Genomic DNA, 72,089 nt, shown 5'->3' with positions numbered 1-72,089 from the left:
GAAAGGAGAAACCTCAGAAACTACTCCACACATGTATGGTCTTAACTTATGACACAGCAGCAGAAAATATACAATGGGGAAAGGACTGACTCTTCAGTGAACAATACTGGAAAAACTGAACACTAAATGCTGAAGAATGTGATTGGATCACTTTCTCACATGGCACATATACATTATGAATGCATGAATGACTTGAATATAAGAACTGGATCCATAAGCCTCCAAGAAGAAAACACAGGTAGTAAGTTTCTTGATAGTGGTTTTGGTGAAGAGTCTTTTACATCAGACACCAAAAGCAAAGGCAACAAAAGCAAAAATAAACAAGTGGAAGAACATCAAACTGAAATTTCTGCATGAGAAAAGAAACCATCCAACCCTTAAAAGCCAACCTTCCCCATGAGAAAAAATATCTTCATATCATATGTGTGAGAAGAGGCTAATATCCAAAATACTCCTTCAAATCCAAACAAAAACTGAATATAAACTGGGGGAAATATGTGAATAGATACTTTCCAAAGATGACATACAGGGGGCCAACAGACACAGAAAAAGTTGTTCAGTATTATTAATTGTCATCAAGGAAACAAGTCAAAACTGCCATTGGTTATCACCTAACCATGGTTGGAACAGCAATCATCCCAGAGACAGGCACCAGGTGTGGTCAAGGGTGTGTAGACAGGGGACCCTGTACACTGTTGGTGGGAATGAAAATTGGTACAGCCACTGTGACAAACGTTATGGAGGTTCCAGAAAAAAATGAATACAGCTACCATATGACCCGGTAAGTACTCTACTGAGTATTTCTTTGGAGAACACAAAAACATTCCCTCCAAAAGAGATGTAGTCCCATGTTCACAGCAGCATTATTCACAATAATCAGATATGGAAACATAGACCTTGGGAGCCTTACACTAAGTAACTCAGATACAAAAACACAAATACCAGGGGCTCTCATGGACATCCCACATGGAAAAAAAAATACTGAATTCATAGATAATGAGAACAGATTGGGGGTTGCCAGATTCAGGGATGGTAGGGGGAAACGTGAAGATAGCCAAAGGTGCCATGTTTAAGTGATAAAGTCTGTGCAAGTAATGGAATTTTCTGTGCAGCATGGAGATGAAAGCTAACCCTTCAGGATAGGGTACAGGCTCCCCCACTACTTGAAAGTACAGTATTCCTAGAAACCTTTCACAGCAGAAAAATGAGTGAGCATGCTCAGGCACCAAAAGTTCCTTCTCTATGGCTCTTCTTGGGCCTCAGGACACAACACCCTAATGGATCCAAAATAAATAGAGACAAAGCACAGCAGATGCTCACAGACACAATTCAAAGTGCTGGTGGCTGAACACAGAGAGCAGTGCCCAGGAAGAAGCTGGCTGAGGTGCACACCACCTCTGTAGTGGTTCCCCACAAAACAGATGCTGAATGCGATGCCCACTTTTTAACTTTTATCATAAGAAGGAAATCCTCTCCAGGTTTCTTCCTGTACTAGATCCAGGTAATAACACAAATATTTCAAAAAAGCCAAGTGTCTTGAAATGAACTTTGAGAAAAGTGGGGAAGACTTGTACTTGAAAGTTGCTGAGGGGGTAGAAGTTCAGAGTTCTCCCAGACACAAACAAGAGCAGGTCCACTGTGAAAGGCACCTTCCTCAGCAGGTGGAAGAAACCTCCTTCACATCACTCAGGACAACCTACAAGATCTAGGAGTTACCTCAATTCCTCCTACCTCCATTCCCAAATCAAACCCATCTGCAAATCCTGTGAGCTCTGACTTCACTAGGTACCCAGAATAGCACTAACCCCTCCTTCCAAGGCCACCTTTCTGGTCCACACTGGAGCCCATCTCTTGCCTGAGTTCCCAGAAAAGCTTCATCACTGACCTCCCTTGCCTACCCTCAACCCTGTGTCATCTGTTCTCAACACTGTAGCCAGGATGGCCCAGTGAAACAGGGTTCCATGGGGTCATGGCCCTCCAATTGCTTTTTGTCACCCTGCTGTCACTTCCCTGAGGTCATATCCTAAGCTATCTCCTGTGGCCACAGGGCCTTCTTGCTGCTCCTGGACATACCTGCCTGCCCCAGGGCCTTCACATGTGCTTTCCCTTCCACTTAGAAGCTCTTGGTGTAATATCACTCACTTTCTTTTGAACTTGACTCAAGTATCACCTTCCTAGTGAAGTCCCACCTTGCCCCTATGTGACTAGCAAGCACCACCACCACCTCCCCTTCAGCACCCCAGCCCTCTCTTCTGCTTTCTGTTTCCATAGCAGTTATCACAGTCACAAAGGCATCTTGGCAAGGGGGAAATGGAGGCTTATTCAGGTGCTTTTACCACTGACTCCCTCCGATTTCCTAGTCCAGAGCCCAGGGGAAAAGGTGACCAGAGCTCTTGCACAGTCAGGATGCCTGAGGCAATGGTCCCACCTATGGCACCCTGAAGACCATCAGGAATCTGAGCCATAAGAGGAATTCACCTACACATGAGACCTGAAACCAGACACCTTCCTTGATTCCAGGTGAGCACACACATTTCCTCCCCTTACCTAATGTGCTCATTTGAGAAAGCTGAGCAGAGAAGCATCCCAGGATCCAAATGTCCCTCTGGCCAAGGTCCTGGGAAACAGACGTCTCTCCTACATGCAGCAGCCACCTGTGATTGACACCCAGTATTCTCCTATGGTGGGGCAGAATGGTGCACCTGTCCCCCTTTCTTGGGATGTCATCACAAACCAGGCTTTGCGGCACACTCTTCAGGAAGGAACCTGCAGCAGCAGCAGCTGCAGGCCGCTCAAGTTAGGTCTCAGTATCACATCAGGCCCCATGTGGAACTGGAGCTTCAAGGAGACTGGTGTGCCATATAGCCTTGGAACCAAGTGGCAGGAGCTGAGATTTCAGTTCCAAATGAAAACTGGCCTCTTCCTCACAGCACAGAAAAGTGGAGGCTTTCTCAGGGGTGTGGCTCTGGAAGAAGTGTGTCTGCTGGCTGAATTCACAGACACCAGGCAGAGGACACCTGCAGTGCTTCGTCTGAGGAAACAAGGGCACACTGGTTAAGAATCCAGAATGCTGCCCGTGGGCTGCTTCCCACCAAGCCCCCTGCTGAGACGAGGACTTGAGAACCAAACAGGAAACAAGTTTCATATCACATCTGCAGCAGGAGGGCTGGCTAGGGAGCAGAGCCCTGTCCCTGGGCAAGCTGGCCTGTGTATCAAGAATGAAGGCCCACCACCATGGCCTCACAATCTCCTTGCTCTCTGATCTGACTGCCCTGCCAGGCTCATACCTACTGACATGGTTGACTCCTAAGACTCCAGACACTGCTTTCCACCCCAGCTCACTGCTACTCACAGAGAAGCCAACTCCAGCCTCAGAAATGTATTCATTATTAGCTCTGGAATTCCCTGGGTTTGTCTACACTGGCCAACAAAGGTGTCCCATCGAGATCATTCCACAAGTGCAGTAGGGTTCCAAGCCACTTTCAAGCTGCCCTTCAAAGGGCAGGAACTGGTTCGATTAGGCAGACCAGCTGAGTGACTCTGTGTGCAGGAAGCTTGGACAACATCCTCCCTGAATACCAATGCTTCCAAGTCCAAGCTTCAAACCTTCACTGGGCATGGAGCACCACATCAGCATGAACACTGCTCTTTCAAATCTCTTGCCTCCCATTCCTTAAAATCAGAAACTCCAGTCGCCGCTCAATTTTCCCCTCAGAGATCCTCTGCCATGTTCTCCCTGCAGGGAAACCAAAGAACTCTTGCACCCACTCTCTAGATTGCTGACAGCTGCTTCAGTTTGACTTTGTGGCTTCACTGGAGATAAGAGAAAATGACGTTTGGGGTTAAAGAGAAGTTTTACCTCCTGTCCTGACATGGATGTGACATTGTGCCCAATGTACACACTGCTCTCTGAATACTATTTTTCCACTGCCTCCAGTGGTGGCAGGCAGCATTGCCATGCCTTCCAGTGACTCTTCCACTGCAGCTCACCACTATCGTCAGTGACGTGAACCTGCACTGCCGGGCCTTCCAGCATCTCTCAATGCACTTCACAACTGCCGCCACTGGTCTCAAGCCAAACTGGCATGTCTTCCAACGTCCCTCAGACTGCAACTCAGCACTGTCTCCAGTGGAGGGAATCCACACTGCCTCGCCTTCCCACACCTTGCACTGTGTCTGTTCACTGTATCCATTGTCGGCAAGCTCCAGCAGCACGTGTTCCAGCATCCTGCCTACAGCCATTCAGCATTGCTTCCCTTGGTGGCAAGCTGAACTGCCTCAACTTTCAGCATCTGTTGCACTGGAGCTCAGCACTGCCTCCAGTGGTGGAAAGATGAATGAGGAGAGAGCTGCTTGATGGCAATGGCAGTGCAGATGTCTGTCACTGGAGGCAGTGCTGAGCTTCATTAGGAGATAGGTCTCAGTATCACATCAGATTGCAGTGCAGATTGCAGGCACTGGAGGCAGTGATGAGCCACACTGGGAGACCCTGGAAGAAATGGGAATGTCGGTTTCTGCCTGAGTCGGCTGTAGTGAGAGGGATGCCAAAAGGATTTGCAGTGCTGATGACTGCCACTGAAGGCAGTGGTGAGCTACACCATGAGAGGAGCAAGAAGACTTGACATTGCAGCTTACGTCCACTGGAGGAAGTGGTGAGTTCCATAGTGAGAGGCCGGAAAATGCTGCAATGCCCTTCCACACTACTGGACGCAATGGAGAGTTGCAGTGTGAAACGCTGGAGGGAGGGGCAGCATCGGTTCCCGTCACTGAAGGCAGAGATCAGTTGCAGGGTCACAGACACCAGAGGCTTGCAGTGATTCTTACAGACACTAGAGGTAGTGTTGAGATGCAGTGTGGGTCCAGTGATAATGAGGCTATGCAGCTTGACGCCACTGTAGTCAGTGGTGTGTTGCAGTTTGTGACTCTGGATGGAGTGGCAGTGTCAGCTCCCACCATGGGAGGTATGAGATCTCAGTCCAAATCTCATGACAACTCAAGCCCTACTCCATAGATTTTTACCCAAATATTGTGAGAACTTATTCCAAATATGAGATGAGAACTTATTCCAAAGCTCGGGAGATGTTGTTTGAAATCTTGTTCCAAATCAATAGATTTGGGTAGAATTCTCTTTAGAATTGGGTAGAAATCTCGTGAGAACCCTTTTCAAATATCCTGAGAACTCAGGAACATCAGTGATCTCAGTCCAAATCCTGGAAGACCTAATCCAAAACTGGTGAGAACGTATTCTAAAGCTTGAGAAATCTCAGTCCAAATCTCCTGGGAACTCAGAGAATTCTCACGAGAATTCCAATCTATGGATTTCGGTAGAATTCTTACGAAAATTGAGGAGACACCTGGTGACAAGTCTTTTCATATATCATGAGAACTCAGAGACATCACATGACTTCAGTCCAACTCCTGGGAGATCTAGTCCACAGGTTGTGAGAACCTATTCCAAAGTTCGAGAGATCTCTGTCCAAATCAATTTGGGCAGAAAGCTCCTGAGAGTGAACTCACTTCCGGTGGCAGGGCCCTTCAGGGAGCTGTGTGGGCCGGGCCCATGGTTTTGAGCACTAGCGGCAGGAGCCTCGCCGGAACATGCTCCCAAACCCACGTACATGTGGCCCAAATCTCCACACAACACACAATGCCAACTAATATCTGGAGCTTTCTGACCATCAATCCATAGGATTGTTGCAAGGACTAAATGAATTAATAATGTTATTTTGAAAATTAGCGAATATGTAAAATTTAGTTATTATTAACCTTTAAGTTAAAATGGTACCATCTTTTATATATATATATTTATTTATATTATTTATATTTATATATATTTATATTATATTTTGTAATATATATACACATATATATACGGCATTTATATAAACACATACCTATAAGTAATATATATATATATATATATATATATATATACATGGCATTTATATAAGCACATACCCATAAGCAACCCCAACATAATCAGATCTTTCAGGTATCTGGTGATTAAGTCCCAATGAGTGGTGTCCCAAGTGCATTCTTTTTCCCTTTTGATCTGTAGCAAATTGTCATTTTTTCCCCATTCATTCTACACATATCTATTGAGTCCTAACTATGTGCCACACACTATTTTGGAAGCTGAGAGTATAACAGTGAATAAAAACAGATATTTCCCCTTGTGTTGCTTTTGTACAGTGGGGGCAAATACCACCATTCCTATACCATAAAGCAAATAGAAAACATAAACTATGAAAAATGGAACAAAGAGAGGTACATGGTGCTATAAAAAAGTCAATTTGTCAAAAATCAATTTGCAGAAAGTCAATTTTCCAAATGACTGATTCACTGAATTCCCTAACAGACAATTCACCAAAAGCAAGTTTGCCAAAAGCCAATTTCTAAAAAATCAATTTGATGAAAAGTAGTCTGCCAAATCATTATTTCACCAAATAACCAATTCACTGAATTATTGATTTTTTTATTGAAACTTCATTTCACTGAAGTTTCAATGCAGTCAGTCCTTTTATGACAGCTCTTCAGTCCCAAATTTGACAGTTTCTCTGGGCTGATTATCAATTTCATGTTTTCACATTTCAGATGCCAAGCCCTTGTCTTGTAATATAAGCAAATGGTGGACTTCTCTTTAAATGCAGCTTACTGTCTTCAGACTTGAGCTTCTGCCTGTCTCTACCTCTTCCAGAAAGACAGCTGCAGAGAACTATCTGATGATATCTGATGATGAACTGGTCATCTGCAAATTAGCATTTGCCAAATTTGTTCTTAGAACATTGGTCCTTCATGGAACTGGCTCTCAGTTAACTGTTTCTCAGTGAAATTACCTAGAGTTCATATCTTGAGAGGCTATCACTGGGGAATCTGATTGGTGAAGGAAAGCTTCATTGAGCAAAAATAACTGATGTCAGAAGGATAACTCAAAAAAACAACCAAACAGGGTGCCTGGATGGCTCAGTCCATTAAGCGTCTGCCTTCAGCTCAAGTCATGATCCCAGGGTCCTGGGATGAAGTCCAGCATCAGGCTCCCTGCTCTGCAGGGCGTCTGCTTCTCCCCCTGACCCTCCTCCCAATCATTCTCTCAATCTCTCCCTCCCTCTCTCTCAAATAAATAAATATTTTAAAATTAACATGTAATGTATTATTAGCTTCAGGGGTACAGGTCTGTGATTCATCAGTCTTACACAGTTCACAGCACTCACCATAGCACATACCCTCCCCAATGTCCATAACCCAGCCACCCTATCCCTCCCCGCAACCACCCCTCAGCAATCCTCAGTTTGTTTTCTGAGATTAAGAGTCTCTAATGGTTTGTCTCTGTCCCCAGCTCCATCTTGTTCCATTTTTTCCCTCCCTAGTCCCAAAAGGCCCCCCGCTCTGCCTCTCAAATTCCTCATATTATAGAGATCGTATGATAATTGTCTTTCTCTGATTGACTTATTTCACTTAGCATAATACCGACTAGTTCCATCCATATCATTGCAAATGGCAAGATTTCGGGCTATTGATGGCATAGTAATTCCACCAAATAAATAAATAAATAAAATCTCAAAAAACAAACAAGCAAAAGGGACAGGAAACAAAGGGAACAGCAAGTCCAAAAACTAAGTGGAGGGTGATAACACCAGAATTACAAAAATTTGCAAAATGGCCAGAGTGGCTGGAATACGGAAAACAAGGGGAAGCAGAGTGTGATAAGAGACTAGCAATATAGTTGGGAGCCAGATCATGTTGTGCCTCAGAGACTATAGGAAAGACTTCTGTTATTATGTTAACAATGATGATCTCTCATGTATTTTAAGTGGAGAATGACATAAGGTTTTCATTATGAAAGATCATTTTGCAAGTGGTGTAGAGACCATATTTTAAGAGTGTGATAGCATAGGCTGTTTTCTCACCTGGAGAGTTTTCTCACGCTTGCTCAGTCGTACTTAGATTAGGGGGAATAGAAAAAGTGGAGTAAAGTAAATCACTTACAGGGTTGTTTTTGTTTGTTTGTTTTGTTTTGTTTTTTACAATGGAGAAACAACAGAATTCATTATGGAATATTGGATATGGGGATGAAGAAGAGAAAATTCTATGGATAACTCCAAGATTTCTGGTTTGCAGAAGCAGATGATGTTGCCATTCCTGAAAAAGAAAAAAAAAAAAACGAGACTCTGTTTGTATAATATTCTCATTCAATGTATATTTTATGAATCTATAAGAATATCTTCTTTCAAATCTTAAGTTATTAAGAAATGAAATAAAAAAAGAAAAAAATTAAATGTGAATTTGATTGAGGATTTTTATGTAATTTAGTGCTTCCTGTATGTAGATACTCAATAAATCACAATCTTTATGTTCCAGGCTCCTTCGTTTACTAGCTGGTTGACTTTATGCTACTAACTTAAATTCATTGTCCCTCATTTCTTCAACCTTAAAATGGGAATAATACTAGTGCTTGCCTGGGAAGAAACTAGCTAACAATATTCCTGCAATCTATTCTCTCCCTTTACTACAGGGAGGCCTCCCCCCTCCCCACAAAAAAAGAAGTTGACAAAGTTAAATCTCCTTAAGAACATGCTAATGACAAAACTGGTAAACACATTAATTATGCCAAGTCATCATTTTACCAGATAATGCTAATGAGAGATCCTTGTTATGGTCTGAATGGTGTCCAGGTTAAAGCCTAATCTCTAATATTTGAAGACAAGGCCTATAAAAAGACAATAAAGTTTAAATCGGGTCGTAAGGGGGGCCTAATCCAATAGGCCTGTCCTTATAAGAACTGGAGGAGACACTAGAGGCCTCTGTATCTCTTCATATCACAGAAGGAAAGACCTTGTGATGACACAGTAAGAAGGCTACTGCCCAGGAGCCAGTAAGAGAGACCTCATTAGAAACAAACCCTGATGGCACTTTGATCTTGGACCTTTAGCCTCTGAGAAAATAAATTTCTGTTGTTTAAGCTGCGCAGGTCGTGGTATTTTGTTATGGCAGTTCTAGCAGATTAAGACAGTCCTTATCTATGGAAAGCCTTTGGCAGAATGTACCTGATCTGTTTTGATTCCTTATAGTAGCTGAATCTAGAATCTAGGGATTTAGGAGTCAGGTACCAATAACTATCTAAGTGTAAAGTGGAAATGTGTTATTATTGAAAAAGTTACCTTTTGTGTAAAAAATGCAGCAACTTGCGTTACTTATTTAGAGACTTCATATACTCATCTGTGCCAGAGTGAATCCTGGTACAACAAGAAAGGACATGGAGATCTGTGGTGGTGGTCCCAGGCCTCTCCCTACTAAGCCTGTGCTTCAAGATTACTTGTAATAAAGATTAGTAAACTTGATGCAGAATAAGATCTCTAATTCTTTTTTTTTTCCTTTTTTAAAAAAATATATTTATTTATTTGACAGAGAGTGGGATCACAAGTAGGCAGAGAGGCAGGCAGAGAGAGGGGGAAAGCAGGCTTCCCGCTGGGCAGGGAGCCTGATGTGGGACTCTATCCCAGGACCCTGAGATCACGACCGGAGCTGAAGGCAGAGGCTTAACCCACTGAGCCACCCAGGTGCCCTAAGATCTCTAATTCTTGATTGATTTGATAATGCAATCCTTTTTGTTAAGATCACTATCTAAGAGAACTGTGGTGAGGATTAAATGAGTCAATGCTTGTGAAAATGCAGTACCAAGTTCATAGAAAATACTCTTCAAGTACTGTTATTATTAGTCTACTATTCTAATCCTAAGGAATATTAAAAAGCTATCTTTAATAGAGTGAATAACATGTGACAACCACTTGAACTAAGTAAGTACCTTCTATGGATTATCTCATTTATTATATAAAAAGCCCTAAATTCTCTATTACCATCATATGAGAGGCCTGAAACCTCAAGACTAATTCATTTTCCTAAGGTCAGATAGCTAGTAAATTATAACACTAGGTTTTAAACTCAGACACTCGAACTCTTCAGTTGAGCTGTTTTTCCTTATTTCAAATCACACTGTCTTGCTATACTATCAAGTCTCTGAAACCACTTTGGAATGTCTATCTAGGTGCTATTTTTAGTATGATGAAAGTATATATATTAACTAGCACCAAAATGGTCTTAAAATGTTAATGCAGTTTCTAAATAAATGTGACTTCCATCTAGGGAGTTACTAACATCGGGAGAAATTTTTAAAAATAATAGAGAAAACTATTATTTTTCTCAATTTCTCAAACTGTAATGAGCCTTTGCTATGGCACTGAGCATAGCCTTCTCCCTATCCCCATGTTACCCCCAAAAGATACAATTCCGATCAATTCTGAAACAATAAAACTGGAGTTTTAGGAAAATTAACAAAAGGTTTAGTTAGAAGATGTGCATGGAAACTTCCAAAGGAAGATTAGGAAGACTGGGAAGAAAATAAATCTAGATTGGACCACCACAGAGAAGAATGCTTATTCAGAAGAAATGATACAGATGTAGTGAAAAGAAGGGTCATATGTACCCCAATGTTCATAGCAACAATGGCCACAATCGCCAAACTGTGGAAAGAGCCAAGATGCCCTTCAATAGATGAATGGATAAAGAAGATATGGTCCATATGTATAATAGAATATTATGTCTCCACCAGAAAGGATGAATACCCAACTTTTGTATCAGCATGGATGGGACTGGAGGAGATTATGCTGAGTGAAATAAGTCAAGCAGAACAGTCAATTATCATATGGTCTCACTTACTTGTGGAGCATAAGGAACAACACGGAGGACATTGGGAGGAGAGGAGAAGTGAGTTGGGGGAAATCAGAGGGGGAAATGAACCATGAGAGATTGTGGACTCTGAGAAACAAACTGAGGGTTTTGGAGGGGAGGAGAGTGGGGGGTTGGGTGACCCTGGTGGTGAGTATTAAGGAAGGTACGTATTGCATGGAGCACTGGGTGTGGTGCATAAACAATGAATCTTGGAACACTGAAAAAATAAAATAAAGTTTAAATTTAAAAAAGAAGCAGCAATGGAAATTGACATCAGTATTCCATTTGTGAAGAATGTGTACTTAATTTTATATACGTATGCATAAGTCAACTGCACATGAAAACATATATTTATTGTTTTTAAAAACCCTAATGTAAAGCATTTCTTTCCCTAAGCATTGTTAGAAAAAAATACCGTAACTAAAAGGACCTGGAAAGGTGCTCCACCATGGGTAATTGGCATCCTGCACATTCTTACATAATGTGCCAAGATTGCAAAGCCCTAACCACCCCTTTCTTTGGCCATTCCTCAAGGTTGTATTTACAGTGAGCAATCTTGAGAGATAGGTTAATGCCCTCATCCCAAAGAGCAGGCTTCTTTATTGCTTGCTATAAAAGCAGGGGATTCCCATATTTGGTGTTTTTTTCTTGTAACACAACCAAGTAATGTATAGGCCCCCAACTAAGCCCTCTGCGTCACTCGCATGTGAATGAGGGCCAAGGGGAACTGATGCAAATATACAGATGCTCAAGCATTGATGAAAAAATACCAGCCTAACTTACTAGCTTGCAGGCATGGTAAAATCAAATCACAGAACCAACAAACCCTGCTCCACTCTGTAATAAAGATTCCAGAGCCCAGAATAGACAAATGAGATAAACAGCATCTTTCATAACGAGATTTTTAATGGATTTTATTTTTTAGAGCAGTTTTACATTTACATAAAAGTTCCCCCAGAAAGTTTTAAATTTTTATAGGCCTCCAACCCCAGTTTTATTATTAACAACTTGTGTTCATGTGGTACATTTCTTACAACTGACTAATATTAATACTTAGTTTACATTAGGGTTTATTCTCTATTATACATTCTACCGGCTTTACAAATGCATAATGTTATGTACCCTTCATTATAATATTACATAGAGTAGTTTCATTGCCATAAAAATCCCTGTGCTCGAGATACCTGGATGGCTCAGTTGAATAATCATCTTCTTTGGCTCAGGTCATGATCCCACATTGCTGGGATGGAGTTCCACATAGGGTTCCTTGCTCAGTGGGGAGCAGCTTCTGCCTCTATCTGCCCCTCCCCCTGCTTGTGCTCTCTTTCTCTCTCTCTGAGAAGTAAATAAATAAAATCTTTTTTTTATCTTTCTTAATCCCTATGCTCTACTTTTTCATCTCTTCCTGCTCCCTAACCTCCAGAAGATATTGATCATTTTACTCTCTGCTTAGTTTTGTCCTTTCTGGAATGTCATATAGTTGAGATCATAAAATATGTAGCTTTTTCACACTGGCTTCTATTACTTAGCAACATGCATTTAAGGTTCCTCTATGTCTTTTCATGGCTTGATAGTTCATTTCTTTTTAACTTCATTCACTTATGGTAAGAGAAAATATTTATATAACATCTATCTTTTCTAAATTACTGAGACTCAATAGGTCACCTAACATATGGCCTATCCTGGAAAATGCCCCATGTCCACTTGAGAAGAATACGTATACTGTTGTTAAGTAGAGTGTTCTGTATATGTATGTTATGTATATGTATGTTAGTGCATTGCATTGTCTTCTTTTTCCTTACTTATCTTCTGTTTGTCTATCAATTATTGAGAGTATATTGAAATCTTTCAAATGTTATTGTAGAATTATCTATTTCTCCCTTATTTTTTCCAGTTTTATTGAGCTATAATTGACATATTGGGTTAGTGTAAGATGTATAAAATAATGATTTAATACATGTGTTTATTGGAAAATGATTACCACAATGTTTAGGTTGTTTGTTTTATTTTTGGAGAGAGAGCATGAGCACATAGGGGAGGGACAGAAGGGGAAGGATAATCTTAAGCAGGCTCCACACCTAGCATGAAGCCCAAATGGGGGTTCGATCTCATGACCCTGACATCATGACCTCAGTTGAAATCAAGAGTTGGACACACAACTGACTAAGCCACCCAGGTGACCTTTATTTGTCTATTCTTATGTTTAACTGAACTGCTCTATCCATTCTCTCAATCTCTATTTTCTGATTATCATTTATATATAAAATAATTACTAATAAAATATTTACTAATAATAATTAATTAATTCTGTAATTTTCTCCAGCTTTATTAAGATATTAATTGACATATAACATTGTATAAGTTTAATGTATACAATGTGATAGTTTGATATGTGTATATACTGTGAATTATTTAGCACAATAATATTAGTCAACACATCCTTCACCTCACATAATTAACATTTTGTTGTTGTTACAGTGACAACATTAAAGCTCTACTCTCTTTTTTTACCTGCATAATATACTGTTTCCTTTTTAAAGTTTTTATTTAAATTTTGTTAACATACACTGTAATATTAATCTCAGGCATAGAATTTAGTGATTCATCATATACATACAACACGCAGTGCTCATCACAAGTGCCCTCCTTAACACCCATTTTATTGACTTTCTCCACATCTTCCTTTAGTTTGTTGAGCGAGCATCTTTAAGACAGTCTTTTTAAAAAAGATCATTGTGTAGTATGGGGCACCTGGGTTGCTTAGTCAGTTGAGGTCCAAATCTTGATCACATCTCAGGTTTTGATCTCAGAGTTGTGAGTTCAAGCCCTGTGTTGGGCTCCACAGTGTGGAGTATACTTTTAAAACAAAAACAAAAACAAAAACAAACATTGTGTAGTAGATCTGCCATTAGATATTTTCAAGGCCAGTTTCTGTTGATTTTTTTTTCCTTGAGTGAGCCATACTTTATTTTTTCTTTGTATGCCTGGTGGATTTTTTTTTGTTGAAAAGTAGATATTTTTATCTAATAATGTGACAACTGGAAATCAGATTCTCCTCTTCCCTGAGGACATAACTATTTTTTATTGTTTTTATTTTGTTTGTAGTTGTGACGGTTCTTGTTGCTGTTCTAGTCTATCTCTGTGCCAAGAATCAGTTGCAGGTGTACAATTAAGATCATCCAGGTCCTTTCTGAGACCTTCTCTGAGCCTATACAGCCACATTCTACTTTTTCCCTATGTGAATTTGTTTTCTAATGTCCTAATCTTTAGTGTCTGGCTCCCAAAAGTGAGGGAAAGAAAAAAATTAAGTGCAGAGGAAAAAGGTGTTGGCCCTTTAAATCCTCTGGAAGTTACTTCAGCCTGGGGGATGGAGGATTGTTACAGTGGGAGGAGGAAAAATAACAGCTGCATCTCTGTGATCAGACCTTGAGATTTGGAGGATAGGGTCTCTTACCCAGTTTGGTTCCTGCAAACTATGTGGAAACTGCTCCAGGAACATGTCCACAACTGCCTGCCACGGTGGCTGGTAATAGGGAGTTGGTAATTACTACTGAAATTGACCAAAATTAACTGCAGTTTGCCATCTAAGATATCCCCTGCAATCTGCAAGACTTCAATAGATCTGAGTTGCGAAAAAGTTGCAGCAGACAGATTCTGCCAGGGTAATTGTTATCTCAATGAGAAGACAGCTCCTGGTGCTTCCTACTCTACCAGCTTCTGAGACTCCTTCATAATGTGTTTTTAACATTAGTAATTTTATTAATTTTTCCCACAAAAAAGTACTTCCAACAATAATATAAATTACATTAAAAATCTAACATTCATGGATTTCTTTTGAGCTTTATTACTATGTATCTTTTGTGAATTTATTTCTCTAATTCTTGAATGTACAAAATTAGGTATGAATGTAATTTTGTTATCCAGTTCTATATAAGATGCTATTCTAATATATAAACAGGTGGCCCTTGGTAATAATGTTTTGATTGTGTTAGTGATGTATTTCAATCATACCAGTTCTATTAAATAATCTTATGAGACATATATTTTGCCGTGTGATGAAAAGGTAGTTGTTTGGCTATTTCACTGTGGTACGGTGGTATTTAAATGATACAAGCAATATGAGGTGTTTTTAAAGTAGTTTTTAAAAGGTTATATCACTCTTCTTTCTAGGGTAAAGTTGGCCTTGATTAGTTCCGGGACAGCAAAGTATCTTAGTAGTTGTATAACTACAAAGTAGTCACTGAAATAATGACTGTTTTTCAGGGTAGAAAGTCATAGACTCAGAGAGATACAAAAGTACCCAAGAGGGGGTTCTTCCTGCAAAAATAATATCTCTTTTTTCCTGGTAAATGATATCGATCTTTGTCTAATAGATCACTCTTGAGTAAACTATGAACAGAGGAAAATAATTTTGTTATTAAATTACTAAAATGAGGATATGTTTATAATCACATAAATAATTAATAGAAATCTTTTTCAATAATTTAGAAGTGCATATGCCAAAGTGAATTACATGGTTAAGGCGAATTTCACTAGTAATTCTCACTGAAGCTCACTAAAGCATAACTCCTGAGCTATAAGTATATGTTCTTTTCCACACAGTTTAGACAGTGTAAAGCATGTTACTTTATAAAGTTTTGTTAAAATACTATGATCTCCTAAAGGGTAAATATATAAGATGATAACAAGATTTAAGAAAGGAACATGTACTTAGAAAGTGAGGAGAATGGAAAGAGACTGATAATACAAGGATAAAATCGATGAAGCAAAGTATCACTAAAAGGTGAGAAGAGATGGAAGTCACAAGCATCAGAATTAACAAAAAGAGGACGTTTTCTTTTCTGAGATTAGAAGGAAGATGGGAAGTGTATAAAAATTCAAAAACTTTTTTCCAATGAAGAGAGAAATTAATAGAATTGATGTGATAGTCCTCAATCTTTCTAATAAAGAAAGAAGGATATTATCAAAGAGAAGCAGGGGGAGGGTCCTTGGGTACTGGGGGAATATGAAATATTTAGAGATGAATGTAAAACTTGTTTAACAGCAATGAGTATACCTATTTCATGAGTGGATAACATGAACTAGAAATATAATTAATTAGTGCATTTTCCTGACTTAATATTTCAACAAACAGGGAGTAAGAGAATTGAATTATAGGACTGACCCAGCATTTGAATCCAATTAATAAAAATTTCAATTAACTAGATAATGCCTACAGCCTGTGACTACTGATTAGTTGAAATTTCTTTCCTTTTTATAAGTAAGATCTGTTATTAACCATAATAATCCACAAGGAGTTAAAGCTACTGACTGTGATATATATCACTGGTAAGAATCAAAAAACTCTGGAGTAGAGCAAATTAATCATTTGTATAATTGTATCTGTTGTAAGCTAAATTGAGTACGTTGTTTAATTTATTGTTGTGATTCATCACTTCCAGATGATCTGACCAGAACCAAAATATGGAACTATGAGACAGAAATTGTCCTGTTAGATAAATACAGTTGCAATGACTTTACTCCAGAAGTGACATTAAAAGGGGACAGGCTTTCTTTGGCTTTGGAAGACTATGCTTATAGATTACAAAGTTCTTACTACAAGCTTAGAAAAAAGTGCCTCCCCATCCTTTTATCTCAAACAAACAACCAAAACAAATAAACAAGAAAACTCTAGCCTGCCCACCAATCCAACTTCTTTCTTTTCATGGGTTCCTTTGTAATACAGAAACTCTGGAATTAGCACTTGCACCTACATTATGGACTCATGAATAATAAATTCATTTAACAATTCCTTAGCTGTTTTCCTCAATGCTTTTCTAAACAATTTCTTCTCCAAAACTTACCACAACCCCCCACCACCCCCAGTTTTCTGAGCTTTCTAAACCAATCCAAGATAAAGACATGGATATTTGAGAAAATATGTATGTTTCATTAACCTCACATCCTAGTGAGCTTCCTCATAAAAACAAATGACAACCCAAACCACAACCTTTACGTTTCAGATAGAAGGGAAAACAGAAGCAAGGAATGACGGGAGGAAGGAAAGAATGGGAAAGAAAGGAGGGAAGGAGGGAGGAGAGGAGAGGAAACTGGAAGGGTGGGGAGAGGAGAGGAGGAAGACCTGGTCTGAGTGTCGAAGAATATGGTTCAGTAAAATTCTACATTGCTGTTTTCTCCTCAGCCAAACCACCAACTAATAAAAGAGGAAAAATGATAGTTGTGTGCTATCATGTGTCAAACTCTTTATGTACACTGGATTATTTAATCCATAGAACATTCCTGGGAGTAAGGACTAGAGTGCATTTTTGCAGATGAGGAAACTAAGGTCCAAGCATGTAACCTAAGGCTGCACCGTAAGAGTAGGGTCAATCCATTTCGGTCTGTTTTGAAAAACATTTGAAAAAATATTTTTTCTTCACTAATCTATAATTGAAAGTGAAAAAAATATGTAACATATTAAAAAACAGAAAGATAACTAGCCCTGCTTTGTTCCCAAATTCTCTGGTTCTTTGTTTGCCACCACTTAGAGTTAGAAGGGATACTTCAAATAAACCCTCTGAATTGTTCTTCACATGAAAGTGCTTTATAGCTAAATCTGCCTCAAGTACCACCTTCCTAAAATACAAATTTTTTTTCTACATTGGAACCTGTAACAGATTATCACATCTTGTTTTATCTAAGAAATCTAAGCCAGCTGGTGATACATCTTTGAGAAAAAGTATGTACAAGGCCTCAGAAATAAGGCATTAAAACATTATCAAAAATATTTAGGCATTAAAACATTATTAAAAATATTTAACAACATACAGACTGGCAATGTCCACATTATCTTAAGAAAACCTACACACACACACACACACACACACACATATATGTGTATATGTACATATATATTTATATATATATATATACACACACCTGTGTTATAGAAGTTACAGCTAAAGAAGCTAAGATGCAGAATTCCTAAAGAGACATAAGATCACTGAAGAACTTATTTCCTGTCAAATCTCTCTTTAAAAATATTTGTTTTTGCCAAATGAGCATATCACCAGAAACATCTTAACTAAAACCAAGATTAATTATTTATAATATTATTGAATGCTGAGTCCTGGGAGATATTGTGCTGGGTGCTGGGTTAGAAACAGGAATGAAGATAAATATGATCCCTGTTCTTATGGAACTTAGCTCCCCGTGTAGAAAAAAAGATATTCAAGAATTATAGCAAAAATAATTATAATTGTGATGAGTGCTAGAGAAAGATACAGAATGCTCTGAGAATATTTTATAGTACAACATTAAAGATCTTATCTAAATATTAGAGAAGTTTGTTGCAACCAGAAGTCATTATTTCTGTAACACATTAAAAAAATGAATAGGTTAATTTCTCAGAAAATTCTTTAGAAAGAAAATTCAACCTAAGCCAAGCACCTGGCTATGTACTTGCATATTTTATTTAATTTACTTTTATAACAAAACCACAAGGTACCTCTTGACAGACCCTGGTTTTATTCTCCAATTTGGTGTGCCAAGTGCGTCTTACACAGTAACTGTCATGACAGAAACTTTAAAAATTACCGAAACAGTACATGAAAAATTTCAGTACTATTTTCTGTCTAAATCTTCAAAACTCATACACAAGCATTGCACAATTATCCATTCCAGCCCTCTCCTTGTCTTAGCAAACATGAATTTTCAGATTATGCAAAGACCCCAATCACAAAATAAATAAAACTACTACCATTGCACAGCCCCCTGCTTTCTTGCTCTCCACTTCATTCCTATTTACACCATCCTGTAGTTACATGTCCTTCTCTGAGCAAGGCAATACCTCAGTTGCCCCAACCAGCAAATTGCTCCTCTCTCAACATTTAACAGTAGCAATGGTAGTTCTGAGTTCCTGATAAAAAATAAGTGAAGAGGAGAGACCCAGGTCTAGTCTAAGGGAAAATAACTGCGTTAACCAAAACAAGAATATTCTCACCCACTGTTTTTACTTGTATTATTTGTGGATGATTCTAGGCAGCAGAGGGAGAGCTGTAATAGTTTTTTATGTACCTATAAACATTTCTGCCCATTTTTTAGGGCCATATTTGGAGTTCCCCTACTGCTTATTCTGAATTCATGTTCAGCTAATTCTGACTGCTTTAATCTTTGGTGACTTTTAAAAATTAAATTTCAAGTTTAAAATTTTGTTTGAATGTAACAATAGGTAAAATGTCTGCAAATCAACAAGATTCTACTATTACACAAACTCTTCTCAGGTAAGAGGGAAAAAATTATTGCTTAGCTTTTGAGAAAAATCCCCTTATGATAATGAAAGTCTTTGATATAGCAGCAATAATTGCCTATGACATAAATTGAAGGCAATGTATAATAAGCCTTGATTATCTTCAAGGCCTTCAGATTCCTTCATAACCTCACATACCACCCTATACCCTTCAGAGGAAGACATTTTGCCAACAGGTATTTCACTCATGAGTAATCTGAGCCCAAGTTTGTCCTTGAATAGGCACTAAAGGGGGACATTTGTTCATTACAGCTTCAATTCTGAACTTAAAGCTTTTATCAAAGACTTTCATCAAGATTAATTTCACAATGCCTTTTTTATGCATGTTGATTTCAGTTGTCACAAAAATAGCCTGAGTAAACTTATCTTCAAGACTCTAATTCCCATAAGGCTCTGAATTTCCCCTTTTTTGGCCCCATTCCTTATCCCTGTCCAAAACCAGAAATAATACCTGGGCCTTTTGAGACTCAGTCATCAGCAGAATGGCCTTCTTGGAACATTCTCTTCACTTCTTGCTTTAAAACCTGATCAAGCCCTCAGCCCTTTTCTCTGCAGCTCAAAGTCCTAACTCTACTACTAGAAGGCCTGGAAGTAGAGATGACATTCTCATTTTTTGTTGCTCCTGCCATACCATTCTTCTTCCCTCCTCCATAAACATGTTCCATTTAAATTTCATGACATCAAACTACAGCATTAATTCTCATTTCCTTGCTGCAGTGCTGGAACAATCTTATCTTCCTCCACCCTGCTCCTTGAAGATTTTAGTTCCTAACTCCTCAATACAGTCTCAGACCCTATTCCTGTCATAAATTTCAGTTGACTTCTATGCCCACATAGATGATCCATCCACCCAATGCATTGTCATTCAGTGCCTTGACCTTCTTTCTTCCAATTTAATCCTCCACCTTACTCCAGTTATTTACTCACATGACCATACCTCCATCTTTGTCATCCCCAATAACTACAGCTTCTCAATCATCTCAATTTGAGGCATCCCACTTTCTGACCACCATCTCCTATCTTTCTAGCTTAACTACCTATATTTGAAGAATTCCAACAAGTCTCTGACCCTACAGAAATCTACAGTTCATTGATTCTATCCACCTTAAATTGCATGGTCAGTGATAATCACTTCCTTGCATATACCACATATATCTTTAACTCTCCTTCCCTTTTCTTATCTCTTTGTATTTGGCTAAACCACAACCGTGTTTATGTCCAGTTCTCTGCCTACTCCATATTTGCACCTGTGCATGTAAACATGGCTGGAGGAAAACAAATAAATAAATTGACTTGTGCAACCAAAAAAGAGGCAGAACCCTTGGTGGGCCTCTGGATTTGGAAGGTAGCATATTCTTCATTTGGGAGGGTTTTTTTTTAAATTAATTAATTAATTAATTAATTTTAATTTGTGTGTGTGTGTTCCAAAATTGTTTATGCACCACACTCAGTGCTCCATGCATTATGTGCCCTCCTTAATACCCACCATCAGGCTCACCCAACCCCCCACCACCCTCCCCTTTAAAACCCTCAGTTCGTTTCTCAGAGTCCACAGTCTCTCATGGTTTGTCTCATTTGGGCATTTTAATCTACCCCATTTACTGAGGGACGTTAAAGCTTCTAGTTTTGACTGGGGTCTAGAACAGAAGGCTCTGTAAAAGGTCCAGGTGGCTGTACAAGCAGCTCTGCTACTTGCGTCATATAATCCACCACATCCAGTGAGACTGAAAGGTCAGTGGTAGATAGAGATGCTATTTGGAGCCTTTTGCAAGTCCCTAGAAGTGAACAACACAAGCCCCTAGGATTTTAAAGCAAAACTCTGCCATCTTCTGCAGATAGTTACTCTGTAAAACAGCTCCTGGCCTGCAACTGAGACTTCATAGAAACTAAATGTACAACCATGAGCCACCAGGATACCGTGTGACCTGAGTTTCTAATCGTGAACTGGGTGTTACCTGACCCACCAAGGCACAAATGTGGCATGCATAGCAGTACTCCATTATCAAGTGAAAATGGTATGTATGTGATTAGGCTCAAGCAGGCCCTGAAGGCAAAAGTTACATGTAAAAGTGGCCCAAATGCTCATGGTCCTCACTCCTGCCACGCTACCTTCTCTCTCCCAGCCTGCACCTACGGCCTCATGGAGAGTTCCCTCCACTCAGTTGACAGAGGAAGATTCTGGCCTGGTGTAGAGATGATTTTGGACAATACGCAGACACCACCCAAAAGTGGACAGCTGGAGCACTACATTCCCTTTTTCTGGGACATCCCTGAAGGGCAGTGGTAAAGGGAAACCCTCCCAGTGCACAGAACTTTGCGCAGTGCACCTGATTATTCACTTTGCTTGGAAGGAGAAATGGCCAGACGTGATTACATACTGATTCACTGACTGTGGCCAATCACTTTCGCCCCAAACACCCCTGGCATTGTCCAGTGGACTCATGAACAAATCACTATGGTGTCAAGGATGGAGGTTATCATGGGCTTAGCGCATAGATTCCCACTTACCAAGACTGACCTAGCTATGGCTACTGCTGAGTGTCCAATCTGTCAATTGAAAAGACAACATTAATCCCGATATGGCACAATTCCCTGAGGTGGTAGCCGGTTACCAGGTGGCAGACTGATTACTCTGGACTGCTTCCATTATGGAAGGGGCAGTATTTTGTTCTTACTGGAACAGACATTGTCTCTGGATATGGGATTTCCTTCTCTGCATACAATGCTTCTGCCCAAACTATCATCCATGAACTTACAGAGTACCTTACCCACATCCATTGTATTCTACATAGCATTACGTCTGATCAAGGAATTCACTTCACAGCAAACAAAGTGTAGCAATGGACCCATACTCACGGAATTCACTGGTCTTCTCATGTTCCCCGCCCCCTTCCTGAAGCAGCTAGCTTGACAGAACAGTGTAAAAGCCTTCTGAAGATTTTAGAGACTCAATTACAGTGCCAACTAGGTGACAACTTGCAGGGCTAAAGCAAAGTTCTCCAGAAGTCTGTGTATTCTCTGAATCAACATCTGATATATGATGCTGTTTCTCTTACAGCCAGGATTCACAGGTCCAGAAACCAAGCCGTAGAAGTAGGAGTGACACCACTCACTATTACTCCTGGTGACCTGCTAGCAAAATTTTTGTTCCCTCTTACTGAGACATTACACTCTGCTAGTTTAGAAGTCTTGGATCCAAAGGGAGGAATGCTTCCACCAGGAAATACAACAATGATTCCAATGAACTAAGAGTTGAGAATGTCACTAGACTACATTGGACAACTCAAACCAATGATTCAATAGGCAAGGAGAAGAGTTGTTGTGCTTGATTGAACCTGACCATCAAGGGGAAATCAGGCTGCTAGTCCACACTAGACATGAGGAATGTACTCTGTCCAGAATATGAGAGATACTTTAAGGCATCTCTTACTATACTCCCTAAGTGATTAAAGTCAGTCTGTAAGAATCTAATCCAAATAGGACTACTAATGGACCAGACTCTTCAGGAATAAAGGTTTGAATCACTCTACTGGGCAAAGAACCATAACCAGCTAAAGTGCTTGCTGAAGGCAATAGTGAGAAATAGGTGAGAAAAAGATTCTTACAAATACCAGCTATAACTACATGACCAGTTAAAGAAATGAGGACCATAATTATCCTAAGTATTTTTTCCTGACTTTTGTTATATGTTTGTGTGTGTAATATGCATGTTATGCATGATATGCATAACAAGTATTTGCTTAGTGTATATATATATGTTTTAATATATAATATGCATGTTATGCATGATATGCATAACAGAAGTATTTGCTTAGTGTATATATATATATGTGTGTGTGTGTGTGTATGTGTGTGTATATATATATATGCAGCAAACATTTTGTCTTTCCTCTTATGTCCTTAAGTAAGGAATATATATATATGTATATATATATACATATATATGCAGCAAACATTTTGTCTTTCCTCTTATATCCTTAAGTAACTTATTTCCTTAAGTAACATGGAACATAGTGTGCAAGTATTATTAATTTTATATCATTTGGTATTTAAGTTATAGGATATAAAGAAGAGAAAGTATCATTCAAAAATTTTACCTCCTCTTATAGGGAAGCAAGAAAACAGTATTTTAGGATATTTGGTAAAATTACAATCTTGTTATTGCTTCATTTGGAGATTAAATATGGTTAAGGAGAAGTGTGTGAGTGCCAAACTGACAACTGTATAATTTTGTGTCACCTTGACTGAGCCACAGAATGCCCAGATATTTGGTCAAATAGTATTCTCTGGTGTGTGTGTAAAGACATTTCTGAATGAGATTAACATATGATTCACTAGACTGTGTAAAGCAAGTTGCTCTATCCAATGTGGATGAGCCTTATCCAATCCAATAAAGGCATGAATAGAAGAAAAAGGCAGAATAAGAGAAAATTCATTTTCTCTGCCTGTCTTCAGACAGACGAACTACAGCATTGACTCTTCTGGAACTCTAGCTTATCAACTTTAGATCCCAATACTTCTGTTTCCATAACTGTGTGAGCTAATTCCTTATAATAAATCTCATACAGTTCTGTTTCTATTCAATCTGTTTCTCTGGAGAGCCATGCTAATACACTAAGCTATTTCATCACCACAAAAATCATTTTCATGTTATCTCTTTACAGTCATACCCACCCTTCCTCTTCTCCAACCCCACCATCCCTAACTTCTGGCAAACATTAATCCATTCTTCATCCCTATTTTTTTCATTTTGAGAATGTTACATAAATGGAATCTCATTACATAACCTATGAGATTGTCTTTTTTCACTTAACGTAATGTCCTTGAGACCCATCCAAGTGGTGTGTCTATCAAGACACACCTATTTTGTTCCTATTTTGATTAGTGCTCCATGGTATGGATGTAGCACAAGTTGATTAGTCATTCACCTACTGACAAACATTATGGTTGTTTCTAGTTACTGCTTATTACAAATAAAGCTGCTATGCATATTTGTATGTTTTTGTACAAACATAGTTCTCATTTCTCTGGAATAAAAACCCAGTGTGATGACTCAGTCTATGGTAGTTGGGTATTTAATTTCTAAGAAACTGCCAAATAATTTCCCAGAGTAGCTGAATGATTTTGCATTCTACCAACATGTACGAGAGATCCAGTTTCTCTGCATTCTTGCCAGCATTAGCATAGACACTATTTTTTACTTGAGCTGTTCTAAGAGGTGTGTAATGATACCTCATGGTTTTAATTTGTATGTCCCTAGTGACTACTGATATTGAACATCTTTTCCTGTGCTTATTTGCCATCTATGTATACTCTTCAGTGCAATGTCTTCATGTTTTTTGCTTTTTATGGATTGCTTAATTTTTTTACTGCCCATTTTCTAAAAACTCTTTAACCATTTTTATGTGTACAGTTCAAAATTCAGTACATGTTGTGAAATCATCACCACTATCCTATTCTAAACACTTTTATCCTCCAAAACAGGAATTCTGTACCCAGTAAGCAGTAACTCCCAAGTTCCTCTTTCCTCTAACCTCTGGTAACTTCTATTCAACTGTCTCTGAATTGGACTTTTCTAGGTACCTCCCCTAAATGAAATCATGTAATTTTTGTTCTTTTATGTCTGACTTATTTAACTTAGCATAATGTTTTCAAACTTGATCCATGTTGTAGTATTTCACTCCTTTTTATGGCTGGCTATTGTATAGATATAACTTATTTTGTTTATCCACTCATTTATTAATGAATATTTACATCCTTTTTTTAAAGCTTTTAAATTTTGTTGAAGTCCAATTTATTGCAAATATTTTCTCCCATTTCATGTTTAGTCTTTTCACTCGCTTGATAGTATCATCAGATACACAAAAGCCTTTTATTGTTGAACTCCCTGAGTTCTTTATTCTAGATATAAGTCTTTGTCAGATATCTGGTTTACAAATACTTTCTCCCAGTCTATAACTTGTTTGTTCATTCTTTTAACAGGGGAAGTTTCACTGGGGAAGGTTTTTAATTTTGATGACGTCCAATTTATTGATTGCTTTTAGTATTACATCAAAGTACTCTCACCAAGCCCTACGTCCCCAAAATTTTTTCCTATGTCTTCTAAAAGTGTTATGATTTGATGTTTTACATTTAAATCTATGATCCATTTTGAATTAATTTTTGTATAAGGTGTGAAGTTTAGGTCAAAATTTTTCTTTGCCTATAAATATCCAATTTCTCCAGCACCATTTGTTGAAAAAGCTACCCTTTCTCCACTGAATGGCTTTTGCATCTTTGCCAAAACTCAGTTGTCTGTCTATTTCTGGGTAGTCTAACCTGTTATATTGATCTGTGTGTTTATCCCTCTACCAGTACATTTTGTTCATTACTGTAATTTATAGTAAGTATTAGATTTGGGTTAAGTGATTCTTCCCACTTAATTCTTCTTTGAAAATTATTGTTACAATTTCAGTTTGCCTTTCCATATAAATTTTTGAATACTCTTGTATCTCAAAAAAAAAATCTTGCTGGGATTAAAATAGGAATTATGTTAAACCTATACATCGGCTGGGGAACAATTAGCATCTTTACTATGAGTTTCTGAATCCATGAACACAATACGCATCTCTATATATTTATATTTTCCTTTATTTCTTTAATAAGTGTTTTGTCGATTTCAGTGTAAGTCCTGCTCATGTTTTACAAAACTTACACCTAAATTGTTTTGTTGTGACTGTAAATAGTATTACATTTTTTATTTTGGTTTCCATGTGTTCATTGCTAGTATATAAAAGTATAATTGATTTTTGTCTATTATCTTGTATTCTGAGAACTTGCTGAACTCACTTTAAGTTGTTTTGCTAATTTCTTGGAATTTTTAAAATAATTCCTTCATTTTGTTAAAAATAGTAAGTTCATTTGTTTAATAAATTATTAGATTGTTTACTTTGTTCCAGATACCGTTCTAACTACTAGATATGGAGGTTACTGAGAAAATTAAAGTTTCTTGACCTCATGGAGCTTAGATTTTAGAGGAAAGAAAAGGACTGCAATCAATTAAATAACAATTAAGTTAATTTCACTTAAGTGGTTGATGGTTAAGTACTATAAAGAAATAAACAGAGTAACATAATAGAGTGGTAGATAATCTAGAACTGACCCTATGAGGAGATGACTTCTGAGCAGATTTAAATTATAGTAACCAGAGAAGAAAATTTCAGTAAGTAAAAATGCCCAAAGACCTGAAAGAGGATGACCTGAGGAAGAAACCATAAGAAGGACAGTGTGGCTCACATTGTAAGGAGGAGAGTAGTAGGAAAAGACTCAAGAGTTACTTCATGTAAAGTCTTGCAGTTAATAGTAGGCACTTGAATCGCTTGAATTTTATTCTAAATAAGATAGGAAGCACTGACAGTTTTAAAAGTTGTTAGGGAATTGCTTTTCGGCCTTTTGGCTAAGATCAAGTATAAAAGCTGTTAGGTTAAGTTTGGTGTGTGTTATTGAAATCATAAAAAATATCACCCCACCATACCAGTGATCGGTATATTTCTTTCCATCTTTTTAATTTAAAAAATGTACATTAACATAAAATGCATAAAGTGATTATTAGTAATTATTCACAAGATGATTTATTAATCACAGTTCTTTCTAATCTACACATTGAGTTTGCTTTTGATTCTATAGAGAAATATAAATAATCTCATAACTTCATAGTAGTGGTGTTGCAGTTGGCCAACTCTAACCACTGCCTTTGAAAATGTCTTTCCTCTTTGCCTATCACAAATATATAAACGCACACACACTTCTCAACTAATAGCTATTTATTTAACCTCTGGTGCTTTCATGACCTTGTCTGTAAAATGTGTCCACTGATGTCTACTTCCAAAGTCTATTTTGAAAACTAAGAATAAAGTATACTATATTGAGTCCCAGGAAAACAGAGGGTGATTAATAAATGATATTTCCCTATCCTGAGCTTTTTCTTGTTCACCCCCATCACAGCTCCTACTTTCAGATTTAAGATATTTCTATAACCATTTCATTCATAACTGGAGTATTAGAGTAAAATTTTATACAAAATTTTAAAGCCTGTGGCAATAGCACCTATTAATTCAATGATTAGGGGCAGAACACACTTGAGCAAAACCTTTCCACAGACTTTTGAAAATATTTTAAGATGCTGAACAAGAACATGGTACTGTATATAACCTTTAGTTGTGGGATAAAATCAATTATGTAAAATCACATTCAAATGAAATCTTAAAACAATAGAACAGGATATCGTGTACATTTTTTTAACCAATGGAAATATAGGAAAACATGCTTTGACTATTTGAGCATAAAAACCTACTAAATATTTTATTTCATGCATCTATCACTCAAGAAATACTTTAAAAACTCTGAGTCATGGGGGCACCTGGGTGGCTCAGTGGGTTAAGCCGCTGCCTTCGGCTCAGGTCATGATTTCAGGGTCCTGGGATCAAGTCCCGCATCGGGCTCTCTGCTCAGCAGGGAGCCTGCTTCCTCCTCTCTCTCTCTCTCTGCCTGCCTCTCTGCCTACTTGTGATCTCTCTCTCTGTCAAATAAATAAATAAATAAAATCTTAAAAAAAATAAAATAAAATAAATAAAATTCTTAAAAAAAAAAAAAAAAACCACACTGAGTCATGGGTGCTTTTGGAAGCCTGATAGTATGAAACTATGTTATCTGTGTTATGCAGACTGAGAACAACTTGCACTATGCTGTCTCAGACATCTTATTTTACAACATTCAATTTCTCAAGAGAGAATATTAACAAAAAGAAAGAAATGTTATTAATGATCTGTTAAGTTTTTAACTAACCAGTATTTTTTTTTCTCCTATTTTGGAGTAATTACTTCACTCCTGTTACTCAGCAATCTTCAATCATCTTCAGTTGGCTCCCTAGCAAATCCTTAACTAAGGCTAATTCCAAATCTCTGCTACTCCTCAAATTCACAGGCCTACCGTTCATTCCTCTTAATGTTTCACTTTTTATATTATTTTTGCCTTCCAATATGGCACCATTCCCAGTAAAGTACAACTTTCCTCTATAGTTTTACCTTCTATCTATTTGAAAAGGAAAAGTTAAAAAGTTATTCCTGTGCTCTAGCATGGTTGTCTTTTAGACTCATCAACTGCCTTATTTCTCTTTTATCTTCAGTTTCTTCCTACAAATTCCGTCCAAAAGTTTACTCTACTTGGTTCCTTTCTCATCTAAACTGCTATTCTTATGATTATCACAACTGGCATGTTAAATAGGATGGCGTAATCATTTTGTAAATTGGTAAAAGAAAAACATACAGCTTTATATTTCTATCTTATTTCTATTCTATCTTAAATCATTTAAGTTTTGTCATTATTGGAGGCCATTTATGCCAAATTTCACAACAATATTAGCTAAAGGTGAATGGGGCTATAATTACACTATTTTTCTTTCCAATTTAAAGGCCTCTGATTAAAGGCTATATTCTTATTGCAAATCTTTGGACTTTAACTTGAAAAAGTACAAGCATAACTGTAGCTGTTTATTGTAAACCATCTTCAATGTCAGCATGCTCACATAAAGGCAGACCTCAGGGATAATGTAGGTTCAGTTCCAGACCACTGTAGTATGAAGTAAGTATCACAAGAGTCAAATGAATTCTGGGGTTTCCCAGGGCATCTAAAAGCTACGTTTACACAATACTGTTGTCTATTAAATGTGCAATGGCTTTATGTCTAAAAAACTACATACCTTAATTTAAAAATACTGTATTGCTAAAAGATGCTAACCATCATCTGAGCTTCCAGTGAATCATAATCACTACTCACAGATTACCTTCAAAAGTAATTATTAAAAAGTCTGAAATACTGCAAAAACCAAAATGTGACAAAGCCACAAAATTAGCAAATACAGTTCAAAAAACCGCGCCAACAGACTGGCTTGACACAAGGTTACCACAAGCCTCCAGTTCATAAGCCAATATCCGCAAACCACTATTTACTCTAGCACGTGAAGTCCAACAAAATGAGGTATTAAACACTGTGAAGTTTTCACCTGGTTTTCTATTGTCGAAGTACTCTCCGAGATGGACATAGGCAAATATATACCTTTCATTCTTTCTCACCTGCCACCTTTTCCTTACTCTTCCGTTGTTTGGACACCTTTTAGTTTTTCAAGATGACCCAAAAGCTCACTAAAAAGATACTTCGAGGCTTGACAAAAATCCCTACCCATACCCATACTGCCAGTACAGTTCTTACTTTAATAGCCACAGCACTGAAGGCACTCACATTTAGGAGCCTTAGCTCATTTCTCGATGAAGGAGCCAAGACCTAAACCATTTCTCCTCAATCACAGTTTTGCGTTTCTCTTCCTTACTTACTCCCCAAATGTTTTTCTCTCGTTTCCAAAACGTTTTCACAAAATTTTACACAAATAGCACTTCCTCAGGCTTTCACGAATCACCTGACCGGCACAGAACCTACAGAGTTCGGAAGGTGGGAATACTAAAATCGTGGTCACTTCCTCAGCGTCCGCTCCCGGCCGCACCTGCCAGAAAACCGCCTGTGACACGACACACGCTACCCAATGACGCGACCGTCGCCTTGCGACTCCACTGGAAGCGGCCGCACCTGCGCAGCTGCGAAAGAGCGGGGCGGGGCAAGGCGAGGAGGGGCGGGGAGGCGGCGGGGGCGTAACCTGGAGGGTGGCGGCGAGTTGGGGAGGATTTGGAGGGGGAGAGGAGGACAGAGAGGTGGGGGCGGGGGGGAGGGGCCGGAGGGCCCGAGGGCTGTAGGGCCGGAGGGCGGGCCTTTCCGGAGGGAAAGGTCTTTCACTTCCTGTTTGCGGGAACTTCTGGATCCGGGTCAAGGAGAGTTCGCCTCCTCATCTTCTCGGGGCTGACCCGGCACTTTCAGTGACAGCGGCTTCTGACTCAACCGAAAGCTGGTTTCATCTTACGACCTGCTGAGCCCCGACATCCACACCTGCCTCGGGACGCTAAGTCGCGCTTCCTCCACCTATTGGGGGACAGCCACGGGCCTTAAGTGACCGCCGCCGCCGGGGGTCCTCGCCAACCGCCCCGCGCTGATGCTGAGAGGGAGCGTGGGCCCGGGGCGGCGGCGGAGTGCGAGCCTCTGGCTCCCTAGGCCCGCCGCGGGCGCTGCCGGTTCTTACGCTCCCCAGACTTGCCACCTCCCGCCCGGGCTTGGATGGGCCCTTCTGTCCGATAAATGTGGCTGCTGAGACTGCGGTGGCGGTGGTCGGTCCCGCTGCTGCTGCGGCGCTCCAAGTTCACCTGTGCCGCGGGACTCTCCTGCCCCACGTCGGGACTGTCGCCCCCCGCTCCTAATCCCCCGACCCCGGCCTTGCAGTTTGGCGACAATGGACAAGATCCTGGAGGGCCTGGTGAGTTCTTCGCACCCACTGCCCCTAAAGCGGGTGATTGTGCGGAAGGTGGTGGAATCGGCGGAGCATTGGCTGGACGAGGCGCAGTGTGAAGCCATGTTTGACCTGACCACCCGGCTCATTCTGGAGGGCCAAGACCCCTTCCAGCGGCAGGTGGGGCACCAAGTGCTGGAGGCCTATGCGCGATACCACCGGCCAGAATTCGAGTCCTTCTTCAACAAGACGTTCGTGCTGGGCCTCCTTCAGCAGGGCTACCACTCGCTGGACAGGAAGGACGTAGCCATTCTGGACTACATTCACAACGGCCTGAAGCTGATCATGAGCTGCCCATCGGTGCTGGACCTCTTCAGCCTGCTGCAAGTAGAGGTGTTACGTATGGTGTGTGAGAGACCGGAGCCGCAGCTGTGTGCCCGATTGAGCGACCTCCTGACCGACTTCGTGCAGTGCATCCCCAAGGGAAAACTGTCCGTCACCTTCTGTCAACAGCTTGTTCGAACGATAGGCCATTTCCAGTGCGTGTCCACCCAGGAGAAGGAGCTGCGGGAATATGTCTCTCAGGTGACAAAAGTGAGTAACTTACTGCAGAACATCTGGAAGGCCGAGCCCTCCACACTCCTGCCTTCCCTGCAGGAAGTTTTTGCAAGCATTTCTTCCACAGGTAAGTGTCATTATATTCCAGAAAAATCTCTCGTGGAAATTCAGCATGTCTCTTAGACACACACCATGTTTGCTTCTCTGCCCTGAAAACATTCTTAATGGAGAACAGATCTTAATACCCTCATCCAAAGTTTTATTCTCATCCACTTCCGTACTTAGGGTGTCCCTTTGTACCTTTGGGGGCGGGGGGGGGGGGAGCAGTGTTCCTATTTTAAATGTTGAAAACATTGAGGTCTAAGACCTTTGGCACTGAGTAAGTTGCTTAATTACCTAGCCTCTGCTGAAGTTATGGAATGCTTTGAGGATGACAGCGACTAAATAAAGCTTCTATTCATTAGTGACTAATGATAGCATAATAATGTTTACCATGTTATTATTGTACTGTGACTCTGTCATCTTTCGTTACTAGTTTTTCTCCTGTTTTTTAATTTTCCCACTTTTTTATTCATGAGCTGTGTGGTTTGTTTTATTACTGGATTATCACAATTTAACTATGTAGTTTTTGCATATTGACTTTTTTTTTTCTCTACAGTAGTTTATGAGAGAGGGTATAGGTAGAAGGAGGGAAAGACTATGAGAACCTAAATAGATGTTTTTGTGCTCAGTGTATATAGCCCATGAACTACATCCTTAGAAAGTGGGAAGGAGTCAAGTGATAATTGGCAAGAAAATGCTTTCTCACCAGGAATTGTACCTTGTATTTACATTCCTTTTTTGGACTTGGAGCTTTCAGCTCTGTAAGTTGTGAGACAATAGACCCAAAACTGTGTTCCTTTCCTCTCTACTTGGTACAGCCATTCTCCTTGGCTATTTGAAGTTGAACTTGTGAAGGAGGTGTTTTTTATCTTGGGAACCAGAAATAAGAGTAGAGTTTTAACAAGCTCCGTATATTCTGATGAATTAAATATGTTTAGGAAAGAATAATCAACTAAATATTTGCAGTATCCGAGTTGTCTTATTTTTTCATTGTAATTTTTCTTTTATTACCTGTGTTGCTAGAACTGTTAGATTTCCCCAGAACTTGTTCAACAGTAGCAGTAAAGGAACTTGTCTTGAATTTGCTTAATCATTATATAATTTAAACAAAGTCCCCTCAAAATTCACCTTAATTTTTACTTCTTTAAGAGATTTCTTTTAAGTCTTCCTTAGAACAATGGCTACTGCAATTAATAGTTACAAGTTACTTTGGAGGATCTAAAGTGGGAATTTAAACGATACCTTGAATTTCTTTTTTGACTGACTTACAAATGAATATTTTAACACAACTTAATATTAATATGACTTAATGTTAACTAATGCAGGAGAATAAAGTAACTTATGAGCTGAATATGGTGATAGTGAACAGTAGCTTTTATATTGCAGTAGTTCTGTCTATAATGAACAATCATTGCTGCTCACGTTTCATCCCTCATTTCTGTAGTTTAACGTTCCTTGGATGTTAGCCTGTCCATGAGATAGAGCATAACAGCTTGTCCTGAGTAACACCTTTGCTGCGAATACATTTTTTTTTTGTAAATTGTTGTTTCTCTCTAAATACTTCACTTAAACCTTCTTGCCATATCCCTTTTTCTTTTTTTTAATTAAAAAAATAGATACATCATTTGAACCTTCTGTAGCATTGGCAAGCCTTGTGCAGCATATTCCTCTTCAGATGATTACAGTTCTCATCAGGAGCCTAACTACGGATCCAAATGTAAAAGATGCAAGTATGACCCAAGCTCTTTGCAGGTACTTCTTCATGACACTGTAGGTGGTGTTGTAGATTTGGGAGGAGGAAATACTTTATTGTATTTTGTGGGTAATGAAAAACTTAGATGTTTAAACTGAAATCGTAGAATGAAATACATATTCTCCAAATTAATTGGAATGAATTATTTACCTTACTATCTAGGTTTGACAGGTCTCCCAAATTCAAAGTAATTCAAAGTCCATTTTCAGTTCAGCTTTTTTAATTCCAAAAATATACACACGAGTAGACTTACTGTACAGTAAGGAATTGGTTGGATTATCAGTATATTTTACTAATTTACTTACTCATTGTGGTTTCCTGCAACCTGTTTTCCCTGGGTTTTTGTTTTTTGTTTTTTTAAGCTAAGTACATACTTCTACTTTCTCTTTCAATCAGAATCTCTGGATAATACACTCTACCTTAGTCTGTTTAAAAATGTGTTTTTTCTTCCTTATTCTTAAATAGATGATTGGGTAAAATGCAGAATTCTAATTTGATAGTCATTTTCTCAGCATTTTGAAAATAATACTGCATTGTCTTCTGGCATTTATTATTGCTGATATGGAATCTGCTGTCAATCCAGTTGTCATTCCTTTGTGAGTAGTTAGGCTTTTCTGGTAATGTTTATGTCTCTTGATGTTTTTCAGTTTATTCTTATATTTCTAGGTGTAAACTTAATATATTTATCCTCAGCATTTTCATGCTTTTATTAATTCATTTGTTCATTTATTCAAACCGTATTTATAGACACTTAACTTACCATGAGTGCTAGGCAGTGTTTCAAAACCTCTTTGAACAAATGGATAAAAAAAATCTGTCTTCGTGGATTTAGTTTCTAGATGAAGAAGAAGACAGTAAATTAGTAACATATCTCTTTGATTGCAAGATGCATTCTAATTTCAGAGATGTTAAAATGTGGAAATATAAAGTCACTTGGTATTCTAGTCTAATTGGCATGACTTTTCCTGCCTTAATGGTACATAAACTAATTATACATCCTAAAATTAATTTTGTTTTAGATTTTTTTAAATATGATAATTAAAATTATAATTTAGTATTTGAATAGTGATAATTGTTTTTGGAAAAAAAGTAGATAGGAAGGACATAAAGTATGAGAGATTGGTTTGCAATTTTAAATTAGGTGGGTTAGGAAGGCCTCAATGAGAACATGAAGATGAAGTAAAGACACAAAAGAGGGAGCAAAGCCTGTGGAGATCGAAGGGGAAGAACGTCAATATTGTCTTAAAACTCAACTGATTTTTTTCTTCAGAGTACCCATTTATAGGGCTTATTCTAGCTATTGAGTTTCTTTATTTCAGTGACTCTATTTTTCTTTAAAACCTCAACCTCTGCTCTTTTTTAAAAAATTTTTATTTATTTATTTGACACAGAGACGCAGTGAGAGAGGGAACACAGGGGGAGTGGGAGAGGGAGAAGCAGGCTTCTGGCTGAGCAGGGAGCCCAAAGTGGGTCTCCATCCAAGGACTCCCAGATCATGACATAAACTGAAGGGAGATGCTTAACAACTGAGCCTCCCAGGTGCCCCTTAGTGATTATTTTTCTTTTTTTTAAGATCTTATTTATTTTTCAGAGACAGAGGGAGAGAGCACGAGCGAGCACAGGCAGACAGAGAGGCAGACAGAGGCAGAGGGGGAGAAGCAGGCTCCCTGCCGAGCAAGGAGCCCGATGTGGGACTCGATCCCAGGACCCTGGGATCATGATCTGAGCCGAAGGCAGCTGCTTAACCAACTGAGCCACCCAGGCATCCCACTGATTATTTTTCTAATCGAGCTTTTCTCCTCTACCTATTTTTGTTTCACATCTGCCTGAGTTTTTTTGTAATTTTTTTCTACAGTGTACACATTTGTGCGTGTGTATGTGGCACATCTAAATAAAATATAAGGATTTGGAACAAAATGGTTTCTGTGTACCTGTTACAAAATTGTAGTCATGACATAGAAACTTAAGTATTTATGTTGGATATTCAGAAAGCTACATGTATACAAATCTCACTATCTGTAACACAAACTTGGGGACATGAATTTTTTTCCACTTTTTTCCCCCTTTTTGTCTAGTGTTTGAAAAGACTCTTCTCTTCCAACTTTCCTTCTTTTTTCCTTGCGCTCTTAAATTTAACTAAATCAATTTAGCTGTACCTATTACTCTCAGTTTCTTGTTGCTCATTCTCTCAAACTTCCATAGACCTATATAAATATTATTCCTGCTGTATGGCCTTTATCTCTACTACATTTAATTTATGGTGATCTCCTTGCCATATTTAGTGGTCTGTATTTTTGTTTTCATCATCTTGATATCTTTGTATTCGTAGTCCTTAAAATTATAGAAATCCTGTGACACCATGCTGTTAGGATTTTCTTCATATTGTTCTTCTTATTTTTCCTTTTCCCTTTATTTTTATCACTTTATCAATTCTCTTCTATATGTCTTCTATATGTCCAAGTCTTTATGTAAAGTTCTCATTGTTTACTTTTAATTTTAAGAAACACTCTTACCAAGGCGGCTGGTGGCTTAGTCATTTGAGCCTCTGACTCTTGATTTTGCTAAGGTTTTGATCTGAGGTTTGTGTGTTCAAGCCCCACATTAGGCTCCATGCTAGTCATGGAGCCTATTAAAAAAAAAAAAAAGAAAGAAAGAAAAAGAAAAGAAAGACTTCTATCTCATCCATCTCTCCATAATGAAATTCTGTATGTCCTATTTAGCAGTAACACTCCATTATAAGTATGACCTCAACAGCACTAAAATTTCTTTCTCTTTGAGATGAAGATATCATAAATTATGTGGTCCTTAAATAAAATAGGAAGAGTCAGAGAATTACATATTTCATAGCTGAAAGTGAAATTAAAAATCCATTGGTCTTTCACCTTCATTGCCTTGGTAATAATATCTAACATTTTTCATTACATGCTGTAAGTTATTGCAACAGAGGCTTCTAATTGGTCTTTTTGCCAACAGTGACTTACACTTCTCTCTCTTCTCTAAGTCATCCTGATCTATTCAGTTCTCCCTTCTGATTAACAAACTGCAGTGACTTCCAAACAGTACTAAATCAAGTGCAAATTCCATTTCTTGGCAGTTGGCACTTTTCATCTTAATTTTTCAACCTTTTCAAAATAGCCATGGTATCTAACTTCTGAATTTTTCTTGTTTTTAAAAATATATTTGGTAGTTAATTTTTGCCTGTTTGTTTCTGTGGGAAGCTATGATCCACTTTTTAAAAGTATTGCATTTTTAATTTATCCTGTATGATCCTGTTTAACCCATAGTCTATCTGAAGTAGTTATTCTTATAGTAAGATGTAACTCAACAGGATAGCAGTGTTTATTTTTATCATTCTCCTACCTTCTCCTTCCTCATAGTCTGTATTTCCCCACACGTAGCACTTACTATGCTTGAACTGTTATTTTCTGTAATCCAAAAAAATGCAAATACCATACCAGAAACAGATAAGTAACATTAAAGTATGAGATTAGCCAGATGTAAGTGAAATAATAAGGAATGGGGTACATAAGTACCTTCTAAAAGAGAATGCTGATCCTAACTCCAGTTTTCTTGTTGCCATAAGGAAATTTGAATTCAGTATGGCTGATCTGATTTTTCAAAAGCCTGTAATCCAGTTTTTTATGTGAAATTTCCCAACTTTTAAAACAGTGGAACAAGGTAAACTGAGGCTGGCTCTAGCCATGAAGGTGCCATCTAAAAGTGAAAATTGGTTTTATTCTCTACAAATTAAGAATAAATCTTTTTTTTGTCTTTTGTAATATTGCCGGTTTTAATGTTAAGATTTTCAAGTTGCTGGGGTGCCTGGGTGGCTCAGTGGGTTAAGCCGCTGCCTTCAGCTTAGGTCATGATCTCAGGGTCCTGGGATCGAGTCCCGCATCGGGCTCTCTGCTCAGCAGGGAGCCTGCTTCCCTCTCTCTCTCTCTCTCTCTGCCTGCCTCTCCATCTACTTGTCATCTTTCTCTGTCAAATAAATAAATAAAATCTTAAAAAAAAAAAAAGATTAAAAAAAAAAAGATTTTCAAGTTGCATTTTTTTGCAACTTGGATAGTTTCATTTATTCATCAAATTTGAATTCCTTCTCAGCTCCAAATAGTATGCTAAGTACTGGAGATCCATAAATTAAAGATCATTGTTCTTAAGCTCATGGTCTAATGGAGGAAAGAAGATTTCAAAGTACATAAATTATAACTATAATCAATGTTCTTTAAATAGTAAGAAATTAACTCAATATATCAGGGTTAAGTATCCTTAAAATTCATGTAGAAACCAATATATGTTGGACAAAATTAGTGTAGTTAATCATAAAAATAATTCATCCTACAATACCAGTGCCTGAAAGGATTTGGGCATATGCGAGTCCAATCAAATTGAAGCAGAACTGGAATATAATTAATGTGTAGCTCAAAGCATTGCATTTATACACCAGCGGAGCTTAGTTCAAACACCAGTACTGCTGTTTATTAATTATATAACTGTTGACAAAATTCCTAATTTTTCTTGCCAATTTGAAAGCAGAAATTGTAATTATTTTGTTTTCAGCACTTAACAGAGTAACTGTTATGGAATAAGCACAATATTTGTTGAGTGAATGGCTTCTTACTCATTTACTTTTGACTGGAAGTTTCTTTAGTATGCTGGAGGACATTGTGGACATATGGGATAAGGTAAAGAGTAAAGGCTTTTGAGATGGGAAGCTAGAAATGGGAAGAAGAGGAAAAAGCTGATTGGGTGATTAGGTATAATGCAGAACCATGGCCAAATGGAACTTTCTACTCTACTCTTAGACCTGAGCTAAAGGGAGTTCTGGCCCAGCGCCCCCTGTTCTGGAGAGCCCAGTTTCTTTCTACTCTGATGGTACCATTCCCCACAGAGGACAGTGTCCACAAAGCCAAGGAGATGTGCTCACATATACTTCTCTGAATCACATTTTTTAATGTGTGTATATTTGTACTAAAAAAATATGAACTGTGTCCAGCATGATTTTTTTAAACAAGAACAGTTTTTAGAAGTTATTGGCACTTTTTTTCTTCTTTAATTGGACAATATCTCAGATCTTTCCATGTTAGATCCCCACAGATAGATTCATATAGATCCATCTCATTCTTTAAAATTAGGGGCGCCTGAGTGGCTCAGTGGGTTAAGTCTGTGCCTTCAGCTCAGGTCAGGGTCTCAGGGTCCTGGGATCAAGCCCCCCATCAGGCTCTCTGCTCTACGCCTACATCTCTGCCTACTTGTGATCTCTCTCTGTGTGTCAAATAAATAAATAAATGAAATCTTTAAAAAAAAAAATACTAAGTTTAAAAAAAAAAAAGGAATAAAATTCTACATAATGTTCCATAGTATATTTAGCCATTCCCTCATTGATGGACGTTTAGATTATTTGCATTTTTCCATATCCTAAATACAGTGCAACAGTGAACTTACTCTTTATACACCAATACAAGTGTCTCTCTACTCCCTATATGTAGAGTGGCTACAAACTTCTATGAAAATCAACTTAACAACAGTTAGAATATGTAGAACAGCTAGCTGTCAGAGGCTCTTTTAACGATTTGTAATTATCATTGTTTAAAGAAGATGGCCAGAAAAACAAGAAAGGAAATAAAATATGGATTTAAAATAGGAAACATAAGGAACATATAGATAACTAACATGCATTTGGACTTTGGGCTACTTTTAACATCTGATGGAACATTTTAATCTTAAGAGCAAAAACTTTAAAAAAGAAGATAACACTCCAGTGTTAATATAGATGGTTATAACATTAGCTGTTATGAAAATAACCATATCAATTTTGAAGTCAGTTTTTTTAAGATATTAGTTGCTCTTTTTGGTCATGTGCTTTTGTACTTAGTATTTATGTTTGACATTTTATTTAGTTGTTTATTTATTGCCATATGTGTTGATATTTGGTAGAAGAGAGGCATTCACAATGAGTATTTCCAGTGTCATATATTAACTCATGTAGTCTTCAAATCAGCCCTGTAAAATAAACATGTTTATCTATAATCCATAGATAAGGAAATTGAGACATAGATATTAGGGCCCCTCCAACTAATAAATGGTAAGTTAAGATTTTGAAACCAGATCACTCTGATTTTAAAACCCTTTTTTTTTCCTACTACTATTTTCTTTTTATGTAATCCCCAAAACTGGATTATTGGATCAAAACAGTTGTACTGCTCTTTAATGTGATCGATATTTAACATTAAGGACAGTCTCCATCACACCCCATATTATTTTGTCTTTATTTCCATTTAACTGGGTTGATATTCAAGAAGAACACTGATTAATTCAGTATGAGGCCATTTAGTGTATTTACAGATTCAGTGCCCTTTTATCTATGTAAAGCTTCCTTCTTTGTCTTGGTATAGTAGGATAATGAAAGGGATAAAAAGACCTATTTCTCAATTCAAAATAGTCATTTTTAACAGTGCATTTCATTTTTAGACTGCAATCACCAGAAAGGAAAAATTTTGTTTCCGTATATCTTAGTCAATAGCTACATTTGAGCTCTTCTTCTTAGGGTGAATTTGCCTAATAAATTCTAACTAGCACTGTGTAGAGTCAACTTAAAACTGCATTTATGTGAAATGACACTTTATCAGAATTTCTTTTTATTGAAATATGTAAGAAACTTTCTTACAAGTTCGGAAACTCCTTCTGTACAAGCACCTTTATACTTATTTCTGCATCTAGAACAGTGCTTTTCACAAGCCAGCTCAGTAAATATTGAGTCACAAAGGGAGAGATTGTCTACTGTAACTTTATTATTCCCAACTAAAAGATGTTGAAAACATTTTCAAGACTGATAGTTTTCTTTTTCAATTTTCAGAATGATTGACTGGCTATCCTGGCCATTGGCTCAGCATGTGGATACATGGGTGATTGCACTCCTAAAAGGACTGGCAGCTGTCCAGAAGTTTACTATTTTGATAGATGTTACTTTACTGAAAATAGAACTGGTAAGTGGGAGTATATAAATCTCTTTGAATGAATGGTCTCAATCTTTTAATCTTTGGGTAGTCCCCTATAAAGCATCTAATGTTGAATATGTTCTTGGTTTTAGTTGGTTTTGAATCATAATTTTGAAATAGAAATTAAGAATGGTATTTTAGTATAGATAATTAAAAGAATTTTGCTGTTTTCAAGTATCTAATATGAAAACATTCCTCCCATTATCTCTTAAATCTGGCTAATCAAGCTTTTACCACCCTTATCCTACCAAAACCATCTTTGACACCAGTGCTTGCCAGTATTGCTAAACTCAGGAGTTGTTTCTTAGGCCTCCTCTCATTTGACCTATCAGCAGCATTTGACACAGTTGATCGCTCCCTCTTGAAACACTTGCCTCACTTTGTCCTAGTTCTCTTGGCTTTTGTCCTAGTTTATTACTGGCACCTCAGTTTCCCATAATGGATCTTTCTAACTTTAGAGTGCTTTAGAGTTTAATTTTTCAGCCATTTTCTACTCAGTCCATTCTCACAGCATATGGGTCCCATCACTTTAAAATAATGTTTCTAAGTTAATGACTGCCAGGTATATATTTCTTGTTCATTATAGTCCCATGAACTCCAGAGTCATGTATCCAAGTGTCTATACTTGAATATCAAATCCAGCTTATCCACGATCTAATTTCTGATTTTGCCCTCCCAGACCTGGTCTTCCCTATCTTAAATAGTGACTCCATCCTTCTACTTGCTCAGGACAAAACCTGAAAGCTATCCTTCTTGCTTTTCATTCTCTCTCAGCCCTTAACCTACAAATCCTATTGACTCCACCTTTAAAATGTCCAGAATCCTATCACTTTTAACCAGCTATATCACTACCACCTTGGTCCAAAGCTCTCATCATCCCTTGCTGTACAGATTGCAGTAGTCTCCCTGCTCCTCCCCTTTGGCCCCGACAGGTGTCACACAAGACCTACATGATCTAGTCCATTGCTCCTTCTCTCCTCAAGTCTTCCACTATTATTGCCTCAGTCTCTGTACTTTGCTTACACTGCCCTTTTTGCTCTATCTCTAGTACTAGGCTGAAGACATCAGGGCCTTTGCAGTACTTGGCCTTTGCTTTGCTTATTATGCTCTTCTCTCAGGTGTCTGCAGGCTTACTTTCATTTCCTTCAGCTTTTTTATATATACAGATATCACCTTTTAAATGACACATTTTTTGAATAATAAAATAGCAGGTCCCTTTGCTACTCAGCAGTCCCTATCTTCATACCCTATTTTCGGTATTTATCTCCATGTTACTTTTTATTGTCTACCTGCCCTAGAGACAGTAAGCCCTATCAAATTGGGGATTTTTTTTAATCCACTCTTGTATCCTCAGTGCCTAGAACAATGCCAAGCAATGGTAGATACTCAATCAATGTTTGTTGAATGAAATTGAATGAAGTGTGGGCCAAGGAACGATCACTTTGTAGGTAAAGCTTGACAGATTTGTATTTGATCAAGGGGTTTTAAGAGTTTTTTAGACCACTATATTCTCTTGATCTCTGTTATGTTGTTATTTCCCAACTTTCTCTCCCAAAGTGACATGTTATGATGGAACTTTCCAGGAAGGGAGATAGTCACATAAATATTTTTGGTCCAAGGAAAAGAGCCACTGATTGGGTTAATGATTTCCCTACAAACTCCTAAGGTGGATGTCTTCTCTTTTTTGAAGGTTTTTAATCGACTTTGGTTTCCTCTTGTGAGACCTGGTGCTCTTGCAGTTCTTTCTCACATGCTGCTCAGTTTTCAGCATTCTCCAGAGGCGTTCCATCTGGTAAGTTAGGACACAAGCTTTCTGCACTGAAGAACTTTGTGTTAAAATTTTAGTTTAATATGGAGTCACATTTGTATATAGTGAAAAAGATTATAAGTTAGTCCTGAATCTATTTTCTTGTAGCTTTATGATTTCTTAGAAAATTGAGGTTGTGGGTTTTCCCTCCAAAAAGTATATTTTCAAAATGTTTTGAGTCTCACGAAAACTGCTGCACTTGGAACCACTACCAGCAGTTAAATATTATTGCTCTACATGAGAGATGTTACATGTCAGCATCACTGATGGTTGTCTCTTGCACATAGGAACAATGTAGAAGAAAAATGCTTTAGAATTTCAGAAATGTGAAAAGATTAGATGTTGTTTTTATAGCCCCAGAATTGAGATGTCATTCTCTCCCAACCCATAACCTATAAATCCAGTTAACTCCACCTTTAAAATATATCCAGAACCCTACCACTTTTAATATGCTATATCACTGGTTTTGATTTGATTTGATTTCAGTTCTTTGATTATCAGTCATTACAGGTGGAAATGACAAAATGTTATTTTGAGACTGTCCATTTATCTGTCTAGTGCATCGCAGGAAAGCAGTGCTTTATATGGTTATCTGCTTCTTTTAGGGTCTGGTCCCCAGTTTTACAGGATTAGAATCTTATTACTAGTACACCCACAACATAAATATCTTAGGAATGCTGACCCAATACAAGCAAATTCAAGGGAGACTGATGAAGAAGTGCTGAATTCCAGTTGTTGATTATTAGCTAGAAACAAAACTAGCCTCAAAGAACCATGTACATACTTAGGCTGCTTAGTGCCTCACTGCCACTGAAGGAAAATCTGCAGGCTTTATAGAAAGTAATCCTTATCAACAAGTAATTCTGTCATCCATTGTCACTTCGAAAGGGTTTTTCTGAGAATTTCTACAATTAATTTCATAATTGATGCATCAACCAATAACCCGATATTGGTTTGTTACATAAACAAAACTCAGAACTCAAGCTAAGATAGCATGTGTACTAGCTAAGTCTAACAAGGTAAAGAACATCAATTATTTGTGTCTGTCTTCAGGCATAATCATGTGTAGGCCAGTTGAGAAAAGGTTTATTTTCAGATTCTCTTGAGAAGGAGATTCTTTAATAAAACTTACTCATCCATTCTAATGTTTACTGCTCCTCTCACTGACGACATTTCTTAATCTGATTTGTCACTTATGCCATACTCTAAACCTATTTTTTGGCTCCCAGTTTTTTTAAAAGATGGAAGATATCTCCATATGTTGTATTACTTCTTTTTCTGAAAAACATAGTTGAAATAAAAATGGTTGACTTTGAAATATTTGGCTTATTGAACTATTGATATGAAATCATTTACTTAAGGTTTAATTAGATCTGAAATTAAAAATTGTCATCTGGCTTAGTAAATTCTAAAAACTAAGATCTAATTATTGCTTATATACTGTATGTAGCCTGACTGGCTACTCAACTAAAATGAACTTGGGCATCTAATGGTCATGTAGTAGTTAAATCAGTATTACTCTAACTCAGTAAAGGATGCAGGCTTAGAAGTTCTTAAATGTGAGCAATAACTGGGAATCACCAACATCATTATTCATAGCATTTTAGAGCAAACTAAGATTGATGTTATAATATATATTATTATAGACCAAATTGCTTTTCATATGCTTTTTATAAGTGGAAAGAAATTTATTTTAAACCAAAGAAAAATATCAAAGTTTCTAATAAGTCATACACATTTTCTCAAATGGTAACTTAAGTTTAGTGAGTATTACAGTAATGTCCACAAATATTTAGATTTACTCACTCCAAAAAAAGCAACTTTCAAGCAGTTAGAATGTAATAGCCTTCTTGGACATGTATCTATGTACCTGTGAAGAACTTAGTCTCATTTCTATGTCAGTGATAATTTTGACCATACAGGATATAGTAGTAGACAACTATATTACCTGATTGCAAAGACCAAATCTACACTAGGAAGGTGTTTGGAAGATTTAGAGTTGTAAATTAAATAATCATTTTTTTAAAATTATTTCCTCTTCTCTTCCACTTCTCTCTCTCTTTTCACCTGTGAGGAAGCATAATAATTTTGGATTTCTGCTATTTTAGCAAGAGACTATCTGATAGATATAGCTATATGAAGCAAAATTATAATTCAGCTTTGTTTAGAAATGAGATGAGAGCAATACAGTGAGCTCATTAGAAACTGATGGTTTCATGGTGATGGAGGTAAGATCAAAGAAGGATGTGCAAAAGTTAAAAAGCGATTTTGAGACCTCAGGCATAGAATCAGAGCAAAATGAGAGTAGCACTGTTAATTTAAGAATATGATTGTTCCTGGGGTGCCTGGGTGGCTCAGTGGTTTAAGCCTTTGCCTTCGGCTCAGGTGGTCCTCGGATCGCACCCTGGATCGGGCTCTCTGCTTAGCAGGGACCCTGCTTCCTCCTCTCTCTCTGCCTGCTTCTATACCTCCTTGTGATCTCTGTCTGTCAAATAAATAAATAAAATCTCTAAAAAAAAAAAAAGAGTATGATTGTTCCTTTTAGGAGGAAGGAAAGGGAGTTGATTATGATGCTACTATAATTGTTGTTATTGCCGTTTAGTGATAAGACGATAGAGCCGTAACTTCACCTTTATCACAAGTTAACAACCAAAAAAGTGTTCTACAAATAGAACGTAATATTATTAGAGACCTTTTACATGTGAAGTATAAACATGTATTATTAGATTATGATTAATAATTAATTGGAACAAAGATATCTGCACTCATGGAAAGAGGCATTTCTGCAAAACCGAGTTCATGTTGTTAATAACCTCTTGAATATGTGATGACCCTGTATTGACTTTAATTTTGTAATGAAAGCACACTGTTGTGCTTATTATCAATACTAAGTTTTCCGCATGTTTTTGAACAATGAGCATTTTAGATTTCCATTTTAACTCTAGTTTCTTAAAAGTAATAGAAATTTTTGATTCCATTTATTCTTTAGAACCATCTCCTCTTTTTGGAGGTGGGGAAATGGAGTTGTTAAAAAGAATAACAATGCTAACATAAGACATCTTCTCGGTATCTTCTCCATACTTACCTAAAAGAAGAGCTGAGCTCTAATTTCAGTTAAGTTCGTTACTTTCTTGAAGTAGACTTTAATGTGCAATGTACTGTGTTTAATTCTTTCAAGTGAAAAATCTGAACTTCACACTAGATGGAGCTCTTAAGCTAATTCTAGGTTTACATTTTTTAAAAAGTTTGTTCCTATTGAACAATCTGGTAAATAAAATAGTCCTAACATTTTTCAGCCTAGCATTTTTCAGAATGGCAGAAGTGACTACGACTTCTATTTTGTACCTTAGTTTGTGTTTTAGGTGGAGTATAAGAATAAGGAAAGAGGTCTTATATGGAATTAAAATTACATGTGACTTTGAAATTTTGATTTACCTTGATACTCTAGAAATTTTAAATTCATAACTTTTTTAGAAAAAGACTGTGACTGAACATACAGAAAAGTACTTGCTGATCATGTAACATTTGCATTCCATTTGTAGGCTAGAGAATTTGTTGTCCATTTGTATATTAGAATGTTTGTCTTTTTATATTGGAATATGTGTCTTTTTTCTCTTCAGATTGTTCCTCACGTAGTTAGTTTGGTTCACTCCTTCAAAAGTGATGGTCTGCCTTCCAGTACAGCCTTCTTAGTGCAGTTAACAGAACTGATACACTGTATGATGTATCATTATTCTGGATTTCCAGATCTCTACGAACCTATTCTGGAAGCAATAAAGGTATGATGGTAGTTGCACCAGTATTTGTTCAGCTGCAAACCATGATGTGATAGATGAATGTAGTGAAACATTTATATAACTAGATACTCAATTTACTGTTCTATGGTAATGTGCTTTTTATTTGAAAAATGTAATTAGAATGGGGGTTCATTAATATTTAGGGAGTAATCTCTTTCTTATTTGCTATAACTAATCTAAATTAATAACCATATTTCTTCAGTTCTACAATACCATCAGTTATAAGGCATATCTTTAAATTTATAACAGCTGTTGGGGAAATTTGTTTAAAATTAAATGCTACATTAAGTGAATCCGTACAATATCTAATATCAGAATTGTTAAAATATTTTTTTAAAGATTTTGTTTATTTGTGAGAGAGAGAAAGCATGAGCAGGGGGACAGGCAGAAAGAGAGGGAGAGGCAAACTCCCTGCTGAGCAGGAAGCCCAACATGGGGATTGATCCCAGGACTTCTGGATCATGACCTGAGACAAAGGCAGACACTTAACTAATGGACTGAGCCACCCAGGCTCCTGTCGTAGTGTTAAAATATTTAAGAAAATCTTAGAATCAAGAAAAGACAGTTTAACAAAATATTTGACTTTGTTTCTTTACTTACTTTTATTCCATTTTTGTTGTGAACTATTCATGTATATCCATATTTTATAGAATCTTTACTTGAGTTCTTTGTGAACTCACCCTGTTTTTCAACTTTGTGTAACTATTAGACCTAAAAAGCACTGATTCTATTTGTCTTAAAGAATCGGTCACACATAGACATACTTCACTCTTAAATTGACTACATAATCAGGGTATTGCAAAAGAATTGGAAAATGTGCCTCAGGCAGACCTAATGAGAAGTTATTAGAAATCAGTTCTATTAATAATGTTCCTTTTTACGCTGAAATACAAGATAAGCCTCATTATCTTTATTACCTCTTCTATATCTGAAATGAATACATCTTTTTACTATATAGCTCTAGCTAAATCAAACTGATTTTGGTTGAATGTAAAACAAGACTGTTGAACAAGGTATTCCACTAGGTATCCCACTAGTGTTATATTTGACATTTCAAAAGTAAATATTTTGGGGCTCCCAGGTGGCTCAGTGGGTTAAGCCTGGGCCTTTGGCTCCGGTCATGATCTCAGGGTCCTGGGATCGAGGCCCGCACCAGGCTCTCTGATCAGCAGGGAGCCTGCTTCCTCTTCCCCCTCTGCCTGTCTCTCTGCCTACTTGTGATCTCTGTCAAATAAATAAATAAAATCTTAAAAAAAAAAAAAAGTAAATGTTTTTATGTACAGTAGCATTTTATCATGGATTTAATAATAATGTTAATCTCTCTCTACAGTGTCGCTCTGTGTCCATAGATGAAACCTCTTGCTGTTAATTGCCATTTTTCAGTGCTTTATGTGTTGAGAATTCTGATAACTGAAATAGGCTCAGAAGAAGCAAGGTTCTCACTCTCAATCCAAGGGCAACACTGTTCTATTAGCTGTCAACAACAAGAGAATTAAAGAGATTAAAATTCCTTCAGAAAATGTTTTCTGAGGTCTAAGAACCAGATGATAATATCAGTCCAAAAATAGGCTTAATGATGTTACCAACTTCCATTATTCTGCATTGCTCCATTCATACTTGAAATCACTTAGATTTAAAATTGTATCGTGGGGCACCTGGGTGGCTCCGTCTGTTAAGCATCTGTTTTCTGCTCAGGTCATGATCCCCAAGTCCTGAGATGGAGCCCCGCATTGGAGTCCCTGCTCATTGCTTCTCCCTCTGCCGTTCCCCCTGTTCTTGCCTTCTCTTTCTCTCAAATAAAAAAAAAAAAAAAATCTTTTGAATAAATAAATAAATAATTATATCTCAATTATCATAGAGCAAATAAAAAAATCTATATCCTATAATTATATTGTTAAACATGAGATTGAGTTTAATTTTTTGAAGTCAGAAGTCATTGTGCTTAGGTGCTTTCGTTTTTCATATCCTGATTACTTTGAGCTTTTATTTCTAAGGGTTAATATTGAGTAAATAGTAGTGAATGAAAAGGAGATATTTTTTACTTTCACTAGAAAATTTGAAAGCAAATTGTCTAGGCTATTCAGTTGTATGCTAATTTAGGTCCTCATTCTGATGTCTTTGAGTAGCACTGCAGTATATTCTCTGGTCTCAGAGTTCTATTCTGAAACATTTTGCTGGCACATTGGAACATAAATAGTTCCAATTGTGACTTGAATCCCTGGTTCTTGAATATTTCTTCACTTGATAAACTCTACTGTTAGGACGTAGTTATTTATTTTAAGAGACAATTATTTTTGCCAAGTATTTTGTCAAGTATTAGGGGTGATTTCAAAACTAGTGGAGGAAAAGAAAAGTTAAATGTCAGTGGAAGAATCTTCTTTATGATGTTAATTTAATAACAAAAATAGTTTCTATTTTTAAGCTTTTCTCTTCTTGATGTTCTACAGGATTTTCCTAAGCCCAGTGAAGAGAAGATCAAATTGATTCTCAGTCAAAGTGCCTGGACTTCTCAATCCAATTCTTTGGCCTCTTGCTTGTCTAGACTTTCTGGAAAATCTGAAACTGGGAAAACTGGTCTTATTAATCTAGGAAATACATGTTATATGAACAGTGTTATACAAGCATTGTTTATGGCTACAGAGTAAGTTTAAATTTGAACCTTTTTTGTTAACTGTAGAAATTGATGCATACTGATGAAATGTAAGATGATGGGATTGTCTTGACATTATTTCTTATAAATGGCAGAAATATTAATATTTGTATATAATTGCCTTATTTAGAAATGTAATTGCTGTCAGTGCTCAGGAGCTATTAAAATGTTAACTTATATTAATTCTGCTCTATATTTATATTGTGTATTGCATTGAGACTCTTTTGATTATTCTGGCTGGATATTTCTTAGTATAACAGAAGCATTAAGTGGGCTTATTCCAAAGAGTTTAAGTGTCCTCAAGTACTAATTTATTATTATCCTATAAGACAGTGTATTTTTTTTAGCCTATATATCTTTTAAGGGAGTTATGTTTAGTTTTTTCTGCTTATAGCTATTTTGCTGTTTATCAGATTGATAACTTCTCTGTTACTGTGAAAGAAGCATAAGCTCTGTTTCCCTCCACAAGTTGCAGATACTGAACAAATATGTAAACATTTATGTTCCTTTGTTCTCTTACAGATTTGCTTTCAAATTAATTTTCTTTTTTTGTAGCCAAGCAAATACGAAATCAGAGGCTGTTAGCTACTTGAGTGCTGTGTGTAAAAGTACAAAATAATGATAAACCTTTCCTAAAGACAAAAATATGGTTGGATATTTCTCTTCATTGCCAGTAGAGTGTTTATGGAACTTGACCAATGGTCTTTACAAATTGAGTTCCATGCCTTTGTAAGTTTTTATGCTTCCCTAGAGGAATCATAAACTAAAAGATGAATTCTTAGGTTTAGTTTATTTTCTGGCCCCAGAATCTGCTATAACACTAGTGATTTTTTGTTTGGCTCAGTGTTTTATTTTTTTTATTTGTTTGTATTTGAGATTATTAAATTTTTTTTTAATGTGTACACTCAGACACAAGCATAAAACTAAATTCAAATCTGTATCTCACCACCAGATGTCATCTAGTCCAGCCAGATGATGGTGAAAGCAGAAACCCAAAGCAAGTGTAACTGGCAACAGCAATTCATAAAGCCATCTTATTGAATAAGCCAATTATACTATCTAAAAATAGGCATATAACATATTTTATTTCTTGGTAATATGTGAATTCTTTGTGGTTTAAAAAGATAAATTTAGAAGTATGTAAAATAAAAATCAGGTATAAAAATTTTTTTATCAGACATCCCCATTCATAAAAGTAATTGGTTAACAGTTTTGTGTGCATTGTTTCAGATAATTTTTTTTACAGTTAACAAGATTTTATTTAGAACAAGAACAAATGCATTGTTTTTAAAAAATATTTATAATCTTATTTATATGGTTTTTTCCTAGAACTTTTATTTTTTAATGATTCATGTTGGCAGTATCCCCATGATAGGGTAATGACAGAACTGTCATTCTGAATAAATAGATGTACTATATTTTAGGTAACCATACTCCTGTTGATGAACATTAGATTGTTTTGCTCATAATTAACATCTCTCTGCCCATATGCAGATGTAGAGGATTTGCTTTGAATAGGTATGCCAGTTGCTCTCCAGAAAGACTGTAGCATTTGAACTTACATATTAATATATAATTATACCTGTGACCCCATTCCTTTAGTGGTACTTGATATAGTTAGTCTTTGAGATTTTTTTCTAATTGGGGCAAAAGTGTCTTTTTGCTTTAATTTGTAGTATTACTGACCATTACAGAGTTTTCTGTCTATATTTTGCTTTGTTCATTTGTGTTTGTTTTCTGAATAACCCGTTCTTTCTTTTGTGCACCTTTCTATTGGGTCTTTTTCTTTTTCATACTGATTTATATATACTCTGGATGATAATCCTTTATCATGCTCCCTTCTAGTCGGTGTGATTCAGATTTATAGAGTGTTTCATTTGTAATTTTATTACAAATGAATATTTTATTTATTTGACAGAGAGATCACAAGTAGGCAGAGAGGCAGGCTGAGAGAGAGAGGGAAGCAGGCTCCCTGCTGATCAGAGAGCCCAATGCGGGATTTGATCTCAGGACCCTGAGAATATGACCTGAACCGAAGGCAGAGGCTTAACCCACTAAGCCACCCAGGCATCCCAGTGAAATCTGCTATTTCTCATTTATAGTGTCTGAATCGTAGGAAGGCTTCCTGCTCGACATTTCCCCCATCTTTTTTCTTTTAAATACTTCAATAGTTTTCTTATTTTACACTAGCTCATTACTCCTGTGTGACATTTGTAATAATTTAAAATTTTATTTAATTCCATTTTTTTCTAAATGGATATCAAATTGTTCCTATTCTTTTGTTTGAATAATTTATCCTTTTCCCATCCCGAACTTGTACCAGTCTATAAAGCACTCTAAAGTTATAGTATGTTTTGTTGACAATATATTTTATTTCATGCAGGTGTATGAAAGAATTTAAAAGTTGCTTATTTAGTTACTAATTAATAGCTTAATCCATTTCTGTTTGCTAATCCAGAAAATAGTAATAATATATGACAGCACGTAGGCCATTGTCTGGTCCCATAGTAACTGTTTTATTGTCATTCTTCCCTTCCTTCTTTACGACATTGTAAGTAGTAACTCTGCTAGGTAAAGGGCCATCAGATGAGTGATGTTTTACTTTGAAGGTAATAAGTTCTTGAACTAATTTCCTTTTAGCTTTTAAAAAATGTGTGTGTATATACATGTACATGTATACAAGAATCACTGTTTTATTCTCTGTCAGTTTCAGGAGACAAGTATTATCTTTAAATCTAAATGGGTGCAATTCATTAATGAAAAAGTTACAGCATCTCTTTGCCTTTTTGGCTCATACACAGGTGAGTGTAAGTGTGTATAGTATGTATATGTTAACTTCATTGATAATATTCTTTAAACTTCACATTATACCAACCTTGATGAATCTTGTTTAAATAATATGTATTTGACGCAGCATAACAAATCCACTTAGATGTACTAGAAATCCTGCCTAAAATCGGGATATGCTTTGAGTTTTTATTTCTTCCTCCTGTTTCCCATTCTTGTAGATGAATATTATGCTGACCCATTCTTCTAATATAGATAAACTCCGATTACTTCTCTAATAAATAAATATCTTCATGAAAGCATCTTTTTAAATGCATCTCTAATTGTTTATAATACTAAATTGATAGATTTTTCATAATAATTAATAAAATAATTTTGTGGCACATTGGCTTTTATCTCCTATTTCTAATGTATGTACCTTCTCATTCTTATTATGACCAAAATTTTAAGCTCTAGAGCCTAATGGGTAAACAACTTTATCCATTAAGTTCTAAGGCTTAAGATTTAAGATGATCTTTTATGTCCACAAATTAATCCAAGGAAATGAATTTATGCTACTGGCAAGAAAGTCACATATAGTAAACATTCATTTGAAAGACATTTATTGATGGACATTGGGGGAGGATATGTGCTGTGATGAACACTGTGAATTATTAAGACTGATGAATCACAGACCTGTACCTCTGAAACAAATAATACTTTATATGTTAATTAATTACTTAAATAAATAAAGACATTTATTGAGAGACAATATGGAGTCTGGTAAGCATTCAAAGGGGAAGGCAATCCTTACACTCAAGGAACTCTTAAGTTTTGAGTACTACATATGAACAATATATATATCATTTATAAATAATGTATACTATTTTTTTCTGGTTTTACTCTGATTGTCTTACTTTTACTCTGTCTTACTTCTGTAAAAGGAGTAGGTGGGAGAATCAGAAGAGAAGATAGCTTTACTGGGATTGAGTTGATAAGAATGCCTGTTTCCTATATATAAGCTGTGAAATAGCTCAAGTATAACTTTTTTTTTTTTTTAAGATTTTATTTATTTATTTGACAGAGCGAGATCATAAGTAGGCAGAGAGGCAGGCAGAAAGAGAGAGAGAGGAGGAAGCAGGCTCCCTGCCAAGCAGAGAGCCCAATGCGGGACTTGATCCCAGGACCCTGAGATCATGACCTGAGCCGAAGGCAGAGGCTTAACCCACTGAGCCACCCAGGCGCCCTAGTATAACTTCTTAAATGGAAAAAATTAACATATGAGTGATGGCCTATAAGTAGTAGTATACTCAAAGAAATAATTTTATTCTCTTTCTGAAGAAAATCTGTTCACAAATTAAATTTAACGTCTCAGGACCAAGGGAGATGAAATCTCTTCCCTCCAATTGCCAAACATTATTTTCCTAGTAAATTGATTTCTGTACTTGCTTTATCACTAGTCTGTATTTACCATATATTATATAAAATGTATATATATCTATGTGTGTATAGGTAGCTATAAATACATTATATATACTATATTACCTTTCTGAATCAGAGCTGTTAGAAAAAAAAACTATAGGAGGGTTCCATGCTCCCAAGGAAAAGAAGACAGGAATTCACCAGAGAACCTAATAAAAGTTCTGTCATAGTTGAGACCTTGTCTGATAGCAAGCCAGCAAGGATTTTTTTGGATTGATAGATTTCACTATATAATTGAAAAGCCTTTTTTTCTTACAACTGAGGAAGCTAACATTTATTAAGCATTTAAATTTGCCTAGCTTCTATCCTAAGTAGTTTACATGTATTATTTCTCAATCCTCAGAAACAATCTATGAAGTAATAAGATAGTATCCCCATTTTACAGATGAAAAAACTGGGTTTATATTACCTGCTTTTCAGCGTCATGCAGACAAGTGGCAAATTGGGGTATGATATGAACCAAATGACTCTAGAACTCATGCTTAACTAGTATGTTAAAGTTCCTTCCTTCAGAATGCTATCAACACCCCATTTTGATAAAAAATTTTTTCAACTGAGGACTCTGTTACATTCCACAAATATTCAAAATGTCAGAATTCTAAGTTTTCAGGTTTAAATCACATCTTTTCAGATGCCTTTTCAGTTACTTTTTGTTGTTGCAAAATCTAGGATTTGAGCCAAGATTGCTTCAAAGTCAATGAGCATCCACTTCACTAAACCTCCACCACACCAAAAAAGATCAGCAAGGACCCTAAACAGTATACTTACATTCTGTGCATTTATGAAGTGTGTACCTAGTCAAGGAAATTTTCACCTAAAGTAAATATGTGTGGCCCTATATGGTACTCCCCTTATTATTTTATCCAAAATATGTATTCATTAGCATGTCTTTTTCAGATTTGGTTTTACAAAAAATTTGGATGCAAGCATGTGACTGTAAGAGAGATAATGCCAGTAGCATTATATTAAGTGTTTGAGAGACCTGGGTTCCCTCTGGTACTATTTTAACTGTAAAACCTTGGGCAAGTCACATGTTTCTTTAGATATTAATTCTTATCTGCAGAATGAGAAGTTATGACTGAAGATTACCTAAATTTATTTCTAATTTTATCTGTCCCCATTTCTGGGTCTTTGTAGTAGTGTTAAGTGCAATATAATTTTAATTGATCTTTATTAAACATTGTATATTAAGATTTTAGTTATTTGATTCATGGTATGAGAATCACTTCCTTGTATTTTCTCTACTGATATCAAGAGAGAAGCATATGCACCTCGGGTATTCTTTGAGGCTTCTAGACCTCCATGGTTTACCCCCAGATCACAACAAGACTGTTCTGAATACCTCAGGTTTCTGCTAGACAGGTAAAAAGTATTTGAAAGTTATGATTTGAATTGTTTTCTTTCATAACATTATTTCTGTGGCATATTGTTTTTGCCTTTAAAAACATAATTCAAATGTTAATCTTTAAAATACCTTGCATTTACTGTATATATTTAAGTGTTCTTTTGTTTTTAATTTGGCTTCTTTTTTTGATTTTCTTACTTTGGACCAGCTGTTCTTAGAGTGTGGTACAAAGACCCCCTGCGGGTTCCAAAAACATTCTCAGGGGTCTTCCCTTTTCTAACTATATATCTGTGTATATGTAATTGAGCCAGATTTTCTTCATATGTTTCATCCAGAGCAACATATCACAATAGATTAAATGCAGAGCAGCTATGAGGATCCAGCTGTCTTCTATTAAGCCAGATACTTGAAATATTTGCAAAATGTAAAACAGTGCCATTCTTCTCACTAAATCTTGTGGGTTTAGAAAATACAACTTTTTCATAATGAATATTAACACATAATGGGTTTATTATTTTCAAATGTATTATTTTATTACTTTTATTCTCAGTTTTTGAATACAGTAAATATTGATGGGCATAACGACATGAATGGAAGCTGTTGGGTTCCTCAATTTTCCTCAGTTCCTTTTAAGAGTATAAAGGGATTTGGAGACCAAAAATTTAATAGTTGCTCCTTTAGATCAGTATATAATTAGATGAGTTTGGTGTATTTTGTTGTATCCTTACCACTTAGTTAATAAAACCTCTATCTTCTTCTCCAGATCATTGCCTTCCTTCTATTACATAAATGACTAGTAAAGTTAGTTGAACTTAACATGTGCTGATTAGCTGATTGCTAAGGACATGTTGAGCGGTTTCTTTGTACCAGGCTTTCTATGAGATGTCAGGCAGACAAAGACATAGAAGATAATTAGTGGACATATATCATTTACTATCATGTAATAAGTGCTATAAAATAGCAGTATGAAGAAAGAATGAGACTATAAGGTAGTGATAGCCCCTAACTTCTAATCTATATTCTTAAATTGTTCAATATTCCTCTGGATTAAAAGAGGAAAAACTTGATTTTTTAAGTTATTATATTTGATTAAAAAATAATTTGGCTATTTATATAAGCCACCAATTTTTTTTAAAAGATTTTATTTATTTATTTGACAGAGATCACAAGAAGGTAGAGAGGCAGGTGGGGGGTGGGAGGAGGTGGGGAAGCAGGCTCCACACCAAGCAAAGAGCCCGATGCTGGGCTCAATCCCAGGACCCTGAGACCATGACCTGAGCTGAGGCAGAGGCTTAACTCACTGAGCTACCCAGGCGCCCCTAAGCCACCAATATTTTTAAATAGCAATGATATTGAAACATAAGTGAAGCAGCAATATAATGATATATACTCTCCTGCAGGCTACATGAAGAAGAAAAGATCTTGAAAGTTCAGTCCTCACACAAGCCATCTGAAAGTCTGGGGTGCAATGAAACTTCTTTACAGAAAGTAGCCAGTAAGGCAGCTGTACTAGCAGAGAGCCCTTGCACAAGTGATGGTGAGAAGACTTTAATAGAAAAAATGTTTGGAGGAAAACTACGAACTCATATATGTTGTTTGAACTGCAGGAGTACCTCACAAAAAGTGGAAGCCTTTACCGATCTTTCACTGGCCTTTTGTCCTTCCTCTTCTGTCGAAAACTTGTCTTTTCAAGATCCAGCATCATCAGCCAGTACACAAGACGGTGGCCTAATGCAAGCCAGTGTACCTGGTCCTTCAGAAGAACCAGGAGTTTATAATCCAGCAACAGCTGCCTTTGTTTGTGACTCAGCTATGAATGAAAGAATGTTAGGCAGTCCTTCTGATGAGTTTTGCTGTACTGAAAACACTTGTGTCCCCAGTGAATCTAGCACAATTCTTGTTAATAAAGATGTACCTCAGAAACCAGGAGGTGGAAGCACACCTTCAGTAACTGACTTACTAAATTATTTTTTGGCTCCAGAGATTCTTACTGGCGATAACCAGTATTATTGTGAAAACTGTGCCTCTTTGCAGAATGCTGAGAAAACTATGCAAATCACGGAGGAGCCTGAGTACCTTATTCTTACTCTCCTGAGATTTTCATATGATCAAAAGTATCATGTGAGAAGAAAGATTTTAGACAACGTGTCACTGCCACTGGTTTTGGAGTTGCCAGTTAAAAGAACTACTTCTTTCTCTTCATTGTCAGAAAGTTGGTCTATAGATGTTGACTTCACTGATGTTAGTGAGAACCTAGCTAAAAAATTAAAGCCTTCTGGAACTGAAGAAACTTGCTGCTCCAGATTGGTGCCATATCTATTAAGTTCTGTTGTTGTTCACTCTGGTATATCCTCTGAAAGTGGGCATTACTATTCTTATGCTAGAAACATCACAGGTACAGAGTCCTCATACCAGATGTGCCATCAGTCTGAGACTCTGGCATTAGCATCCTCCCAAAGTCATTTCCTAGAGAGAAATAGTCCCAGTGCAGTTATTGAACAGGATTTAGAGAATAAGGAAATGTCAAAAGAATGGTTTTTATTTAATGACAGCAGAGTGACATTTACTTCATTTCAGTCAGTCCAGAAAATTACGAGTAGGTTTCCAAAGGACACAGCTTATGTGCTTTTGTATAAAAAACAGAATAGCACTAATGGTTTAAGTGGTAACAGTTCAACCAGTGGACTCTGGGTAAATGGAGACCCACCTCTACAGAAAGAACTTATGGATGCTATAACAAAAGACAATAAACTATATTTACAGGTAAGTTGGATATAGAAACTTAATCTGTGGAAAATATTTAAACAATTGGTTTAACAGTGGTTAAATGAGTATCCTAATTTTGAAATCCAACTTCTGCATTTTCAAGGAATTTACAGTGGCAGTTCTGAAATTTGGGTCTGGGTTTATATAGAAATCAGCCTATATACTGTATATATATATACTATATATATTTCTATATATACTTCTACATATATAGAAAGCCATTACTTTCTAATGCTATGAATTAGCTATGAAAAGTTGGAGTTAGATGCAGTTTAAAAGACCTCACTTGTTTTTAATTACAAAAGATGTGCTCATTATACAGTCATTCCGTACAGAAATACAGGAAGCTTAGTAAAATGGAAGTATCTTCCCTCTCCTCTTTAATCCCGCCTACCAGAGGAAACAGCTGCTGGATCTGGTGTTTATTTCATTCTACACTGTTTGACAGGTATTCTAAGGGCACTTACTAACATTCAGGTGGATAAGATAAAGCACACTGAAAAGATTATTAGTTTGGCAATGTCCTGGAGTAACAGAAAAATTTTATACTTTACAGAAAAAAAAATAGAAATACTATTAAGCCTGATTCACCACCAAAAATTCTGACTTTCAGTCAGAAGACTTATGATTAAGTTAACAGGATGTATTCAATCATATCCTTCTTGCTAGATATTCCATAAGCACTGATATTAATTGTCATGATTCTTGGAGATTAAAAGGAGGAGTAAGGGCAAGAGGGTTAGGTTGAAATAGAAATTTTCTGTGATATAAGATACAGAAAATAAGACCTAGTATAATCTTGACTTGTGGAAGTATGCAGATTATATTTCAATGATGGGTAAAATAGTATCTTTATCCAAGGATAGAGACATAGATTTTAAAAAGATGAGGAACCTACTACTCTCTTTCTGTGATTGGATTGCCAAAAGCTCTTGTAACCATAACTATTTCATTATAGCCTACCTCCAAATGATTTTCTCTGTCTTAACTATTTCCCCCATTATAGTATTTACAATATCTGGGTGTGATAAGCCATTCTTTTCATTATTGTTTTAAGGCCCATTGTCACTATAAAGGAAAGCATTATGTACTTTGTTAATTCAGTTTTTCAGTGTCTGCAGTTTTTCTAAATTCCATCTGAAGTCTCAGATTGGCAAGTTAATGTAATTTAAAAGATATTGCCAAATTTTATTTTTTTATTTTTCTGTTTCCTTTTTGCTTTATTTTTTTTTCAACTGATTTATTTTATTTTATTTTTCAGTGTTCAAGATTCATTGTTTATGCACCACACCCAGTGCTCCATGCAATAAGTGCCCTCCTTAATACCTAGCACCAGGTTTACCCAACCCCCAACCCCCTCCCCTCCAAAACCCTCAGTTTGTTTCTCAGAGTCCAGAGTCTCTCATGGTTTGTCTCCCCCTCCAATTTCCCCCAACTCACTTCTCTCCTCCCAATGTCTTCCGTGTTATTCCTTATGCTCCATGAGTAAGTGAAACCATATAATTGACTCTCTCTGCTTGACTTACTTCATTCAGCATAATCTCCTCCAGTCCCGTCATGGGATACAAAAGTTGGGTATTCATCCTTTCTGATGGAGGCATAATACTCCATTGTATATATGGGCCATATCTTCTTTATCCATTCATCCATTGAAGTGCATCTTAGTTCTTTCCAGTTTGGCAACTCTGGCCATTGCTGCTGTGAACATTGGGGTACAGATGGCCCTTCTTTTCACTACATCAGTATCTTTGGGGTAAATACCCAGGAGTGCAATTGCAAGGTCATAGGGTAGCTCTATTTTTCATTTCTTAAGGAATCTCCACACTGGTTTCCAAAGTGGCCGCACCAATTTGCATTCCCACCAACAGTGTAAGAGGGTTTCCCTTTCTCCACATCCTCTCCAACACTTGTTTCCTGTCTTTTAATTTTGGCCATTCTAGCTGGTGTAAGGTGATATCTCAATGTGGTTTTGATTTTAATCTCCCTGATGGCTAATGATGATGAACATTTTTTCATGTGTCTGTTAGCCATTTGTATGTCTTCTTTGGAGAAGTGTCCGTTCATGTCTTCTGCCCATTTTTTGACATATTATCTGTTTTGTATGTATTGAGTTTGAGGAGTTCTTTATAGATCTTGGATATCAGCCCTTTGTATGTAGTGTCATTTGTGAATATCTTCTATTCCATGGGTTGCCTCTTTGTTTTGTTGACTCTTTCTTTGCTGTGCAGAAGCTTTTGATCTTGAAATCCCAAAAGTTCATTTTTGCTTTTGTTTCCTTTGCCTTTGGAGACATGTCTTAAAAGAAGTTGCTGTGGCCAATGTCAAAGAGGCTACTGCCTGTGTTCTCCTCTAGGATTTTGATAGATTCCTGCCTCATTTTGAGGTCTTTTATCCATTTCGAGTTTATCTTTGTATATGGTATAAGAGAATGGTTGAATTTCATTCTTCTATACATAGCTGTCCAATTTTCCCAGCACCATTTATTGAAGAGACTGTCTTTTTTCCACTGGATATTTTTTCCTGCTTTGTCAAAGATTAGTTGACCATAGAGTTGTGGGTCCGTATCTGGGCTCTCTGTTCTTCTGGTCTATGTGTCTGTTTACATTAAGATGTTTATGAACCTGCATTAAGACAGGCTCCTAAAACATATTATCAAACTACCTTTTTAAAGCGAATTATGATAATAAAAACTCAACTCTTAAAAATTTAAATACATTTATACTTTGTATTATTTACTTTTAAATTCAATAATGTAATTGATTTATGATGAAATTTGAATTGTGATGGTTCTCATACTATTTAACTGAATCATTGTGGTATTTTAAGTTAGTATTAAGAGACTTGTACTTTTTTGAATACAGGGCATATATTTTTTTTATTTTCATTTTTTTATATTTTTGAGGCATAGTTCAAAATTTCTGCTCATTTCATAGTAATAATGCTTTACAACTTTGGTTTTAAGGTATAGCTTTATACCTATTTATAAAACAACTGCAAAAACTTAACTAAGTCTTAGTAGAATGCAGAGTGAATATTTTGAGTTCCTTTGCTCTTGAGTAATACTCCAAATGAATTTACCACCATAGTACATATCAGGGTAGCTACTTTCTTTTTTAATTCTTCATAATTACATTGGAAATTCATCTTGTATAATTTGGGGGGATTCCATTTTTAAATTTTACTAAAATCACATCTAGATTGACATGTGTTGGAGAAAAACTCTTGCTCTTTCTGGTGCTGATGAGACTAGTGATTTTGAAAAGTAGGCAAAAAATCCTATGTGACCAAACCATTTTCTGCTTTGTATATCATACCTGACACATAGGATAGCAGTATCATAACTGTGTATCATAGCCTGACACATAGCAGTGCAGATGGTGGATCTCAAAGTAAATTTTGGGAAGGTTTTATTCTTCTTTTATTTCTTTCCCTTAGATCCAACTTGCATAAAGAATGTCTCTATTATTTTAGTGTCTACACTCCAAAAATTATGCTTTTAGTTAGGATCCAGCGAGAAAAATGTTGTGTGAGTAGCACCAGCACCACACTGTGAAGTGATATCACCACCTATCTCCACGTGTCCCGCATCAACTACAGACAGACCTTCTGTCCTTTATTTTTGGTTTCTTTCCTTTGTTTCTTTGAAGGAGGTGGTAGTTTAGTGTCTTAATATTTTTCTTTATCATACATACAAAAGAATATATATAATATATCTGTGTAGTTTGAAGAAAAATAAAAGATGGATTAGTTTAATGTTAACATATTTACTTAAATGAGAGATCTAAATATTCTGAAAGTTATTTGTCCCAAAGCAACAATAACTCCAGGCCTATAGTCCATTACTGTACTAAGAATTAATTTTAATACTTGATATAAAATTGGAATATAAAATATACACTCTGAGAATCATAATTTTTAGCATTCTACACAGTGCTCTCACTGTGCTAAAAGAAGTAAAATGAGAAGCAGTTTTCCCTGCTTCAGTCCATTAAGCTTCTGAAAACTGGATATCATACATTTTTCTCTGTCAGCCATATATTTTTATAAGTATATAAAAAGCAAAAAAGGAATATTCCTTCCTTAGGAAGCTGTTTTGAAATACAATGTAGCTCTCATGCATCACAGAAGCAATGGGGTTAAATTTGTATTGTGTGTGTCCTTTAACACTGCTTCTGGGGGGGAATTACTTTGTAACAAAATCTGGCCTATCTTTTGGGAGCAGAACTTCTTGAACTCTACCTTGCATATTCAGTTTTATTTATTTCATTAGGGAACATGATCTATATCTGAAACCAGATCTTAGAGTCATTTTCATTGCTTGTTTGGATAGTTTAACAGGTTATAGAGCTAGCGCAATGAGGATTTTGTTTCTTATTTTTGTGTCTGTTTCTTATATACATACCTATAGCTTTTATTTTCTATCAGTAATATTGAAAATTTTAGTTTCTATTTTGATTTTTTCTTTAATTCTACAGACTAAATAATAGATTATGTCTTAAAAAAACATTATACAAAGGAATCAGTACAGTAATTTAAAAAGTTTTTGAGAATTATCTTACAAATTAAGTTTTAAAAACCTTTCTAAATCCTTCCTGTGACTGGTTAATGAGGCCATTCTGTTACAAGAATTTCTTATCTAAGGTCACATAAATATAAATTATACATATAAGTACAAATAATATATATAATATGTAACATATATAAATTATAAATAAATAATTATATATAATTATAGCATATATATAATTTATAAATATAAATTATAAATATATAAATTCTATATTTATATTTGTAAATCCTAAAAATATTTATAAATAAATTCTATAAATAAATAAAGTTTTCTAATCTGAGATCATTAGTATTTATTGAACACCTAATATGTGTCTGGCACATAGACCAGTACAACTGGTTCCTCATAAAAGTTCTGATAATCTGGTAGAGAAAATGTTATAAGTAATACTGTAAGGTTCCATTTTCCTTAGCAATGTTATTGAAATTCTACCTTTATTTACTGAGAAATATTCTAAGGAAAGGGTAGCTAACATTCAGCCTTCTTTCATTATTTATACCTTTTACTGTATCACCCACATACAAAATAGCCCCACTTGATAAAGAGTAGATAATCCATTGTTGTAACTTTTAAATATCTACATTCTGTATATTAGCAAGGAAATCTATTTTTATGTGTATTGGTGAGTATTTACAAGAACTATAGAATTCCTGTAGAGGAATTTTAGGATGTGGGGCTTCAGTTTTCTCTTCTGCAGACTGAAGTATTGAAACAGAACAAGCCATAGGGTTTGTCATTCTGTAGAGTTACACCAGGATTTTGTTCTCTGTCTTACTTGTTCCATCTGTGATTATGTACTTTATTTAGTAATATTTGGTAAGGATTAGTATAGTCAATACTTTTTAAATTACTGAGATTGATGGATGCTTATTAAGAATTAAGTCAGTTTTAAAATATTTATACATCCATTGTATTTAAGATCTTAACGTTATAAAAATTCTTTTTAATTTTAGGAACAAGAGTTGAATGCTCGAGCCCGGGCCCTACAAGCTGCATCTGCCTCCTGTTCATTTCGGCCCAATGGATTTGATGACAATGACCCACCAGGAAGCTGTGGACCAACTGGTGGAGGGGGTGGAGGAGGATTTAATACAGTTGGCAGACTCGTATTTTGATCCTGAGAGAATCCAAAATGCACTGGTCACAAAAATCTAATACTATGACTGTTAACAAATATCATACCTATCTTTTATTTTTCTTTTCATTAGACCCTTATACTTTAAGAAAACACACTCAGTGCTTGTTTTGATTTTTTCTTGACAATACCTTTATTAACAAGTGCATCATGGGAAAAAAAATCTACCTCTTAAAATTCCATTTTGCTTTCATGGTTAGACATGCTTGACCAAAAATTTTCAGAGGAAAATATGTACCCGGTCCCTAATTAAGCTGCATTAAATTTAGCAAAGGCATTTAAATGGTCTCATTCTCAGTTGTACTTAACAAAAAAAAAAGATTCATTTAGCATCTTTTATAAAAGAATTGATGCTACAAATAATGAAAATATTGTTTAAAAAGAAAGAAAAAATCCTTTATTTCATGCATAGTACCCCATTATTAAATTCAAATCTTTTAAAATGCTAAAGATAATACAGTCTCTAATGAAGGCAATAACATAAAATTTATCAAGCTATAGAACTTTAAAGGTTTTTGTTTAGTGCTGTCTTCAGCATCACTGTATCTGCAATTCAAGTATAAATGTTTTAAAAAAGGATTATTTATACATATATGCTGAACTGATTTTAAGAAAGGTGCATGATCCTGTAGGAACAACATTTTTACCTAAAAATTGCTAACTTTGTAGTATTTCTAATTGTTTAAGGATTTTTAAATTCTATTTCAGGGAGTATATCTTCTGTGTGTTTTGAAGAAGGTGAGTTCTGTATGTGCCTTGCAGTACTGTAATTAAAAAATAGGAATCTTTGGCTGCGGAAAAGTTTTTAAAAATGAAATGTTAGAAAGTAATTTTTTGTGCTAACATTAAAATTATAACTTTTTGAAAGATATTAGATATTCCTGAAGTAAAATCTGACGGTTCTAAATCAATAAGTATGATAGATTATTTTTAAATCATAGAAGAATTCAGAGGGAATGAATCTAGGCAAGTAAAAAATCTTTTGATTTTGTTACTTAATCCTCTGATTATTAAACATCAATTGCATATTCTTAGAGTTGGACATTTGGGATTTTTCTTTCATTTGAATCTTGTGCTTTGCACAGTTGTTTCTATTTCATAGTTTCATATAAAATGTTGAAATGTAAGACCCTACCATCCTGCATTTTCTTTTACCAGAGAGTGAAAAACAAGTCAGTTCTCCTGGGTCTTGATTATATGTATTCTATAGTTATCCCAGTTTTCCCTTTCCCTAAAACTTTTAACTTATCCATGGTTGTACATTGTTCTAAAATCTATCTCATATTTATTTTGAAAACACTTAAAGGAAAGGGTGTTCTTTGGTGATTTGGAGTTTATCTTTTTCCTAACCTTTTAATTCTGTTAAAAACAGAATTCCTCATCTTCATTCCACTGTATCCCACTCCTAACTTGTTTCCAGTCACCAGGAAAATTAGGAAAACTGATTGGATTAGAACTGGAAATTCTTTGCAGAATTGATTGAGATTTGTCTTTTCTATAAATGAATGAAACACAAATTTTTATCATGCTGTCTTTTCCTGTGCGCTTCCTCTTGTCTTAATAGTGTATTCTGGAGATACTCTATGTGTTCAGTTACCCACTGGCTAATTAATGATTTATTATCAGATTTTATTAGTGTTAGCATTTACTGAAATTGGTGAAGTTATTTAATTCTTGGTACATTCATATTGGGCTCAGCTGCCCCTGGGAACTTTCTTAAAGACCGACCTACACGTGGTTTTATCTATGAATACCAAATCATTCAAGGATTTTGTCTGTCAAGGTGATACATACTGAGTTTTCAAAATGATAAAAAGATGAAATAATACTAGGACTATTCAGATGATAATTTCATACCAGTAGCAAAAACTTGAAATTAAGGATTTCCTTCTCAGATTAAAACTGTAATAACATTAATCATTTGCTGAATTTAAAGTATTTATATCTATGTAAATGAACTTGAAACTTGAAACCAGAATAACCAGAGGCTCCATTTCTTACATTCCTAACCCTTGTGCTTTCCTCTGCCTCTTGCAAATTTTATAAGGTCTGACTCGGCCAGAATATTATTGCTGTTTTAGTTCATGCCAAGGTAATCAGTTCAAATGAAGCTGCTCAGTGCTGCTTAAAAGAGCACATTACACCACACCGCCAACAAAAATGAAAAACCGGAAATCTAAGTCTGTTCCTTTCAAAGATCTTTATTGACACATTGAAAAAAATAGATTTTTTTCTTCAGAGAGATAGGCAAAGAAGAAAATGTGTGTAATGTGGTCAGTCATGCAAGCCCTTGTAATCCATTCACTAAGCAGGTGCCTATGCAGCTCTGCCTCATGACAATTTACATAGCTCAAGTTGGAGAATGGAATCTAATTCATTCTTTGTTCAAGCTTCTTCCCACCACCTCTCTTCCCGCTGAATAATCAGAGATAGAGCAGCATTGGGCTTGAGATCCCTAACTTTGGTCTCCATACCTTAAGACTCCAGAAGAATCCTTTGGATGTAAAAATAAAGATTCCTCATAATGTGTAGAGGTAGTGGGGATCTTTATAACAGGTTCAAAAAAGCCTAGTATTAGCTGAAATCTAGAAAGAACAAAAAATATTCCAAAACTAAAGTTTTAAGCTGAAATCTGTAGTATTTCTTCTCAGTTAGTTCTATTCCTTTTATGGTCATGTTATTTACAAAAACAGTTGTCTTTTCATATACTACCCCTTTAAAAAACTTCTGCTACCTTCTTAGAAGAAGGGGTTGAATGCTGCTTATGTGTGCACCACAGTTGAAGAAAAACAAAATTGTCATAGTCTGTGCAGTACACAGATGTTAATGGAAATTGCCATTTTAATGTTGTATACTTTGTTCCAGTTCTTAATTCTCAGTATATCTTTTTCTTGTGATTGTGCACTTCACATAATATACACTATACAAGGAGAGATTTTTAAGTGACTGTTCAGAGAAAATACCATACCTTTATGTATAGTATCTTCTCTTGTATGAATGCTATGCTTTCTAAATCCTTTCATCCTTGGCTTTTTTCTAATGAGTTTAGATTTCTAAAACTATTGTGAAGTAAAGAAGGATAAATCATTCACATTTTATAAAAGCATACAGAGAAGCGTTAACTGACTTTTATTAACAACTCAGTAATGTGGTCATCTGAGGGAGTAAGGCTAAACCTTGGATAACGTAATCTGAGAGCTTAAAGTGCAACAGCTAGCAAATTTAAATTAAAAATTATCTCAAGCTTAAAAAATAAATCTAAAATATATGTTGCTCCATATATACAATCTTAAGCACTTACCAAACTATTACGTACCATTATAGTATTAGCCTTTTTTGATATTACTAAGTTAATTTTCTAAAAGAGTTCTTCATAGGAGTGAGTGAATCTCAGAATGAATGGAGGATTTAAAATAAAGAGGGCTTAAAAAAAAAATCTTGTAAAGAAACTGCAGCTTCCCTTTATAAAAAGAAATCGCAATAGAACTAATTTTTAAAGAAACGAAATAAAGATTTTTATAAAATCAACAACCTGAGTTTTACAGATTCAAAGGGACTTGTTATGTAAAACTTTTAGCCCCAATGTTATATAACCAGTGTGGATTTGGCATTAAAAATAGAATCTAAGAAGTCAGCCAAGTGTGTTGCCAGCGCTCATCAGTGTCAGTTATGGCCTGCAGTTGTTTTTTTCTTGATCTCATGTTTTCACATTTTGCTTTGTGTGCTAGACACACACACACATACACATAAACACGTACACATACACCTTGATTTCAGAGAGATGAAAAAGCCTTCCCTAGCTAGATCAGCAGTATTCAACTTTGCATTCATGTTAAAATCACTAAGAGAGTTTATAAAAAATAATAGCATACCCAGGCCTCACCCCAGACCAATTAAATTATGTGGGGACTGGGCATCAATATTTTTTGAAGTTCCTCATGTGATTTTGATGTGCAGCATTGGTTGAGAACTTCTGGACTAGAAAAGGAGTTTTTTCCTAGGGCTTTTATCCAAGAGAACTAGCATATTGACTGTCTACCATGTGCAGGAGACTGGTTGATATTTATATGTATTTTTTGCTCATAACTTTGCTTTCCCTAACCCCATTACAGATCAATAAGTAAATTCTTATTAAGGAACTTGCTCGAAATCATGCAGCTAAAAAATAAAAAATTGAGATTTCTTAAAATCAAAATTGAATTTTAACCTAAGTCTTAAGAACTCCAGAGCCAGTATTCTAGTGGAAAGATAGTAACAAGAATAAATGTGAACTAAAAACTACGCAAATTACATATTAATAAAGGCTTGGCAATAAATTTTTGAAACAAAATTTCTATGTTTCACTTCTTGTGCCCTTACATATGATTCCAAAAATAGAGATCTGCTTTGTTAAAACCTGTTGGTAATTATCTAAATGGTTAAAACATGATTCTTAGCAAACTCATTTGCTAGACCAGTTTAATTCTGCTTACCTGCCTAATTTCTTCCATTTTTCCCCTTCTGTCCTCCCTCAGTCCTACCAGATCTTCCATAGTTCTTATTCAAACATTGTGTTCTTGCCATCTCTAGGCTTTTGCACATACAAGTCTCAGTAGAGCATACCATTCTCCTTAATCTACTTTCCCCTCTCTGCATTCTGTTCACTAATTCCTGCTCACCTTTTACTATGCTCAAGTGTTCTCATACTATACTCCCAAGCTGATTAGTCTCCCATTTTATCCTGGATTGCATCTTACTGCTTCTGCTTGAAAAGGCCATGGCTTAGTAGTGGAATGAAATTAGTCCTAAAGTAAAGGCTGATTATGTACACACAATAAAGATTAAAAGCAGGCCTTAAAACAATCAAACTCATCTGTGAGTAATTTAATTGTAGTACAAACTCCAGCGCTTTTTAAAGGTGTACAATAAGCCTACCATTTAAGAAGATAAAATTCTAGTGCTTGCTTCGGCAGCACATAGACTAAGAAGATAAAATTCTAGCATCTTTTAAAAACTTACCAGACATTCAAAGGAAAAAATATATAGATATTCGGGGTAGGGGGATGGAGAGAATACAAACAGATTCAGAAATTATGAAAGGGAATTGACAAACTAGGAGTTTAAAAGAATGTAAAGAAAAACATGAACACAATGGAGAAAGGAGTGGAAAGTTGAAGAGGTTCAACCCTAGCAGAATAACATGAAATCTCATGATGACATCATAATCAAGTTACTTAAAAACCAGGACAAAGAAATTCTTTAAAGCAGCCAAAGAAAAAGAACACATTACCCACAAAAAGTCAGCAAACTATATACGACCCTCAAGCCAAATCTACCCTGCCTCCAGGTTTTTCACAAAGTTTTATAGGAACACCACCACAGCTACTTGTTTACCTATTGTCTGTGGCTATTTTCACACTACAAAGGCAGAGTTGAGTAGTTGTGACAGCCCATATGGCCCACAAAGCCAAAAATATTTATTAGAACACTTTATTTTTTTTAAATAAAAAGGTGACCCCCGATAAAAACAAAGAAAAACAGTCTTAAAATAGGCAAGCTAAAAGACAATGGAATGACTTCGATCTAAAAAGTGCAGAAAGAAAAAAAAATTGTGAACCTGTGAATAATCACTGCATCCGTGAAAAAGTCATTCAAAATGAAGATGAAATAGATATTTATAGACAAAAGCAAGAATTTTTCCTTGAAGATTTGCACTCCCTGATACGTTAAAAAAAAATTATTTGGGCTGACGGAAAATGATACCAGATGGAAACTTGGATCTACATAAATGAATGAAGAATACTGGGAGCAGATTTGGCACCACTGACTCTATAGAATATCCATGAATGGAGGAACGGCTTTGGAAAAGCTCAAGACTCACACTGTGCCCATGAGCAGCAATTTAGATATCCTGCTGATCCACCATGCATCTAGCACATACCATAAAGACAAGAGACTACCTTCCAGGAAAAGAAGTATAAACACGGATTAAACTAGGATTTAGCAAGCTATACCCTGTGAGAGCCAGCCACTTATTTACATAGAAAATCCAAAATGATATAAGAATGCTATATATAACATATAAACTTTTAGAATTAAGTTTAACAAGTTCTCTGAATACAAAGCCAATATATAAAATTTAAGTGTATATCTATACATCAGGACAAGTATTAGAATATAAAATTCAATAATACCATATATAGTAATATTTTAAAAATCCATCTTTTAGAACCTAATAATAGATGTATAAGACCTCCACACAGAATACTACAAAACATTTAGGAGACCCAAATCGGGGCGCCTGGGTGGCTCAGTGGGTTAAAGCCTCTGCCTTCTGCTTGGGTCATGAGCTCAGGGTCATGGGATGGAGCCCCACATTGGGCTCTCTGCTCAGCGGGGAGTCTGCTTACCCCCTCTCTTTGCCTGCCTCTCTGCCTACTTGTGATCTCTCTGTCAAATAAATAAATAAAAATCTTAAAAAAAAAAAAAGACCCAAATAAATCATGGCTTAGAAGGCTCGATATTATAAATATCTAATTTTTCTTAAACTGACATATAGAATCAAGATATTCCCATCTTGGGAGTATTTTTTTTCATTTTTTATTAATTGAGAAGCTGATTCTAAGATAGAAATGGAAAATTTATCAAAACTAGCCAGATTCTTGAAAATGAAAAACAAGTTAGGATGACTTTCTTTACAAGATAACAAGGCTTATTACAAAGCTAAAATAAACACAGAGTGAGCTAATTATTCTGTTCAGAAGAATCCAGAAATGGACCCAAAAGTATATGCACATATGATTTATGACAAAAGTGAGATGACCATACATCCTAGTTTGCCTAAGAAAGGCTGTTCCCAGGTCACAGAACTTTCAGAGCTAAAATTAGGAAAGTTCCAGGCAAATTGGGATGAGTTGATCACCCTAAGCAAAAGTGGCACTTTAGAGCTGTAAGAAAAAGATGGTCTTTACAATAAATTATAGTGGGGCAATTGGATAATCATGTAAAATTAAACAGCCCTCACCTCACTCTATATACAAAATACACTTCAGGTGGATTATAAATCTAAACTAGTAGATGAGATAACACTTCTAAAAGATTACTTAGAATATCTTCAAAACCTAGGAATATGGAAAGATTTCTTAAATAGAACCCAAAACACTTTTGTCAATGAAGGAAAACAATGATAAAATGGGTAACATAAAATGAAAAACACATTCATCAAATACACCATTAATAATGAAAAAGAAAACCATAGAATGGAAGATATTTGCAACTCATAAGTGAATATATAAATAATTCCTGCAAATAAATAAAAAAGTTCATAGAAAAAAATTTAAAAAAATAAAAATTCATAGAAAAATGAGAAAGTGATGAGCAGACACTTCAAAGACAACAAATTTCTATTTTCTAATACAAAAAGATGCTGAACTTTATTAATCATCTAGAAATTCAATAAAACGCAATGATAATCCTCACAGTTTAAATCCTCACAGAATAAATGTAAAAAAGGTTGACAAATCAAACATTGATGAAGATGTAGGATGTAAGCTTTCATATACCATTTATAGGAATGAACTGATAAAAACTACTTCGGAAAACTGTTGGGCAGTATCTTCCAAACCTGGATATAAGCATACTCTGTCAGCCAGTAACTCACTTTTAGGAAAAGATCATACAGAAATGTGTGCACAAAACCAAATTTTAAATGTTCTAAGCAGTCCTTTTCATAATAGCCCAAAACTTGAAATAATCAAAGGGTCTATGAAGAGTAGAAGAGGTAAATAAATTGTGGCAAATTCATATATTAAATTCCTAGACAACAGTGAAAATGAGTGAAATCCAGATAACTATCATAATATGGGTGAATTCTACAAGCATGATATTGAGGAAAACGAATGACACAAAGTAATGCATAATCTTACAATTCCATTTATATAAAACAAGTCATTTGTGTCTTTGGAGAGAAGGAAAAGACCAGGAAAGGGGAACTTCTGCAGTGTGATTAACTAATGTTAATTAACATTCTATTTTTTTAACTGGTTGTTCATTTATCAGTCATGTTCATTTTATGATATATCAAACTGTATACTTATAAGTGTGTACTTTTATGTATTTCTCATATACCTTGTGAAAAGTTTGAATTTTAATTATAACAGGAAGTTTTTTTAAGACTGCCCTAGCAGAGTTTAAGACTAGAGGCCAAAAAGTAGTTAAGAAGCTACTGCAAGAGCCCCAGTGGTGAATGATGGGTTCAGACTAAGAGAGTTGCAGAATATTGGAGAGGATGAAGATGAAATTTTTTTTCACATATCTAAACTGAGTATTTTTAAATTTAAATTAAAATGTCAGTTTCTCAGGAGCATTAGCCACATTTTAAGTGGTCATTGGCCCCATATGGCCATGGTTACCATCGTGGACATGATTTAGTGGTGATAAACTACATTTTGTAATTTTATGCTTCATTCCCAACCTGGATACCCATTATCTGAGTACCCTTTTAAAAAAATTAAATATCTATCTATTCTCTAATTATGAAATAAATGAAAATACTTAAGAAAATAACTCCAGGTAACCATCTTCCTGGACTTTTCAGACTCAGTCCTTCTTAGAGAATGAACCATATATGACTTCTAAAAGAGGAACTAATGACAATATTAATGACTTGCCAATTACTAAGCCTACAGAGCAACAGACTTATTTTAATGCTGCTTCTGTTTACCACTTAGTAACCAACCTTTCTGCCCATGGCTATAAGAAAGGAAATAGCTCATAATGCTTGCTTGCCTATTAGAACATCCTGTCTTCTTTTTTATTTCTATTTCTTACGCTTGGGGTTATATTCTGTCTTCCACTTGCTAGCACTGATCCTAGTTTCTTTAAGCCGACAAAAACCAATGTGGTATGTGCTCTTGATATCAAAATTACAACATTCCAGTAGAGAGCACTGCTGCCATTCAAATTTTCTAGGGTGATCTATATACACTTGGCCAAGTCCAAGGCACATGTTTATAAATACTATTCATGCTGTATTTTTGACGGCTTATGTTTCCAGAGAACTTCATCATTTTCAGGTGTGAAAGGCAAGCTTGACCTTCATTTCGTTCCATCTGAAACCGTTTGTTTTCAAACACTGTTCACAGTTAATGAGGAAAATATTGAAATTTAGGTTCAAAACATGGAAACGTAATTTGCTATGGTAATTGATGGTATACCTCTGTATGTCTCTGCTGAATAATTTCTTGCATGGGATAATGCTCACCCTCTTGGTTTTCAGTAATAGCAGAAGCAACAACTGATCAAATTAGCCAATGATCAGAGACAAGTTTATTTCTTTCCTCACTCATGGCTAACTAAGATGAGCACAAAACTAAAAGTAAAACAATTAATAATGATAATAATGCAAAACTTGCCTCTCAATCTCCATTGGCCTCCCTTAAATCCTGCCAAAATAATAATAAAGAAGATATTCCTGTCTAAACCAAGAATCTTGCTTTGGGAAGTAACTGCCCAGAATATCCTATTTTGTCTTCAGCAAGGACTCTGGCTGCCAGAATAAACATCAGCAATTATCTGAAACAGTTCAGAATACTCTCTATCCCTTCTTGGAATATCATGGTTAGACACTTGTAAGTATATGAAATATGTAAGGGTGAAGTATGTATTAAATACCAGAGGTAGAATAATAGATTGGTTGCCATCTGGCAAATAAATTGTCTTCCCAGATCTATTACTTATGAAAAAGTGCTTTAGACAATCCATTTCTCCATTTTCTGGGCAACCAGTGTCAGCAACACCTAGTATATTGGAGACTTGGTTTGAAAGAAGAACCACCAAGGGAGTTAATAGCATTTTTTAATAAAGAGGATCTTCGTAAAAAATACATATGATCACAACTGGCAAGACTTCAGTGATAACCCTGAAGACTCACAGTAGTTAGTGACTTGGCTTACTCGCACCACAGAAATTGAACAGAGGTGCTAGCAAGAAGTTACATGACTAGC

At 36.2% G+C, this 72,089-nt stretch overlaps 1 protein-coding gene across 1 annotated transcript; it reads left to right on the top strand.

Annotated features, from left to right (window-relative positions):
• The first annotated feature begins 29,770 nt into the window (after nt 1-29,770).
• USP38 (ubiquitin specific peptidase 38) lies at nt 29,771-65,583 on the top strand. Its single transcript, XM_004775076.3, has 10 exons — nt 29,771-31,062; nt 32,654-32,789; nt 39,647-39,776; nt 41,479-41,580; nt 45,216-45,374; nt 47,840-48,033; nt 50,750-50,843; nt 53,546-53,652; nt 55,036-56,398; nt 61,925-65,583. Exons 1-10 carry the CDS (start codon nt 30,381-30,383, stop codon nt 62,084-62,086), a joined length of 3,129 nt encoding a protein of 1,042 aa, XP_004775133.2. The 5' UTR covers nt 29,771-30,380; the 3' UTR covers nt 62,087-65,583.
• The last annotated feature ends 6,506 nt before the right edge of the window (nt 65,584-72,089 follow it).

This window comes from Mustela putorius, unplaced genomic scaffold (assembly GCF_011764305.1).
Source record: "Mustela putorius furo isolate JIRA1106 unplaced genomic scaffold, ASM1176430v1.1 tig00000242_pilon_pilon_pilon, whole genome shotgun sequence".
Lineage (NCBI taxonomy): Eukaryota > Metazoa > Chordata > Mammalia > Carnivora > Mustelidae > Mustela > Mustela putorius.
Note: the sequence above shows the minus strand (reverse complement) of the source record. Positions and strands in the feature narration are given on the sequence as shown.

Coding starts and splice junctions, on each gene's coding strand:
- USP38 (XM_004775076.3), top strand. CDS start 30,381: ATGGACAAGATCCTGGAGGGCCTGGTGAGTTCTTCGCACCCACTGCCC. Junction 48,034..50,749: donor GCATTGTTTATGGCTACAGA/GTAAGTTTAAAT, acceptor ATTCTCTGTCAG/TTTCAGGAGACAAGTATTAT. Junction 56,399..61,924: donor ACAATAAACTATATTTACAG/GTAAGTTGGATA, acceptor TTTTAATTTTAG/GAACAAGAGTTGAATGCTCG.